We start from the raw sequence: 71,056 nt of genomic DNA, 5'->3' as shown, positions 1-71,056 counted from the left end.
TAACCCGAAACTGTTGATTTAGTCAACCATGAGTCAACAGTTCCCCGCAGAGGGGGATGGCAGGATGGGACAGAGCAGGAAGTGCAATGGTGTTGAACGATTACATGGGGCTTAAGCTTCTGGGGTGGGGGCAAACAGGAAGCGGATGCCCGGGTGATTCAGAGGAAAAAAAGTGAGCGGTGTGTACCAACTGATGTGGCTGTGGACTGCTGTAATTATTATGTTGTTGGTGGGTGTTTGCAAGATTGTGCTGTTGGTGTGCATGAGTGCATGTGTACATGTGCCTTCTCCTTAAAGGAATACAGCACTGAAAATGTGGAGGCTTGAAAAGTGTCTTTGAGAAGTTCATAGCTTGCTCTTTGGCAATGGATGGCAACTGTCATCGTAAGATTTAATCTGAAATTAAACTTAACCAACTCATCTTTTGTCATTCACTCAGTATACGTAGAAAGGTTTGTCAGGCCAGGTGAACTTAATGGTGTATAATGCAGGATTTTCCTAAAAAAAAAAACAAAGCACTCATCCAGAAGTAATCCCTCTCAATCATCACTTCTGACCCACTAGGAGTGTGTACTTATCTGCAGGGACTCTGCCCTCTGCCCGTATTTTCTTAACTTCTCCTGAGGTTGCTGTGCGCAGGACATTCTGGGTTGCAGCCTTTGGGCAGAGGGTGTGTAGCCTCGAGCCAATAAGCGCACAGGTGAGGTCGAGCCTAAAAAGATAGCGATCAGGTACCAGACTGTGCGCAGCATGCATCCAGCAGGAAACTACGAAATGTTGGACACAGTGCTGAAAACTGTTTGTACACAAACAGGAACCAACAATTCCTGGATAGCATATCTTCCAATTGTCTAGTTATCACATTCAGAGCTTATAATCACGAGTTCAAGTCTTGTGACTTGAAATTCAGTTCACTGAATATGAATGCTAGGAGAGCAGCTAACACTCTCGGGGTTAAACAGCATGGGATCAGATCAAACTGCTTTACTGGTGTGCAAATGGCTAAAATGGCTAAAAATCAAGCCTAACTAGCAACATGTCATTTTTTTGTCTGACTATAACAATATTTCTTACAGTACAATCATCTTCCATAGAAACTTCTTAAACTCCTCTTGCAGCCTAACAGTTCTCCGCTGTTGACCGAAATGTTCAGTATGTTCTAAACAAACCTTTGCAGTGACGATTGAGCAGTGTGATGTTTCTCACAAAGCTTTGAACCTATGAAGGGGCGATAGCGTGACATGGAAGCGGTGTGTTTAGCTCTATTGTGGTGAAACTACATGTTGTTTAGGACATACTGGAGATGTGGATGAACGGCAGAGAGGAGCATTGCGAAGAGTTTGAGAGGTTTTAACATGTGCTTTTGCTGTGATTCTTGGTCATTATCGGGATTCAGCTGCCATCCTCAGGAGAAAGCTACAGACTTGTCAGAACCAACTTCGAGCCTACAGGCAGTGACGAATTCAGCATGTTTTTCTGTGGAACAGTCCTTTACGTGTGCACAAAAAGTGATGCAGAGGCACCGCTTCATCCACCTTTCACATGTGCTCTCGCTCCGTCTCCCGGCCTGTTGGTTCCTGTCCTCAGAATGTGGTGTCGAGCAAACCTGCACTCTGACTTTCAGCAGTGTTGATTTCCAACCTGGCTCAGCTCTGCGTCCCCATCAGCAGCTGTCTGTGCAACCGCGTTATTATCTCGATTACACTCCTCCAGCACACTCCTCTGTGCTCCACCTTAATGAGAGGGAGGAGAAGAAGACAGCATCTAATGGCTCTGGCCTGCATCACAGGACACACACTGTACACAGACACACAAACACACACACACATACATATAAATGGTATGCACTTGCATAAACTGGGTTTGCACTGCTGAAAAAAATCTCCAGACACAGATTCAGACGCACAAACGCACTCTCACTCCGGAGCGTTTTTTTGCATGCATTTTGCAATGCATTTGTGCACCACACAGCCCGATGCATGCGGTATCTTCAGCCCTTCACTGTTGGAAAGGCATGAATGGAAACGGCTTGTTGACATACTATTAATGCCAGTTTCTATGTCATTATGTGCAGTCTTTTGAGAGTGCTGTCTTGTTTGCGGTTTACAACCAAATAGCCGGCCTACCCCCACATCTCTGCTTGGTGTTTCAGTTCAACTTGTTCTCAGCACTCATGAATACCAGTGAGGGCTTGTATTTTTAGCTCATGTCTGTGGGATAGTTCAAGCTCAATTCTAAAAAGTCTAACACTGTGTGAGTGTATGTAGTGCATGCAAGGACAGGAGTAGATGTTTTTATAATGGGATGACTGTGAGGCTGGGCATCCTTTGGGGAACTTGTGGATGTGTACCGTGGAGGCTCAGGCTCACAGGGGAAGGGTTTGTGTGGATTTATTTGGCACCTGATTGGCAAGTTGAATCCCAGGAGAGTGACTATGGGCCAGAGGGCTAGACTGGCAGGGTGACTGAGGATAGAAATATTGTCTGTTTTCATGGTGCGGCATGTTAAAAATCTCGCTACCATCATTTTTCCCTCTGTCATAGCTTGCTTCAAGATGAACTGACTGACCCCCTTGCGCACACAGCTACGCAAGAGAAAATCAATGTTTCTCTCTTTCTGCAAGAAGAAAGAATCAGTCATTAGAAGTCTGTTTGTGCCGTTAGCTCTGCATCATCATGAGACCCTCACAGCTAAGACATTTGGCAGGGTGAATTGATGACATGCATACATTACTTTAGTCCGGAGCCTCCAGGAGGGTCATTGCACTTAAACATGTGACTCTTGGATTGTGAAATCAAACAAGTTATTCTTTTTCCAGAAACTGTGAACTGGGAGTTACTGCTCTTCCAATGAGCTCCATAAAATATAAAATCCTTTGACCCTGACCTTAGATAAAGTAAGCTGGTCCCCGCATGAAGGATCTGATGAAAGTACAAGATCTTAGTGAACCAATGTCCACAGGACAGTGTAAGCACTGTGCTTTTGTAGGATTTACTAAAAACACTTTGACATAATTATCAGCTAAAGAAAATAGCGTTACTCATATATATGCCTTCCTATAAATGATTCTCATTCTTGCTGTGGTATACAAACAGAAGAATAGTTTTAAATGAGTGAAAGTAGCCTATAAAATCAATAATAAATCAATATTATGTGCAAAGACCTCATTAGTTGATTAAACATGTAGGGCAGTCCAGTGCAATAAATGATTTTGAAGCATCTGTTTGCTAACATCATCAAATCATTTCCATATCGATGAAGACATGAAGGCTTCTGACCTGCTCTCACTCATTTTCTCTTTTCTTTCTCATACGTGCGTCCAGTCTGTTTATCCACTGTGGACCAAAAACAGCTAAGTACTCAAAACACACAGCAATTGCAGTCTTGTAAGTTGGTCTGAATTGTTCATGTGTAAACCAAATTGGTACCTCTGAAAAGCCCTGCAGCAAACACACTGCAGTTTGGAGCTTCTCCTCGCCAAATGTGCGGCGTTCAACAGCGCCTGGTGCCTGGACTTCAGTGGGGAGAAGAGCACGAAGGCGTGGAGAGAGTGAAGATGCAATGTTTTGTGTAATGCTATATCAAAAACCTACTGGAGGTTCTGATGTTTTCATGTGGGAGAGTTGTGGTCATTCTCACCTCCTGACCTGAGAATCCAGTCAACGCTGTCAACGTATCAATGTTATGCTTAGAAGAAGAAAACGCATGTGCGTCAGGCTGTTGATGAACTCCCTGTGTGATCTGATGCTGCGTGAATTGAATTAATTTAAGATACAAGATGTCGAAGGCCAGCAGAGAAACCTGAGCTCTGCTCCATTTTTCTTTTTTCTGTCTGTTTTTCCTCCTTGGCCAGTTGCTGCACTGATAGATTTGTCATTGTGTTTCTGTTTTTCTTAAGAATCCATCTGTCAAAGTGTTTGGAAAGTGTCTGTTTTGTCATGCTAGAGCTAACAAACAAGCAATGCGGGGCTGGAGGCCAGGTCGAGGGTGGTGGCAGGGTAACGGATCACAGGCTGGGGCCAAAGAAGCAGAATATTCTGAGTGTGGAGGCCAACCAGCGACATTGTCATTTTGACAGTCAACAGCTGCTGTCTCTCTTCCTCTGTATCGCTGTGTCTCAGTCTATCTCCGTGTGTGTGTGTGTGTGTGTGTGTGTGTGTGTGCGTGCAGGAGAGACAAGCAAGCTGGCTCCAGCTTGCTCTGGGACTGATGCCTTTATCAAACCATAATCACTACTCTTGCTGTTTTTAGTGTCAGCCTCAAATCTGATACTGTGTAAGTGTTAGTGGCCGTGGTTGCGCCCCATAATATTCTCTGCTGTTCTGTAAAAACAGCTGTAATCTTCGAAACATGCTGGCTGCAATTTTCCTGCCTTAGCAGCTCAACTTTTTTTCATTTCAGTGACGTCCAGCAGAGCTACTGCAAAGTGTTATGTGTCATATGAAATGTAAAAGTTTTAAGAATACTTCTTAGTGCAAGTATTTTAGACCGTTTCCTCCAGTCACTTTGAAGCCTTTATAGGGAGGATATACGTCAGCCTGGATGACCACATGCACACCACACAACTCTTTCACCTCTTTTTGACGTGATGGTGCATTGTTGTAAAAAGTTTCATGTTCTTGATGGATTTTATTTATGACTTAAAAGCCAGTAGAATTTGAAGAGCTCCAGTGTTTTTGCTCTCCATCTCAAAAATTTAAAGTCGTTTTTCAGTGAACGAGCGTCACCAATCAAGTTTCAGTAATTTTATGAAGGAAGCCATAAACACAGTGTAACATTGTTCATGTTTATTTTGAGGTATATACTTAGCATCTTTTACAGTTGCCTGAAAAAGAAAGCCCATCATTATGCCTGATGTGTAAACAGAAGGGGGTTTTGGTGTTGCTAGGAGCGGTGCTGCTGGAAGAAGTGGCCAGAGGTGGAAATAATTATTCATTATCTTGGAGCGCAGCTGATCATTCTTCTCTCTGCTGGATGTGACTCTCTCTGTGCTCTCGGCTGACTGACAGTGAATTAATCTGACTGGCTGTTAATAAACCTGTTGTTTTGGACCTTATCTTTATAGAGGAATTCACTGCGGGGCTTTACCACTGTATCCCCTAAATCCAGCATTTCAAGGCTGTTGAAGGAAGTTGGCCAGTCACATAGTTTCCATGTAGTACATACTTGCATGCACACAAAGAGCTATTCTTAAGTATGCAAAAGAAGACGGGTTTGTAAAAGAGCTGTTTCATTTGTGGCCTCCTGCACGGTCTTTGTAATGTTGTTCAGATGTGCACAGCTTCAGCAATAGAAACACTGTTTAAGTGATATGTGCCAGTGCTCTGTTGGATCAACATATGCACTTATGTAATGTTTTCATGTCGCATTTATGCTTCACTATATTTAACGAGACTACGCAGGGATTCAGATCGAAAACAGCTCTGCCCTAAAACAATGCAAGGGGCTGTGTTGTGTTGTTGTATACTGCAGAGACCTTGAAATGTGATCCATGACGTCCAGTTTGAGTAACAGATTAATGTGTTTAAAGGCTTATCAGATGCCAAAATGCTGCACAATGGTTTGTAATACTCACATACAGGATTGTGCAACTCGAGAAAGTTATCACAGCAGCAACTATTTTATCTTTTCATCGGTAAACAGTAGAAATAAGGCGTTCTGTTACAAAGTAATCTACCAGGAATGTTTACTGGCATGCATGTATGCACTGTAACAGACCAAAGCAGCACTTTGGCAGATGATGTGGTGTTGTATTGCAGCAAAAGTTAAGCCAGGTTCAACAACTCACCAGGAGGAGCTGAGCGCTGCGTTCAATAAGTCTCCAAACATCCTTTTATTATTTCTTTGTCAAAATACAGTCCTTAATGTTAACAATAAGGTTATTTGGTCATACACCAAATTATTGGACAATTTAAAATTGTAACAAGAGGACAGGATCACCAAAGTTAACAAAGATCATGAATGACTGCATCAGTGTAATCTTCCCAACAGCTGCTGAGACATTTCACTCCACTACTAACCACAAATGCAACCTGCTTGTGGCGCTAGAGGAAAAGTAATCACCAAAGTCAGTGCAGGAGTCATCTTCTGGGGACCATGAATGTCTGTACAAAATGTCACGGCAGTCCAACCAGTAGTTGTCTGGACCAAAGCCCCACAAAACACAGAATCAATATTGCTAACACTAAAGCTAAGCTGCTAGCATTGCAGAAAAAACGTGCACTGGCAGAAAAGGGCCACAAGTAAATAACACTAGAGCATAAGAGCACACGACTGCTGACACACTGTCTCCTATTTTGGAAGGAATTCTCACCATTTTAAATCAATGAAACCTCACTCTTTTTAAAACCACCTAACTTGACACCAGGATCATCATCATGATAAGCTGAGCAGGAGGAATGTGAAAGGTTCACCTAAAGTGCTCAAATCCTCATGACTTTTGGCAACTCCCTGTCATGAACTGAGGTAGGGAGAGCAACAGCGAGCTGCCACAGTGTTGATATGTTTATGTAATCTCACCCCTTAAACTTCTCCTCAAATTCTCCAATTCTTCCATTCCTCCTCCACTCCTTCAACCTCTGTCAACCCCTCTGTGTCGAGGAACAAAGAGTGGGGTGGGGTTGTGAAGTGAACACTAGGGCCTTATCCCAGCCCTTGTGGTGGTCGGATCACTTCCTGCTCCCTGGATGGACCATCTCTGTGAAACCCTGGGCCATTTCCTGTCCCGTACTTCCCGCCTAATACCGAGCAGACCTCTCCCTCAATATCCTTTCTATTAAGCACGGGCGTGCCGGACGTGAGGTATTAAACCCTGTTTCTTGACATGTTTCCAAAAGCTGAGATATTGGATGATATGATATAGTGTGAAACTACTGGTGTTTAATATTTGAAACATTTCAGCAGCAGATAAAGTAAATACATGTTTTCTTCATGTGAAATGATATTTATAGTTATATATTTATAGTTTATAGTTGACCAATAGCAAGTTTTGACAGAACAGGAAGCCAAAGTAGTTTATTAGCTGTGATGCACCATCCACCTTTATTTAACCTCGTCCATGGGATGCTTTAACTGCTCCACAGTAGAACAGTTTGTAGACAGTTATGAGACAGGAGTTCATGGTGCAAATGCATTGCAATGAACTTATTGTGCTGTTGGTAACTGAGCTAATGAACTCAAGCAGTCAGAACAACTGGCACTTTCCCTCATTAACTAGCCCTATGAGTCAACAGTCGCTTAGTATGTACAGTAACAGTATGTGCTTTTATGTCTCTATACATGTGTGATAGTGTGTCTCTATGTGCCCACATATGTGCATGTGATTTATTATTTATGCATGCCGAGGGACTGGAAAATCACAGCAGGAAGGAGATCAGACTTATGATCACAACACAAGCCCCGTGCACAGGAGCTCCCTGCTCTTGGATCCCATCTGTCCCATAAAGAAGCTACTGCTGGCAGATGCCTCTAGTGCACTTTTTTTATGGGGGGGCACCAGGGGCCAAAGACAGAGACATGTGTTTTCATGTGCTGGAAAAGAGGGTGTGGAGTGAACCTGAAGGTAACAACCTAGACCAGAATCATCTGCAGGTTTGCCAAGGACGGTTTAATGAGCAGTTTGTGAATGCCAAAGTGTTTATACCTCGACAAGCTCGATGATAACCTCCATTAAAAAAGACTGACAGAGAAAATGTTTTCCCTCCTCCCCCCTTCACTCATTCTGTCTGCTTTTCCATGTTATTTTTTCATCAGCATTGTCACTTGATGTAAGCTTAGGTTCTTAGCAGCATGTGTTTGCAGTTTGATATCTCAGCATGTTTTTAATTTAAGAAAGAACAATGCTAATTCTTTCAGGGCGCCCTCATAGGATATTAATTTCAGTGTTCAGTGAGTCATCCATGGGTGGTGGGGGGTTTTTTTCTCTGAGGTTGTTCAAGAAAGACAAAACTAATTATTACTCTTCCAGGTCAATTATCAGATTAATGGCTTTCATGAGGAAAAAAACACTGCTTTCTTCTCAGTGGATCGTCTTATGTTCGCATTTTTCTGAGTGTTGACGCAGTCCAAAGTGCAATGTTTCTTCTCTGGATTTTGGTTGCTTTGTGATCTGCCCTTACCATCCAAATCCAGCCTGACATCACAGAGGTTTCCATGCACCATTCATTCGCACAGCCTCCTTACTGTGCAGATCAGCAACAAAGGCTCTGTGTGGCAACCTTTGGAAAATGAGTGGGTGAGGCGACTCTCTCATGGAACACACTGCAAATATTAATCTAGGTTAAAGACGGTAGTTAGCTTTTGTTCCAGCTTGGAGCGTATCGCCTCGCTTCAACCCGCCAGCGAGCTTTTAGAGCGAGTGCTATCTTGTTTGAATCTCCCTACCCCCCTCTGTCTCCACACACACACACACACACACACCTTCACTGCCGTTTCATCCTTTCCCACCTGCAGACAGACCCTTCCCAGCTGTCAGTCACATATCCCTCCCTGCTTCCGCCTCTGCAGCAGATTATCGTGATATACCGTATATTTACCCTGAACAGCGCACTGGCATGCTCAGGTTTGTCTGACATGATCCAGGAAAAGTCTGCCTTGAAAGCCATAGGTGCCCTGTAATTAGACTGCTCTCATTTCTCTTTAAGCCTCATTTTCACCTCCTCTCTCTTGCTTTCTTCTTTCCTTCCTTCCTCTGTCTCTCTGCATATACCCCTAACTTATCCACCCTGCTCAGACCAACCCAGTGCTGGAGTATAAATCAGCCCCAGGGACAGGTGGACATCTGCCAGCCATGAGGAGATCCAGGCAGGAATGTGATCACTGATGCAGCTCAGAGAAACATTTAAATCCTGGCACTAAAGGGACTCAGCCTTTCCCCCAAACTCCTGCTCTAACTCCTACACCTCATCTTTATTGATTGAGTTGACAGTGAGAGACATTGGAGAGGTGCCTTCTGCTTTCCTTTTTGTTGTGTTTGCATCCAGGATTTTTTTTTGATTGAGATAAAGAAAAGCAGAAATTTGAGAAAGAGGCAGTGGAAGGATGTTTGATTTGGAGTGATGAGCCTGGAAGTGAGCCTATCACAGGGTTTTGCAGCCACTCATATGCACCCTGCTCAGGTTAGCGAGCGGGTTAATGAGTGAAATATGCCGGATAAAGACCACAATGTTCTTTCAAGTCCCAGCAGGGTGTAGCACAATAACAGCTCTGCTCTAACGTTGACCCTCTGAAAGAAAATGAACACTTGATTTCAGCTTTTCTTCCCTATTTTCCCATGAAGAGTAGGGGTAACGCTAATGAAAAATGTCACTATGCCCTCCCGAGCGTATGGGTTTAATAAAATTTGGTCAAGACGGAGCTTGGTGGCAACGAGGATTTACAGCTGAGCCCACTGCGATGCTGTACTCCTCTTACAGTTGAGGAAATGTTGGTAGTAAAGCTGCTTCCAAAATTATGACAAGCACGAGTTCAGAGTGTGTGCTGTGAACTGAAATGCATGTGACATATAAAACGGTGTTATTCACCAAATTTGAATCAGTTGTGTTGTCGATCATTGATGCAATCTACCAGATGAGTTTTTTTTCCTGTCGCTCGCAGCTGTTAGCAATTAGTATGTCAACCCCTTCAGTTGACATATTATTGTGATTACATGTTTACCATGTTTTGTGTGAGGCAGCTTTCACCAGAGCCATATAGCCTTTTCATTATAGCTGCGCACTGCAGCTCTGGGAGGAACGTGACTCCGGTAATAAGTTGCAAATGCTTACAACACTTCTGAACCGACATTCAAAATATAAAGTGACATAAAACTTTGGAGATTCTGCGTTGTATTGTAAGCTGAAGACCAGCATTGTGACATTTCGCACTACATTTGCAACGTCTGACATCCTGGAGAAGTTCTTCTGACACTTTCTGTCAGCACATTGTACTTTATACTGCATGAAAACACTTTGAGAGTGGGTGTTGAATATGTACAGTCATGAATAATATCACTAGGAGGATAAACATGTTTCCTTACTTTAAAGGCTTTATCTTTTATCTGCACAAAACAGATGCAGAATTAATGCACTTCTAAATGTATGCATGATAAAATATCCATTTTAAAGGAACAGCTTGACATTTTGTGAAATCAAACTTCAAAACTACTCAAATCCAGCAGAATTTTGAGCTAAAGCCAGCAGCCAGTTAGCCTAGCTTATCCCAAGGACTGTAAACTTTAGCTTCATATTCAGCATACTAATGTGACAATGGTATCAATCTTTTCATCAAACTCTTTGCATGAAAACAGATAAGATTGACAAAGCAGCTTGTGAGAGCACACACAGCTACGCACCAGCTCTGCACAGTACTGTGTTCTTTGTTGTTGCTGTGTTCCTGTCACATTGGACCATGCATGGAAAAACTTGAGCTAATTTGCCTGGAGTTTCTTTCTGCTTGTTTCCTTAACAACAGAGGGCAAGCCTCCACCCCCCCCCCACCACCACCAGCACCACATCACACCCCACCACACACACACACACACACACACACACACACACACACACACAACCGCTGGTTTCCTCCCTCCCCTCTTCCCCGAGCTTGCCCTTTTTAGGCTGTTCCTCTTTTTTTCCATCTGAAAAGGGGGATAGTATGACAGCTTTTCCTGCTTCTTGTGGATTGGAGCCGGGAGAGAGAAAACTCTGTTACTCACTTCGCCTCCAACTTTGAGAGGAAGTTACCACCTCTTCCCCAGACTCTGTGCACACACGCTCAGGCAGACACACACACTCTTCAGGACTTGACCACAGCAGCAACAGGGAGTCAACTGAAACAGGCAGGACTGCTTGTAATGCTGTGCTTTGTTTTGTTTTCTTAATTTGGAGGGAAAGAAGGCTGCAGTTTGCCTGAAGCTTTCTGTGTGGACTGAGGCATCTTTCTTGTCATCACAGACTGGTGAGTTTGACAGTTTATTTCAGTGTATGTAGAGTCCCATAGGACTCCCACCTAACCTCCTCCTCTGTCACTGAACTTTTACAGTGGATGAACTAGTTGAGTGTCTACAGTTGTAATCCTCTGCATCTCTCTGCAAATGTAAGTTTGGCAGGCTTGTTTAGAGGTGAGTGTGTTTGGGAAGACTTCCATGTGCTATAAAGTTTGAAATCTGCTTTCCATCACAGCAGCTCCAGTAAGTTTTTACTTCACAAGAAATACGAGTTGTTTTTGTGATTGTTTGCATTTTGATAATCTGGGTTAAAAAGGACAGGGAAGTGAATGAGTTGCACCCTGATAAAGCCATTTTACACATGATGTTGACTGTTTTTCGCACTAATATCCATGTCTTATTACAGTATAGTACTATGTGTGTGTCATTATCAGTCCTGGACGAAGCTAAATATCCACATCCATCCTCGTACTGTCATGTTTTCAGCATGTATTCAATGAACCGCTGCCAAAGAGGAGCTGATGCAGCACTTTGAGTTGAGACAGCACAGGAGTGACCGGGTATGGCTTTCCTGTGCAGCTGTACATTATTGGCCAACCTTGCAATGATTAATTAGTTGCCACCTTGCTGCAATCAAAGCAAATATCCTGTCACTTTTTATGCTTTTTGTGAGTCCAGAAAGAGCAGATGTCACATAATCAGAGACAACTGAGGTGAGAGATCTCAAAAATGTGGCATGAAAAGTCTGCAAATGGTGCATATGGCTCTGTTTCTTTTTCAGCTGTTCCTTTTTTTTCACAATGGCTGATAGAAACATTCATGCAGAACAGCAGTCAACCATATGCTTCAGCTCCCAAAGCTCTCTCACGCCACTGGACGTGTGGTCAGCACCTCTTATCAGGGAGAAAGGAGGCGATGGGTGGAGGCTGGACTGGGCTGGGCTGCTCTCAGTGGTCTCCTTTAATTTACACTATCTGAGTGGGCTGGCAGCACTTTAGCTGTGCCTCCTCCAGTCAATCAGATAACCTTCCACAGGATACGTGTGAACGCTTTGTTAGGTAACCCCTTCAAGGCTGGCTGGGAACAGTTGACTTCTGTATGACCTCTCCAAGCTAATCATGCCAGGAGACTTTCCTTTTCCCAAAACCCCACTAACTCACTTATCAGTCGGCCTGTCTTATCTGTCCTGAGGATGGTTGTTAACTTACTCTATTTACCCAGAGGTCAGAGGTCAGACTCTGATTTGAACTGCTTGTCTAAACTCCCAGGGTACCAATCCATTTGTAGGGTAGATACAGAAGGTTTCACCCTGCACACAGCGGAGATAAGTCAAGAGAAAGCAGCCCCACTTAAACAGCTTTACACTGTAGCAAGAAATAAACACAGCCCCTTGCGATAAAGGGGGTGAAGTGTGCTATTCATGATTGTTCTTAATGTTCTTCACAATGATGATAAACAAGAAATACCTCCTTAAAGCCAGAAACCAGAGCATGTGATGATGCCACATTGCAGAAAGCCTGGAGCTACCCAACAGACAATGAATTTGGCTGATTTAGCAAGCGTACAAATGACTTTTATTCTATAGCAGTGTTGTCTGTTAATAAACAATAAATGTATTCTTAATTACAAAATAGTCCCAGCAGATGTTCTCTCAGTCATGTGCATAGAGCAGCTCCTTTAATGCTCTGTTTCTCATTTAATGTATGGCTTGGGGAGAGCACCATTATATTAAAAAATTCATTATGTTGGCCCGTTGCAGGCCACAGTAACAACAACAAGTGCAAGTTGCAAGTTCAGCGATTTTGCTCTTAATGTATATACATACAGTTTAACATGTCTCTCATGTCCCAGTTTTAATTGGAAAATTCTGCATCGACAGTTCACTGTTTGCTGGTGATGCAGCTCTGCTGTCATGTTTATTCCCTTTTCCCAAACTTTTTCAAGGCTAGCTAAACATACACAAACATAAGTGCAGTGTGTTAGATATGGCCAGACTTTTAACCTAAAACATTCAAAAAATTACCAAATATTATCCACAGAAATCAAAGAAGTATCATCTCTGATGCTATGTCAAAGACGTCTCTGTATTTTGTTGCCAAGATATCTGATATAGTTAGCATGCTAACCAGCTAGCCTGAGCCTGTCCTCGCTCGCAATTCCACATTGTACCTCAAGAGGCAGTAGTCCAATCGTATAGCTCAGGCCAGTAGCCAGTTTGCTACATTTCACAAGCTTTCTGAGCTTTTTTGTCTAATAAATAAACTAATTAAACTCTCAAAATGTTAAGAAAGGAAAAATTCTAACACCTATTTTCCTTATCAAAAAGAAAAATACAACCATACACTTTCTGAATTCAAGTTTCTGGTTTATTGAACAAAGACGAGCTTAATTTCCACGGAAACAAACTAGAACTCACCAAAACCATCTTGTTTGTCTTTCCACTGTCCCAACAACAACCAGCTCTGGTTTGGTGCAACTGAACTGAAAATCCCCTCTGCTGATGACCTACCTCTCGCTCCTCTCCTGCTTTATGCCTCTCCTGTCCTGGCCTGCCGTATCTTTGTCGTCCCTGTAGTCAGAGACCTGATCGGAGCCGCTTAAAATCACCTGTATTCCCTCTGTTCAGTCCCGGGAGGCTGCTAGGTCTCCGTCACCTGTGGTGTAAACAGCAGCAATCCCCTTGTACCTTGAGCTCCTGGTCTGGGCAGACTCAGTCTAAGTGAGCTAACAAGCTAGTAGCTACACCAACGAGTATAATGAGCAGCAGTTAGTGGTTACTCTGGTGATATGCCGCCCCCTATTTGTTTGGATTGACCTTTACACATCGTACCTTTAAAGCCGAACCCAACCATGAACAAAGCTGTTGCCCACAAGTGACTCACTTACACACCCCAGCAATCTGTGCCGTGGAAGAAAGTAATAGTTCAGCTTTTACCTCAATCACATTGTTACCTAAACATACAGTGTTATGGTCATCAGATGGGAGAGTTTATAGATAATTAAAGGATCACTAAGTGCACTTTAACAGTGATGACTTGGTCTTGTTCAGAAACTCATTGTTCAGATGTGAAAGCTGACATTATGAGTAGATCTGCATGAAGATAACTCTAATCTCCTTGAGTAAGAGGCTATTTTGGAGTTAGAGAGAAAATTGTGTTTGCTGAATGACGTGTCTCAGAAACTGTGTTTAGCAAAGCTCCCGTCAACCACTGATGTCTCACAGGGCTGAGAGCTTATTGCTTTCTCGTAGGAGCTTCACTGGTCAAGACACTCCCCAGTTCAGGCTCAGGCAGATGTTTGACACGCAGGTTTGCCTAGGCTTACACTCGTCTCTCAGATACAAACACGCACAAAGGTAGGGGGCACACAGAAACCTACAAAAGCACTTGAACATGCACAGAAGTGGTGGCCTTTTATTTGGTTTAAACTGTGTGTGAATATTTGGTCAAACAGGATGCAGCAGAGCAGAACCCCATGTTTTTGGTATGTTTGTTGTTTAAGACAACATTAGTAGAAGAGAGATGAGCCAAGATTAGTTAGTCACAGTCTGGATGCAGCATTGAATAGACAATCAGAAAAAAAAACTTTATGGAAGATCAGAACCAATGACAAAACAGCACAGAGATGTTTTTTCTGGACTGTACTTTGTTTTGGAACAAAACCTATTCAATCCTCCAATGCCACAATCCAACATCCCTACATGTTGTTTAATTTCTTCACCATAAAAACCAATTGACAAAGTATTTATTTTACCTCTTCATCATCTCCTTGTGTGATAAAGAACTTTTCTGTAGACATTTATCTTGGATCTGCTCTAAGGGTTGTATTTACTCACCTCCATAGTAAAAATATCTTGCAACTTTAATTCGAGGGGCACCATGAGAGATGAGAATAGCGCTGATGTTTTTGTGTTTATTGCTCATTCCTAATAGAGCTCATTAAAAGTTATGTAGGCTTCTCAAACACCTTTTAAATATCTGAAAACAGGCACCAGCCTTCACTTTTACTATCCAAACTCAGTTCCTGTCACAACAACATTTCTGAGCCTCCTAAATCTCACGGAGCCTCACCATGTTCCCAAGCACTATAGAGTAAATGCTACAGACCCAATCATATAAAGGGCAAACACGTGTTTTGTGTCACAGAGTAATCCGCCGGGTCCATGTAATTGATACAGTATGTGGTGTTGGCGTGCTGCTGGATGGTGGCCCAGATCGATGAAAAGGGTGAGATCATGACTCTATTTTTGGAGCTCTGAGTTGAGGTTGATCTAAAGCTCGCTGCGCTTTTCGAGAATCGTGGAGGAATTTTCATGTGAATCCGTTTCAACATACAGGAACATACACAAACAACCAGACACTGTCAACATGCAGACACGTACTGTACACACACACAAATGAACTCTGTCAGCAAACACACACACACACACACACACACACACACACACACACACACACACACACACACACACAGCTGTGGTTCCAGTTTGGCTTCCTACTGCCATGAGCGTTGCTTGATTTGCTTGATTGGTACCTCGATAACGTCAGGATGAAGATGGTACATTGGATATATCCTCTTGATTTACATAATAAAGCACTCTGACTTAACCTCACATCAGAACACATCTGGCTGCGATTAACCACTTGCCCTAACCCCCAGCTCAGTCCCATATCTCCATTACCCTCCCATTGCCTACCATAGTCCACAAAATGTGCTCTTCACAGGACAAGCAGTGCACTGTGGTTCACTTTTCATGACACCAGGATACACAGGGATTCATTGGGCCAAGGGTTGCAGTTGCTCCAGCCAAGCTGGCGTCATGTTGGCACACTGAGTCATGTTGAATTTGCAGCCCTACCCTTTTTGAAAAGTGGAGTGTCTTAAGTCAAATAACTAGCCAACAGGGCCTGACTGGTTTGATTCTGCATCTCCTCCTGGAAAGGTTTTGTCCTTGAAAGAAAAGCTGTTGTTCATTGAGTGCACGTCAAATAAAGCACATGCCCAAAGCCAAATAAAGTACATCAAAACATAAAAAAAACAAAGCCTTCTTTTAGTTCTATCAAACACTGAACTGTATTCAAGAAGTTTGGATGAGATTGAATCATCTAATGGAACAAAAATGTTTCAATGCTGCACAAATAACACAGGTTTAGATCTTAATTTATTTCCAGTCAAGACCCGCTGAAGAGGAAACTCAATTAAAGTTGGACAAGTTCTAACTTTGCATCCACTGGAGCTGTTTCTGTCTGCAGTTCGTAGCACGTTGAAGTTCAGATCAGGGCCAAATATGATTCGATAGACAGGTGGGGTTTTTCAATTTAGTGTCATAATCTCCTAAAATAAAGGCCAATATATGCTGTCTCTGCAGTGCTTTTTTGCAATCTGAAAATGCTGAAAAGCTGCTTTCAGGTGTTGACAAAACAAGCAGTTGATGAACCAGTCTTAACTCAAAGACCTCTCGCTTGCTTTTCTAGGCTTGTCTTCATCAACATAAGACCCAGAGTTCCATGACAAGTGAGCAAACTCCATCTGCTGATGAAGACAGTGTGATATGGTCGAGAGCTCCGGAGCAAACAAGTCAGTGGACCTTGTTTACGACTTCTGTTTCAAAGGCCAATAATGAACTGTCCTTTACATCTTCTGGCATTTGAGCAGATGTAACTGACATGCAGCTGAAACTGACATCAAGATCTGGAGAATGTTTGGCAGAAATATTTGTATTATGCATGTACTAGGTCAGGTAGAAAGAAGCAAGAGGGAGTGGAGAGGGAAAGGGAGATGACACAAAGCTCTCGGGCCAGAATCAAACCAGGGCCTCACGGTTATATGGTATGAGTCTTAACAACAAAGCCCAACCAAACAAATATTACAGTGGTGCAGCCGGTACTCCTGACTCACCAGGCAAAGTGCTGCCTGTGTTTTAATTTGAAGTGCAATATTTATTTTCTGTGGCCCGTTAAACTCCCCAAGTACTCTACAATCTCCATCTAGCTTGTAGATGCCTTGTAGATGAGTACACTCAGTGTAGTCACTCCAACTTGGCTCTTTTCGCTTGGTATCCAAGGAGCCATCAGACTTTGTTCTGGCCTTTTCTTTCAAAAACCCATATGTGGTTGTTTCCAAATGTTTTCGTAAATCATATTGTCAGTGACGCACTGTATCTCACTGATCCAGCGCATAAACAGAGTAAAACCAACTATATAAGTATTTGCAAATACTCTGTGACCCAGGTCTGTTTGAGGTCAACTTCACCTGGTGCTCCATGATGGCAACCATATGCCTGTCTTGTTTCCAAATGCAACAGTTTTCCTCTCAGTCAGATACTCTGGCAGGCCTTGACAAGGGGGAAGCAGCACTAACAATTCGCACAGCTTGAAACCCAAGATCTTCATGTCAAGAGGAACTGGGAAGAAATGCACCCTCACTTTCTCCAGAAATGTCCTTTGCAACCTTGGTGGAAGTGAAGGAAGCTCGCTGCGGCTTCCACAAGAAATTGCCTTCACCCTGTGGACCTTCCTGAGTGCTTTCACAGATCCTGTGAACAAAGATGTTGGTTTGGACAATGTTTCTGTTTACTGCGTGGAAAGTGATCGCCTGCACCTCTGCTGTTCTGGGGGGAGCTTGAAGTTCCATTATGTTTTAGTACTTGGAGTCAGTTTTCTGGCTTGACTACAGGTGTGTGATGAATGGCTTGTAGAGACATCCAGCAGTCACTTTTGTGATACAGTTTCAGATTCTTCGGCAGTTTGAAGGTTGATGTTAACCTTTCATCAGCTACTGAAAGAATTTTTTCATGTGTGAGAGAAGAAGTGAGCCAAGACCGAGCTTTGATTCAGTGTATTTATTTAAGGGGAACACGCATGAGTTTCAGAATGTGCTCCGCAAGCTGAAAATAGTGAATAAATTACCCAGATTGGTTTGTTTGATGCCGTGCATCATTAAGACCAGACTGTTTTTTCAGTAGCAGCCACAGAATCAAAGCAGGAACTTTTTAATGAACTTAATCAAGGGGGAAAAAAATACTATGTAAGATGCTATAAATTCTAATGGCAGCTTCTGTGATCTCCCTCACCAGAGAGCGCCTGTGTGTGGACTCAAGATTAAAAACAATGAAATGTGATTAAATTCAAATCTGGCCATTTTTAGCCTGTGAAGCTTTGTCCCAGGCGAACCGCAGAAAGACCGTCCGATGTGCCAGGAATTGTTGCGGCTGCACAGAAATTCGAGGTATTAAAAATATTTCTCTCCCTCCGCGGTTTGGCGTGTGTCATTACAATGAGTAAATAACACCGACTCGGTCCCTTGTGTAATCTGACCTTTTCATCTTCTCTGTATAAATCAAATGTGTCTTGACTCCCTGCATAAATTCCATTGAAGGCTTTTGACTTTGACATGATTTCTTCATTGTGGAAGGGGAGTATTGTGGCTGGATGGATTATGAAACAAGTATTACTGGTTAAGCATCGAGGGAAAAGTGTTTCTTATTCTGTGACAAACTTTTACTCTGGAGGTCCGTCCCTGTTGGGAGGCAGCCGATAAATCACCCACTTGACATCTGTGTAAAGGAGACAGCTCCGTCATTCTGTCTTAACATACTTATCTTAGACAATGATGATGGTGCTGAAAGAAAGCTTTGGCATGGATGCTGTCCCTGCGGAAAGGGACAAACCTTGTGGGAAGGAAAGGCCATTGTGGTTATCTCCAAGTGGATGACAACAAAAATATCACACTACATGATAGTTGGGAGTTTTTCTTCCCCTCAGCTCTTCCATCCAAACCAAAGCAAACAATACTCGGTCAGAAATAGTGTTTGACCTCACCTCAGGCCACAACGCCATACTTTGTTTATGCTGGCTTCAGTCTGAGCACAATTTCTGCTGTGACCTTACATAAATAACTCGCTGATGGACAGATTGTGGGAAGAATTAGCTGAGCTAGTTGCGACGTTTATCGTTTGTTACTGGGATTATATTTTGTTTTGATTTAATATGAGATAAAGACATGTAGACACACATTTCCTGCACAGCTAAAGCCATGTCAGGATGGGTTAAGTGATTATTTAATAGTCAGGAGCGTGCAAAGGACTCAGGAAGGGGATGCCTGAGCGTTTGACCTCAGGATATGAGGCCAGGAAAGAGCGAACCATAAGCTAGCAGGGGCAAAAAATAGGACTAAACACTGACGTCACAGGAGCTCAGACATGGAACAAAGACACTTGCTGGCACAGGTTTGGCAGATCATTGGAACATTACATTTTAATTGTCACATCCTTGGTTTTATGCAATCGACTCGAGATATATGACTATTACTTCTAACTAAATGATGGAAGGCGGCGGAAAGTTTGTATTAAAAGCAAGAAAGTGAAATTATTTTTCACGAACTTGCATTTTTGAAGTTTGCCACATTATAACACCATATGGGGTCTTGATTCTTGAGATATTCTCACTTCTATGGCAGAACAGTTGGTGCAGATGCTCCCACCAGTCAGCAGAGTGTGAGAAGTGCAAAGCTTTATTTGTTTGATTTTTGCGTACCTGCATAACGATCATTAGGAGTTGTAATTGTTATTTTGAGCTGAGCTGACGTGGTTATTGTCAATATTTGATCACGTCAGGAGCCATAATTCAAGGACTGTTGTTTTCATTCATAATATTTACCAGGCAGTTTATAATGCAACCGGAGTTTGAGTAAAACATGATGGGACACAATGATACATCAAATCCTGAATGCATGACTCCTTTGTGATGATTAAGGTCTGATTCTGAAGGCTGTAGGGCAGGACAACATCTGCAATCGAAAAGCGAATTGGGTCACTTGGAGAAAATGTCTGAAAGCTGAGTCATGGGCTGGTACATCGCATTGGAGGAGAAGGTCTGTTAATAATTTCCTTCATGAGGTAAAACAAAAACACAACAAAACAACAGGGCAGGATAATTAGTGTTTAGATGGGCTTTAAACAGGTTGTTATTAACCACCAGCAACAGTTGTCTGAGTCCGGATGAAGCTCAGGTTTGCTGCATTCCAGTGTGAGAAGAGGCCGGTTACTCTACTGTAGGTGTCCAATCATTAACTTTGACCTTGGCTTGAAGAACTGCTGCAGTCATTCGAGCCGTTCACTTTATTACCCTTGAGACAAAAACAAAATATCTCATTGAAAGCCCGTGTTCTTCAGCGCTGCGTGGATAATGATGAATAGATTCCATTAGCACCGAGGGATTAGGCTCAGCGGGAGGGAGGAGATGAACTTGTTCATAATTGAAAAGAAAGGAAGGAAGCTCGACAGGAAGACAGCGCGTAGGTCCATCCCCACGGTGGGCTGCAGAAACAAAAGGCCCATCGTCTCGCTCCCGTGCGGACCGAGGGGGTGGCCTGGAAAGCATGTTGCCATAGTGACCGCTCTGTCACTTAGCCCCCGAGCGCTGTCTCAGTCAGGCGCTCTGTAGTGTACATAGGATCTGCCAAGAGTCAGCAAGATCAAAATCTGCCCTGGAAAGCACAGAGGCCCGGCTAAACCAACTGCAGCTGGCAGAGGAGCTTTTTCCGAAACAGGGCTGCAAGTTTAAAAACTTCACAGCGCAGCATTTTTCACAAGCCTCAGTCCCCCCACCTGGCATGTAAATCACTAACCCCCTGCAAGCTACAGGGCTTTTACTGAGTAAAGGAAAGTGATCCTGGAGCTCTTGTTGTTGGATTTTAGAAAGATTGTCATGGTCTGAGTTGCTAGGGACTTTGCTGTAGCTGGAAAACTTCAGATTCTGTTACTATGTTTTAATCTTTTCTTCTACTTATTCTTCCACTTATAATTTGCACATATTTTGGACACATCAAACATCTTAAAAGCCCTATTTGGATTAGTATCAGGTGCAGAATTTGTCTGTGATCTTAATCCCATACAAGTCTGCCATGTCTGTAATTTGTAAAGTCAGATCTCCACTGCAAATTACCTACTATATTTCACCAAACACAGACATAATGTAGTGATATTAGTCACGTGCAAATCATCATGTCTGTGAAATACAGACTCTGCCTATGCCATGTGAATGGGCCACAGAAAACACAGAAATGAGGGGTAATTTCTCAATCACATGAGGCCCCTTTTCAAAAGCCTTGTGCGAAAACGCCTTAAGCCATCTTTGTGATGATATGAGCTGTCAAATTCTGTGGAGCGCTACAGACTGTAACAAATCATAGCCCTGTACAGCCAATGAACACTGATTCAAGGCATTTTCCCCTTTTACAAAAGCCCGCATAGGGTTTCTATGTGTACAGTATGTCTATATTTGCCCCTTTACAACATTTAGCTTTTGAGAGGACCCATTGCACTGTTCAGTCTGTATTCCACTTGAGGCTGATGGTATTGAAGTGCTAGAGTTCCTGCCTCCACAGACATTGGACCAATACAAATACATTAAAGACATCGTCAGTCAGAACCAACAGGACAAGAGGATAAAACATTCTTCTTTTTGATAGTACAGTTTTTAATAAGTGTATACAGTTACTTAGCAAAAATGAATTTTTATTTCTGTCATTTTGCTTTTTCATACTGCAACATACAGCCTGGACAGACCTGTGTTTTCACAGTCTGTGTGCATCTTATACCAAGTGAGCACTAGACAGTACAGCTGAAACCACTGAAAACTGAAAAGCCTGCCTCTAGTCTCTGGCTGGATCCTGCAATAGGACTGCCGTTGTTTGCATTGCAGACGCCTCAGTGAGTTTGGATCTGATGTAGCCTGACGTCTGTATGTGTGTGTGTGTTTGCTCTTGTCTGTTTAGCCTGAGGACCAAAGATCACAGGCCCTGATCCAACAGCACAGGAGAGAAAGAGAGGGCAGCGTGATCATTTTGCATCCATTCTCCAAAATCTCTTTTCACTATGAGCTGGGACTGAAGACGTGCTGTAAAGTTTCTTTTTTGGTAAGTTTTCTGCTTTATCTGAACTCCTCTTCTCTGTTTACTTCTGCTTTTACAGGAGAACGTTTGCTGTGTTTGAAAGTTTATTAGCGGGCCACATTACATATGGTTTACACATGTGTGGTTTTATGCTTGAATTTTATTGAAAACAAATAAGCTCAAACACTGCGTAAATCAGCAAGGTATTCACATCATGATAGAAATCAGGCTCTGAGGTTATCGGCAGCTAAAATTTAGAAGTAAATGCAAACACAAACATGTGGGTTGTGCAATTTGAGGACATCCATATGAACCATGTGTAGGCAGAGTGGCATGTGGTTCGACTTAGAGCAGTGCACACAGGTCAGAGTGGGGCGGCTTCGGAGTTCGTCATCATTTCACATGTTTGTTTTCCACCGCCAGCCACAACACAAAGCACATGTTACAGTGGAACGGTGCTAACATTAGTTTGATGGATTAAAGGCTCCTCCTTTTATTTTGAACTGCTCTCTCTGTTGCCATCAACACTTTAATGTGTCTCATGGTGCAACACCATGATGTCATCAAGCCAGGGAGGTGGAAATTGTTCACAAAGTGGAGGAGAAAAGCCAGAGTCAGCAGGAAAGAGCAGCAGGGTGGAGGTAGAAGAGGGGAGCTGGGGAAGGTCGAAGGAGGAAATGCAGAAAAGACACGACCCCGCATGGAACGATTTTTTTCAGATGAGCAACAGGCTTGTTTCTCCTGAAGATAAAAGCTACTGAGTGAGGAGGTAGCATATGGGTAACACAGAGGACTGGATATAGATAATTGCTGAAAACAAAAAACAGACTGCGAAGGAGAATGAACTTGAACTGTTCTTGCATCTCATCTGGTGCACAGCTCCACTGGTTTCACTTAAAGAAAGACTTCCTTGGGAGGGTTCGGAGTCGTGACTGTTGCATTGATGGTTAAAAACACAATAGAGCTCCTCAGATCAACAGGAAACAGGGAGGAAAGACAGTTTTAATGTCAGGGACACAACATCCAAACAATACAAGTAGGTCAACAACACACTGGCCTTTCAGTCTGAGCTTCACAAATTGATCTGGGATTCCCATCAGGCAGGAAGGAGTTCTTGGTGGCTAGTTGGAAAATTGACACTTGACCCCTTTAATAGAGGGCTGTCATGGTTCAGAGAGAGCGGCAGAGGCAGCGTGCCATGTGCCAAATGCGTTATGATGATCCCAGTTGAAGCCAGCACTTAGGAGGACACAGAGGAGCTTTTGTTTGACACTTGGAGGCCTCATCCCACCCACCCGAAGGCAAATGAAAAAGTACCGTGGTCAGTGGGTTTAACATCCAGGCGCCACACAGGACTTGACACTGGAAGAAGTGCGCTTGGGAAACTAACTATCAGCATCTAAAAGAGTGTTAACATGGTGTCTAGTTGTAGTGTACACCAAAAACAGATTTAATATGTTTGTTGTTTTTCAGGTGTGAGTAAAGCAAAGTCAAAATCACCATGGATGTGAAGAAAAAAGAAATGGATCTCCTGAGCAACAGCATAGCTGCATATGCACACATCAAAGGTAAGACACACCGCAGCCCAACACAATACCTACATCTACTTCTATCCAAAAAGATCAAGTAACAACATCTTCTGATCATCTTTGTTCTCTCCTCAGCAAACCCAGAGAGCTTCGGCCTGTACTTTGTGCTCGGGGTGTGTTTCGGCCTGGTGCTGACGCTCTGCCTCCTCGTCATCCGCATCTCCTGCAAGCCGCGGACCAACATCGCCCCGTCCACGCCTGAGAAAAAACACTTAAAGGACATCAGCGAGGACGACGAGGAGAGTGAGGATGATGAAGACGAAGACGGGGAGGATGTAGAGGCACCTGTCCCTTTGCCCAGCACAGAAATCCCTGTCGGCAATCATATCAGCCCATCAGATGGGACACTGAGCGTGAACGTATTTACTTCTGCTGAGGAGCTGGAGCGGGCACAGCGACTGGAGGAGAGGGAACGTATCATACGTGAGATCTGGAGGAACGGCCAGCCTGATATCCTGGGGACGGGAACAGGGACTATTGGAAGAGTGCATTACTACTAAGAGACTTCAAGGGAAACACCGTTAGCTCTGACAGAGACCTTTGGCTGGGCCCGATGTCCCGGAAGCCTGTGAGACTTGAGAGTGTTAGACACAATGCAACATCATGGCAACAGGACAACAGTGATGTGACACATTGATATGTCAATACTTGGCTCTCACAGAGCTGAACTATGGGATATTGCACTTCCTATGTAGCAATGTTATGAATCTAAACGCAAAGGTGTCTTAAAGACTGATGAAACCATGTGGAAAAGATGCAGTATGAATGTGGGAGCTGATGGACACTTGAAGTAATCAGTCTATTAAAATGTTTGGCGCTTAATGACAAAAATGCACACAAACACTAGGCTAATGTATGTAATAAGTGAAAGATGAAAGCACGTGTAAGGACAATGTATGTACTGTATGTTGCAATGAAGAGTATCTGTTTGCAGCACAGACAAAAACTGGTGAGTCTATGTGGAAAACCCAACAGCTCTTGAGAAGACACTCTCATGAGTACTGTTAATGGAAATTATATGGTTTAAACAAGCACATATCAATCAATTTGAGGGGGTGGGGGTGGGGACTGGGGGGGTCAGATTACACTTCCAGTATAATGTAAAGACAATTAAAATTGGTGTCTTTAATTTATGAGTGTCAAAGAAAATGAAAGAATTAAAGTATTAAACTGAAATAATTTACTATTGTTTTTCTTCACAATGCTAAGATGCCAGACAAACATACAACAGAGCTCATTGTCTGTGTACCTGTGGGCTATGGATTTATAATCAAGATAAAGAGCGAGGGCCTCAACTTGCTAATAACACTCTGGAAAGGTCATTCTTTTGTCATTTCGTATTTCTGCACAATGTCTCCTGTTACAGTTTCCTTACAAAAATGTCTGGCAAAACAAAAGGCTCTGGTGGAGCCAGACATTAGCGTTGTAAAAAGATGTTCTGATAAGAGTGTAAGGACTTGGAAAGAAATTAATTTCCTGTCTTCTTGAAAAGGGGAAAAACCCTCAGTTCAGGCAGACGACTCGGGATACGCTGTAACTTATATCAAACGCACCCTTCATGGGAAGGCGGTCCATTTAAACTCCACACCTGTTCAGTCGTTAGCTGCGTCCACCGCTCTAGTATATCCTTAAAAAGGTTGCGGCTTTGTCCAACATTATTTAATGACGGTTTGACGGAATAATAATGCGCATTTTCGTGCCGCCATTCGGTTGGATCTATCATCTCTCCACATACACCACTTCAGCCCGGAAGCCTGAGTTTCCCTGACAACCAGAACGCTTCTTCTCGTCCAAGCTAAGTGCTAGCTGCTAATTGTTGTCAAAAATGTGTTTGCTCTGTTAAGTCGCTACTTTATGTGCTAAATGTTTGTAGCCATGCTAATAGCAGCGCTTCTCTAGTTCCCCTCACCAAGCTAAGTGCTAGCTGCTAATTGTTGTGAAGGATGTTTTAGCTGTGTTAACTTGCTTTTTATGTGCTTGTAAATGTTTTTAGCCATGCTAGCAGTAAGCGCTACTCACGGATGGTCGTTTGGTCAATCCACCCAAAATGAAACATTTCAGCTATTAGAGAGATTGGCATAAACTGGCATCGCCTGCACCACCATCAGGTTGACATTTTTGGTTCTGAGTGAAGTATTAAAGATATTTTTTTAAAAAATGGGTAAAATCCAACCAGGTAAAAATAATGCACCTTAAATAATTCAGAACCATAAGGATGATTGCAAGAGATCATCTCTTTATTTTACACACAACTCATCCATTAATCATGTTAAATGCAGTCAAGTTACCAAATGGAGGCCTTAGTATGTAACTTGTATTGCTGACAATAGTGCAATATTGGCTATAATCCCAAATGTGTCATACCTGATTATGCTGTAAACTTCAAGTATGACCAGTATTGGGATTATTCGACCACATTCAAGTTTCACAAAGTCATACCACAGACATAAATTTATGTATATTTGCACATCAGGACTGGTTGTTCCACATGAAAGCAGCTGTAGACGTCTGAACTGGGCAATAGAATCAGCTTTTGGCAGACAATCGCTTTTTGGCACGTCGTCGGCTCTTTTGGGCTCCCAAACAGCTCTTAATTTAGTGCCACTTATGGCTTTTATAATTCATCCAAATTTAGCTTTGTTTTGATGTGTGATTGGTTGTGTGCACATATATCACTAAAATTGTTAATTGTAATTATGCTAAACCTTATCATTTCCAGGGCAAGTCTGCATTGGTTTGGGTTTGGTATGAAAACTTAATCTTAAATAGCCTGATACAAAAAAAACACTGTTATACACTCGTATTGAATGATTTACCTCCTAAACTAATGCTATTCCCATCAGCCATAGCTGTACTTTGAGTGTATCGATTAATATCGGAGCTGCAGTGCTTCATTGATTAGTTGTCAACTATTAAATTAATCAGCAACTATTTTGGTAATAGATAATCGGTTTGAGTAATTCTCTGATCCCAGCCTCTTAAATGTGAAGAATTTCCTTTTTTTCACTCATCTATGACAATAAACTGAATATGTTTGGACTGTGGACATAACAACATTTGGGGGCGTGCTGCTAGCATGGCTCTAAACTTCAGGCCGTGTTAAATTGTCCGTCTTTTGGCCCTGCTCTCTCTTTGGCATGTCTTCGAGTCTGCTCGCTGCTTATTTCTGCTCTAATGCTGTTGATATTTGCTGCTGGCTGAATTTGCTCTTATGCTGTTAATGCTGTGTATGCTGGCTGCTAATTTCTTTGCTTACGCTACTGAATTCTGTTGTTTGTCATTTTCTGCTCTCATGCTTTTCATATACGCTGACTGCCAATTGTTGCTCTGATGCTGTTGATAATTACAGTGTGTGCAGTATTTGCATTGGATTGCATTCATTTTCCCTCTCGGTTGTTTGATGTGCTTTATATTGCTTTGATGCTTTTGATAGGGGCTTTATTGGTTTTGTGGCATGTTTCCTTCTGTGTTGTTGACATTGCTTTGAGGGGGCTTTCTAGCTTGTTCACTGGTTTCTGGCATGTAAAAATGAGTGTTGTCCCTCACACAGCCTATTTGCATTATTGTTTCTCTGTAATACTGGCTTCAAACACAGCACGGCTTTTGTCATGTTATGTCATTTTCACATTTTCTTCTGACACTTCATATTTGTCTTAGTTAGAGAAGTGTTTCATCAGAGTGGTTGTAATCTGCTGTCATCACCGCTACATATCATTTCATATGGAGAGCCATCTCAGTTTGCTAAATTGTTGTCAGATATTCCCAGATCGGAGGTGCTTTGCTTAAGAACGGCTAGACAGTATTCTTTTATTGTCTGTGGTGATCTGCAAGGGAATGAATAGCCCACATATAGTAGATTCCACATAATAGCTGGTGTCAGGCTCTGTAATGTGGTTTTTGGGGGGAGTGTATTGATGTCACTCCCAAAAATCTGCTGTTATGGCTTGGGTGCATGCTCGCAGGGAGTGACGAGCTGAGATGGTCAATATCGACTCTGTATTCACTTCATAAATCTGTTCCACATGACTGAAATATTGCTTGGCTGCCAATGAACACTTGCAGAACATTGATGAACTGCCCACACTGGACGAATCTTTGTAGTGGACATTAGCACAAGCCAATCTTTAGTGGTTTGGTGATTTACAAGTTATGTATCATGTATGAGTTCTTGGCACGTCACTAAAGCCATACAAAAGGGAAAATATACGAAATAATCATTTGTGTATGGCATGTGTCCACATTCTTTATGTTGGAGCAAGAAACTTTAGTCTTACTTCCATGCTGTGAAGCTGGTGTAGCATTGCTTGGGGGATGGTCTTGGTTGGACATGGAGGAAGGCCAAGGACTTCCGTTGGAGTACAAACTGTGCTGGACGAGCAGACAGGCTCCAGGTTTGCCTTGGGCCCTGCTCTGTTTTTAGATGGAGCCCACACTGAAGTCTTCTCTGTTGAGGTCTTGGAAAAGCCTCTCATGTGGTTGCAGGCTTTCAGAAATCAGTGGCGTTGATGGTGTAGACTCTTTGAAGCAGCTGTGTAATTATATTTGAATAAACCTCTTGTGAATGGCGTCTACCTCAAAATCATAAGACCCCAAATATGTTCTACTAGACCCACAATTCAGTATTTTGAATAGCTTCGTTTTCGTTTTATACGATGTAATCACATGTAATTAGAAGCAACATATTTTAGCTTCATGGTAATTATGCAGCTATGAAACAATACGTCAGTAAAATTAACATGAGGGAAATCCAGTTCGGCAAAGCCACGAATCTGGACCACAACATGGCGTGGGAAAGATCTGTACAAAGACAAACATAGTGCAGACTGTCTTTTGTGGTCCTACTCGAAACCAGCCTTTACAGATAATGACATCTATAGCTACACTCACGATGCTAAGTTCAATTAATCACATTTTACTGTAATGGCCAAATTAGAAACATTTTTGCATCTAAAACTGCACAAACAATATAAATCTAAGGGTATAAGCAGTGCTTTGGGACTGGCTTTTGATTCTTCCCAGTAAAAGGCTCCATATTAAAACAGCATTTTTAATCTGCGGCGCATTAATTGCCACTTTGCATACGATTTGTTTCTGTTCCTTTCTTTGACAGAGGGGAGCTGTTCTTTGCCAGTTCAGCCCCTCTTTCTCTATTTCTAATTTTAACTCAGAGGGTTTTTTTTCTCTCTCTCAGTATTTGACCTCTGAGCTCCAAACTGCTTCAGTTTTCAACACTCAGTTTTCAGTAGTCCCCACAGTTCCATGTTACTTGTCTTAAATCGCTCCTCTGTGTTGCTGCACTGCACTGTGCTGTTGTTGTCGGAGACCTATGGTACTATATTTCATCCAAGTGACTCAAATATTCATACAAGCTGTGCATTACCATTCACAGGAGTGTCTGTAGAGTAAGCAGCACCTGTCATCACTGACATTATTGAATATTTTAGAGTTCCCACAGTGAAAAAAGTCAAATCTTGACATGGCATTTATTTTCTTATCTTTCAAAAATTCAGAAAAGTCTCAATATCAGCTGATCCTGTGTTTGTTTAGTTTCATTTATTTCACCCTTGTCCATCAGGGAATGTGCCCTTAATGACCATTATTCAGTTTTTAAAAATAGTATGTTCCCATGGCAGTTTCAGAAGCGCCCGCTCCCTGATGAGCTCCAGATGTTGTCCAGATGTGCTCTAAAGTGGGCAACCCTAGTAGGCTTAGACAGAAGCACACCACCACTGCCACCTCTGCCGCCGCTGCCACCATTCGGAGCCAAAACCAAATCTATACGCTTTACTCTGCCGATGGCGTGGTCCAAATATGGTCAAGTGTAAAAGCTCTCCCTATGGTGGGTGCAAGAATTTCTCACTGATTCTGCCCCCGCTCTCTACATCCATCGCGATGAGTCACTGTGTGCAGAGTTTTCAGAGTGAGTCAGTTTTTCTCTGAGTGACACAGGATGACTTTTTCCTCTTAACTGCAAAAATGCAGTTGACCACAAACTCTGTGTGACTCCTAAAGCATTACAAAAGCATTTCTTCAGAGATTTTCTTTCATAAAATCACTATTCGTTAACATTTACTCTTCTGAATAAACTGTTTTGCATTTTCTAACATGCGGTCACTGGCGCTGGGTCACTTCCACCACTCCTGCATTCACTGAAAAGTTGAGCGCCTCTCTTTATGTGGAATTGTCATACAGCACCCCCCAGTGGATTGATGCAGCATTACACTCTGGTGGAAAAAAAAACACCTGCATGACAGCCCATGTTTTTGACAGCATTATTTCTTGTATTAACATTCAGGTAACAACGCCCCTTTGGATGACTTAAAATGATATTTTATGTCTTTGCAAAAGACATCACAGTATTTCCTCCTATGTACAGCTGCATATATTACATGTCCTGCTCAGGCATCGGTTGTAAATGTTAAAAGTACAGTAAATCCTATGATAAACACAATATAAGGTGACAGTTGAACCAGAACAGTGTAAAACATTAATTTGCAACAAAGCATAACCCACTTAGGACCACTATTTATGATTTCCAGCATTCAAATATGTAAATATTTTAACAGTACTTCATTAAAAAGTCTTTTGAAGCATCAAATTTTTCCAGTCCAGTGCAGGATTGGCTTGATCCTATGTCCAACTATGCTCTCTGCTTTAGCCCTCGCTTGTGTGTCCGCAGTGGGAGAGCTCTCTTGTCTTCTCCATCCCCGCTCCATGTCAGACAATTGTTCATCCTGTTAAAATTTGCAGATCGAGAGCCTGCCTGGTACAGCGTCAGGCAGGGAGTCCAGTCACAGTCTGTGTTGGGATTAATGCTTCATCTTCAAACTGTGCACTTCCTCCTGGATGGGAAAGACAATTTTTAAGCAATCAATTATGCCAAAGTCATGATCTTTGGAACCACAACTTCTGTATTCTCTCTTGTGACAGTATGCAGCAGACTCAAAGTACGAATGAATGCAAAACTCAAAGCATGCATCACTGACCTGCAGTGCCATTCGTTTGTTTCTCTCCTCCCTCAGTTCTTCTTTCACTTCCTGCATGTCGCGCCTGATCAAAAGAGACGGAAACAAAAAGAGAAGTTTGCAGATGTCTAAATAGGTCAAGATGTACGCTACCAGCCAAAGTCAAATTTAATTAAGCTTTAAAGTAATTAAGCACCAGTAGTGGAAAAATACATTGTGAAATTGCCCTGTTAGGATTCAAGGTTTGCAGTTAACATGTCTTCAAAATGGCTATAGTTGATAATTTTATAATAACGATATATCAAATGATGTAACATCTGAAAGGGGTCGCTCGTAGTGATGAACCTAAAGGGAATTATCACCTGAATCTGCAGCTCCACTCTGCTTTATGAAGCTGTGAGTTTCAGCTCATTGTTTTGATGTGAGGCTGCAACTCAACTCTTTTGTTAAACGCTCACCACTGTCATAGTGTAGCTTTTCCCCGCAAGAGACAGCTGTTTTCAGTGAAAACGCTCAAAAAAAAAATCTCTGTACACTACCTGCTAAGCACAACACTGTCACCTTCTAAACATATTGGAACATGTAGCAGCTGAAAAGCCAGATTTTTCCCTTGAGATTTGGTGGAGACCAAAAATTGAGTTAAATAAGTCTTAAAATTGGACTGGTGGCTCCAAATGAACAACAATGTTGTCCCATAACTGCTGGATGTGTTGTGTTTTCAACTTGTCTCCACTGCCCCCAAGTGGCCAAACAAGTCAGTTAATGCAGGTTTAAATTCAAAACTGTAAATCTGGCATAGTACACTTCATGGTCATCTTGGGTGTCACATCACAGCTATTAAAATGCATGCTGGTATTATTGTGAAGAATGAGAGATTATCTTAGAGGTAAGACAGGAAGAGGAGGCTAAGAACACCATTTTTTTTTCCATCAAAATAAAATTACAATTTATGTCCAGAATGGAAAACTGTGGCACACCTACAACATCACAAATAACTTTGTTCACATGTCAAGGCCTTTACAGCCTGCTGTGGGTGCCCAAGGTGTGATCATACTAACTGATTGAACCTCTTGCCAGGTTATCAGGGTGCAGCTGTACTGGGAATTACATGATGTCACAAAACTCTATGGACCAATAAGAATGATTACAGGGTAAATTGCAACACATTATCAGGTGCAACGAATCTAAGGAGAGGGCTGTGATGTCAGGACAAGAAGGCTTAAGAAGTTCAGTGGCCAGGAAATCATGTGTTAACTGATGTTTCATCATTTCAAGCAAATCAAAAGGATGAGATGCAAAAGATCTCACATGTTCATTTTTTTTTCTCTGGATGGAGTGCTTATGTTTAGTACACAGTGGGTATTGCTCTCTGAGGTTTTGATTAGTCACTTCCTGTGTGTGTTAGTGTTCACAAACAACACCAGAAATCTGGGAAATTTGGGATAAGAGGGTTCGTCTACGCCCTCTCCGTTAGGGAATTTGAGTGAAGTCCCTCTTTAAACAATACAGTAGCTTTACTTGTCTTTTAAACGCCTCTCAGGTTTTAAACATTACAAAAGTACGGTACTCACTCGTGTCGTGTCTGTAGCAGCTCCAGAGCCATCCTCAGTTCTTTGATGTCAGCCTGCAGGCTTTCCACAGTTGGTTCTTCTTTGTGGGTCACAGTTTTGCCGTCCACGACCACTTTGGGTGGTGGTGGTCGGAACGGAGGTGGCGTCTTGGGTCGATGATCAGGCACAGCAGGTGATGGCAGGAGGTTCTCTGTACTCTGCAATGAATTAGGTGGCTTTGCATGACCTTGTACAAACTGCACCGGCCTCATGCTAAAATACTGATTCACGCAATTGAAATGTTAAACTATCTTATAGATTGGTTCTTTACTGAAGCAGTATCACAAACCTTTTGCAAGCCAGGTATTTTTTCTGTCTGGAACTTTTTCGGAGATTGTTCTGGTTCTGTCTCGTCAGAGGAACTATGGGTCTGCAAAGGAGCAGAAGCATAAGCCGTGCGTTAATGCCAAACATTGCTAATAATCATCCCTCACAACCTGCCGTAACAACTTTCATTCCTTAATTATTCCAATTTTCCACCTGGATCTGTCTTTTGTGCAGCATGTAGAAACCATAGAAGGTTACTTTGAAGAATGAATCCATTCATTTCCTTTCCCTTTGATAATCCCTGGAGATCAGGCCAGAACTTGTCAGTGTAAAGTGGGCATGTGAGAGGCTCATATATCATTCAGGCCTTTCTCTTGCTCCAACACATCTTGTGGCTTCATTGCATTCTGATCTATTGAGAGTGCAGAAACTCTTATCTCTTCCTCTCTGATGATGATGATGATGATGATTTCTCTTGTGTAACTGCCGATCCTTTGTAGTTGGAGAGCCTAGAAAAGCCTTCTCTCTAATATTTATCACTTGTAGCATAGAAAACATTTGTGTTACTGAATTGCAAGTTGTGCTGAAGATAACCTTGATGTGGAAATATGTCACTGACTGCAGAAAGCATACCTCCAAAGACGAAAATGGGCTTGAAATGCAAGGCACCACTAAATGTGTTCAGGTCCATTTTCTCTCTTCACTGTATGAGAAAAATGTAAGTACTTTTCCCTGCCAAGTATGCACAACATAAAGCAGGGAGTTGCCTCATTGTTGCCGTGATAATCACAAGTAGTAAAGGTCATCTGCGGAATGGTGGTTAGTATTACCCATGTGGTTTGACAGGGTGTTAGCGGTTACTGCCACAGTTGCTTTGCATTCATTGTGTTACACCTCACTTCGTACTTCGAGCAGAGCAAAAGTTGTGATAAAAACATTATAAAACAATATGAGTGCGTCACTAACGTGGACTGCTGCAGCCAGGCCTGATGGCGGTCTCCTCTGTGGGGGTTTGGCTCTGTTTGCTGTAGGATGACTCAGCTTTTCAGTGTGAATGTCCACTCCATCAAAATGATTGGCCTCTCTCTCCTCCGGTTGTTTTGGTGAAACATGAGCCACATCTCCATTGGTTCTACTGAAAATAAGAGTAGGATTTTATTAGATTTCAATTTATGTCACGATTGATTGAAATAACTGGAAAGTGGGGAATGTAAGAGGGGAAATGAATCAGAATCTCTCAAAAATTTCCTCATAACATCTTTGGAGGAAGAAAAATCTGGTGCACGAGCTGTAGTTCACATTCTCAAACGGAAAAAAACACAGAATGTGGTTTGCAGTTTCTTTGGTAAGTGCAGGTGCAGAGCATGGCAGCTGCAGTCATGAAGTCTCTGTGTATGTCTTATTTTGTCCTGGCATATGTTTCACTTTCACAGCTCATATACAGCGATGCACATCTTCAGTGTCACAACTCAACTTCAGTCACCTTTTATCTATTGTTACATCTGATATGAGGTCTAGAAATTATCAGCCTTGAAGTAAAGGCCTCCAAGATTGAGCCTTTTAAAAATTCAGAGGGATTCTTAAGGAAGCTGGAACGATATCCCTTCCCAAAAGCATTTGCTTGGAAATAATTTCCAGAAAAGGCTTGTTCTCCATTGGCAGCCCCCTCTTGACAGGGCCCTTTTTGTTTTCTCAGTTGTGTGTGTGCCTGCTTGTGTGTGTGTGTGTGTGTTTTGCTCAGGAAACAGGAAATGGGCTGCTCTCGTCTGTTTAGGCCCTATCTGACTCATCCCAGAGTTTCCACTGAGCTGCTAAAGGTCGGCATCCTGGCATTCTTCTTTAAGGACACCATGGCAACCGGTGGCAGCTACCAAAACCTTTAACATCTAAAAGCGCTGCTCCCAGTGCCAGACCAAGGAGGAGAAAGTGTTCCTGACATTTCCTAAAGGCCTTTTGCCTTGGAAAGGTTGCAAATGAAGCACTATTCATGCCCCTCAGCTCCAAGACATATTCTCCAGTAAGGCTTTAGTGGTTTTGCTTAAGATCAGTTGTGGGACGAAATATCGGAGACGCTTTGGCATCACTCACTTGGGTAAAATCTTGCTGGGTTTGTCTTTGACAGGAGGCGGGCTAGGCTTGATGCATGGCAGCTTGACTTTGGTTGGAGGATTGCTTCTTAGGTCCTTAACCTCTGTTTTTTCATCTGTGAAGCAAATTCATCACATTACTTGTCATCATTATTGATCTTTGAAATGACGCTGTCACAATAATGTTTTGATAAAAGCCACTGCCATTTATACCTTTTGTCTTTGCTGGACCACCTTTCTCCATCGCTGAGGCCTCTGTTGTCACTGAAAAAGTTGCAATGGAAGAACCATTACCACAAAGTTGCATTTGATATGGAAGTAAAACGGCTGTATTTTAGATGGTAAAATTATAGTAATTGTAAAATTGCTAAATTACAGCACACAATGGAGCAGTGACATGCTGCTTTGGGATGCCAAATATTGTCACTTTGGGTCCATTGACCATCGTAAAAAAGTTTCCCTAAGCAGCTACTTTGAAAGTGCTCTCAAACTGCAGGGCATTTCCCAGGTGTTGTTGTATTTAACAGTATGAATGTAGAGCACGCTGTCGCTAAATGGAGAGTGCATGCTCAGCAGACCTGCCTTTGATAAATAAAAGTTAGCATTCATACTTCATGCAGGTGTGGCCTCTCCTGTAGTAAATGTACTGATACACTCTATCCGCTCTGTGTTAATTATTGTTTTCATTGGGAGCGCTTAGAACTATAACACTGCCTGTGAAAAGCTGTGGGTTTAAAGCATTATGGCTAAATATGGTGCAGAAGAAATTCTACTGGTCTTTTAATTAAACTGTAATCAAGTTTATGAGCAGTTGCATGGGAAGAAAAGGTTGTGCACATCGCTGGAGCAGACCAGGTCACAGCTGTATCCAATAGCACTCCAGTAACAGTTCCCAAGGGTCTCAACAAGTTCCTCAGGGATAGTCACTCTGGCTCAGCTCATAGAAAAAATACAGCCCCTTAGAGGACTTTGCTTTGGAGACTGATGAGAGACTGGATGCTTGAATTAGGGAGCCTCAGTGAACTGAAGGTAATTTGAGAGAGGCTCCTATTTGCCATGCAAGTCAAGTGCTCATTTCAAACAGAAGAGGTTGAAGAACCTGGTTACAGCCCAGCTACACAACAAATAAGCACAAATGTAAGAAGTAAAACTGCCCTAATGCATAGCCCTTAAAAACAAGCATAGTACTTTGCATAATGCTGAATACTCAGAGATGCATAACGGACCGAATGAGAACACAGGAAGCCTACCTTGAGTGTTCAAAGCATTGTGCAACATTCCCTGTCAAGCAAACCATCCACACAGCAGTAGTAGCTCAAGTGCTGCTTCTTGTGCTGGTTGTGAAAATCTCTGTGACAGAGCTCTTCTCTGTCCCCCCACCCCCTTGTTTCCTCCAAGACTCCTGAACTGTGTCACATGACCAATCTAACCATCCCCCATCTGAGTGTGAGACTTCCTGTGAAATTCTTGTGAGTGATACCGTGTGGAAAAAAGCGCTGTAATGACTGTAATGAGGTACAAATACAAATTATGTGGCCGTGCTGATATCCAGTTAGTTCAGGTGACATATTTGAGTAGCTGAGCACTTTGTATGGAACTGTGCCATGTGCATGTGTAATCATATATGTTTTGATGAGAATTCATTTTGGATTTCCAACCAGGAGTTTGAGGTCTGAAGTTGACATTTTTGTTGTTTTGTTGGTTAAAAAAAAAAAAAAAAAAAAAAAATGCTAAATTTGCACCTTGCAGCAGAGACAGCACTCCTCCGCTGAGACGAGACAACAAACCACATCCTGCTCAGTGTGCCTCGCAGATTTTCTACAACTTCTTGTTTCAAAGTTAAAGTTTGCTCGTTCTCTTTTAATTACCACACTAAAAAAGTAAAATTTGGGCTGCAATGACCGTGAGAATACATTAACAATGACAGCAACACTTTAGAAAATTTAATGTGATCTAAGTCATTTAAACTTTTTACAAGGAAAACCTGCAAGTCAGAAATATCATTCACTTGATTCAAAGTTGGTTACAAACCTAAAAATATATAGCAGCACATGCAAATGAGCCAAAAGTTCAACTTGACGAGGTGTCACACAGTATGACAAGATTTGTTTGTTTTTGTGGTTCATTTCCCTGTTAAGGAAATACAACAAGGATTTACAAGAAGTTGTCAAACTTGTTTAAACAATGCCTGTCGAACCTTCATGGCATGGTGACATGATGAACACTTGTAGTCATAACTGAGTCAGGAGCGTGATGGCATAACTCTTGCCTCTGGGTTATCTGCACATTGAGTGAAAATAATCTTTGCACTGGTAAACTGTTGTGACATTACATTAGATTCCTCATTAGTGACAGCAGTACCCCAGTTTAGAGATACTCAATTACAAATAATACTCCATTAAAACTTTTACTTAAGTAAAAGTACACAAGTATTCGCATTAGAATATGCCCAAAGTACCAAGAGAGAAAGCACTTATTATGCAGATTGGCCCATTTCAGAATCCTTATATTGTTTGATTACAACTATGGATGGATTGATGTGCAGAGGTGGGGCTAACTGTAACTACATTATGTACTGATGGGTAGATTAATCTATAAGTTTACATAATAAGTTATTACTTGATCATGTTTTGTGTTGACAATTTGAACCTGTTAAGTAACTAAAGCTGTCAGATAAATACAGTAAAAAAAATACTTGGTTGCAAATTGCAGTGGATTTGAAGCATAAAGTAGCATAACATGGAATTATTATCAAAATTGTACTTAATGTACAGCATTTGAGTAAATGTACTCCACCTTTTAGTAGATGTACGTAGATAGAAATGGAAGAAACAGAAGTATGATTAACTAATGCAGTGAATTAATATGGAGAACCACACTGAAAGGGCTTCAAGCTGCTTCAGCCGCACATTGAAATAATGACATTGATCAGTGGACCATTTTGGCTGCCTTTATACCAAACACTGAACCCAACCACGTTTTCTGCCAATTTCTCCATCTGCTAAAAGAGAAGTCTGTTACAGTCCAGACTATAAGCACCGCGCCAGGCTAAACACCACTGCAGCCAGAAGTCATGAGTCACCAGAGGACCTCTACAGCATGGTAGATCCCCACTCTGTCAAACAGTGTCTGTTCTTCAGCTGCTGTGTTTGATCAATGCAACATACACTCTGCTGTCTTACCTGAGGGCGTCGTGTCGACGTTGCGTGCAGGCGGTTTGCTTGTAGTCCCAGACTAGAGGAGGAGAAACAGAAAACTCAAACAGGTTGGCAAGTATGTCCCCTTGTGAATTAAAGGCATCTCTATTTTACACACTCTTTCCACTAAGGGAATTTTCAGTGAGTAACTCTAAAACAGAGGATGTTAAAGACAACCCTGACTCACTGTACACAGGCTGCTAAAGTAAGACAAATGGCAGCCAGCCATTCTGAACCATTTCAAAACAATAAAACAAGTATGGCAGAAATGAATTACTCTGAAGCACGTCCATAACTTCATGGCAGCACAATGAACAAGAATATCCCTGGTATTGTATTTTAGTCCACTCACTTGCAGACTGTCCATTGGTGGTATCAGCATGACAAAGTTATCAGGAAAGAAGCCACGACGTCCGTTTATCTCTCCCTCCCACCAGCCTTCATCTTCTGTTTCCTTCACATGGAGATTAAAGAGTCACATCAGAAGCTCAAATGTGGCGATGTCCTTTGGGACGTGAAATTGCTGCACAGAAGTCACCAAACGGTCAAGCAAGACATGGTTATTTGTCATCAATTTATCATATGAGGTCTCTCAGATCTTTTCTATGCTTCCACATGATTTCATTCATTAAAACAAATGTGTGTCATCTTGTGCACTGTGTCACATGATCTCCTTGAGAGCGACACAACTGGTTTGGCCGGATGAACGATGTGATCCACCTGCAGTTGCCTTGTAAGAAACTAAATTGAACCCGCAGGGTGAGTCTTCTGAGTCTGTTTTTAAAAGCGTGACATCATGGGAAGACGGGTTCGAAGCAATGTCTGAAAATAACAACACAGTGGGCTCAAACCTTTCTCAGTATCACAACAGTGTCTCCTTTTTTCAGATCCAGCTCATCCTCCGCTTTGGCCTTGTAGTCAAACATGACTTGGCAACACTCGGCCACTGAGGAGACGTAGCATAAGATAGAACATAGAAACTGAGCTTTATAGTACACGTGTGACAGGAATAAGAGGTTTCAGCAGTGATGACTACTCTTATCATTCTTGTGTACAATCTTCATGTAACCAGGAAGAGCTTGTGAGAAACTGATAAATAGAGATAAATGTTGTAAAACTTGATCCCTGAGGGATCTTCCACTGACGTAACTTTGTGTGCAAAGATTAATCCAGCCTTAGTATTTGCTTTTAACCCCTCCTGTAAACCAGCCAGGTAAAAGTACAGGAATTACCACTTGTTACGTGTTGTGTCTGGATATAAATAGACCTGTCTAATTGCTTATGAGTGCTGTTCACAAATGGACACAGTGTCTAAAGTCAGGGTATCATCTTAGTGTTCAATCCATGATTGTGCAAACAGTTTAAGAACGAGCAAATGTTTTCTAGCAGCTTAGGACTTTAAAAAACATGTCAGCTTACCATTTCTCGTTTTGTTCCTCACACTTGCCCGTTGAGTCTTTACGAAGACAAGAGCAAAGTACATTAGTCAAAGGTAAGAAATCCATGCATTTCAGAAAGGTTTTTTTCTGCGTTAAATACCTCCTGATTGAAGACCGCCTCAGTGAGCTTCGGCCTCGTCTTCCCCTCGTGCTCTGTAAAAAGAGTGTCACCAGTAATAAGTTTTTTATGTTATGTTTAAACGTTCAGATTACATGTACAGGAAAGGGAACAAAAAGTACCCAGAAGTTTTGGCTTTACCAACCTTTAGGTGAAACAAAAATTTCTTGGACAAAATTGGATGGAAATGCTCCCACTCTGTTATTTTTCACCCCCATCCACCATCCATCTTCAATCTGTTGTGTAGATCGTATCAAGGAGAGACAGAATACAGCAAGAAAACATGTAAAGGAGCATTTTAAAGACAACACTTTGCTAAAACACACCTCATCATCCAGTATATGTTCTAGAGATTACAATCAGTCTGTCAAAGCTCTGATTTGATCTGTGATGACTTGATGGGATGAACTCTGAGAATAAGTCATATTAGTTCACATGTATTTCTGTAAAGCTGCAACCACGAAACAAGCAGCCAAAGAAGAGAGTATAATACCCAATACCCTTATATAGAATGCTCTTTATTTATGCTGGTTCGGCTGAGCAAACATTTTGCCAACGCCCTGATTGACATATAATAGTAAGGTTTGGATTACTGAGCAGCTGAAGCAAGCAGGAAATAAATGCTTTGCTTCCAGGCAGCTCAACAGTAGGCTAGCACAGCTTGTTTGCTGAGCATCACTGTTCAGTTATTTGAGTTCAAATGTGAGCGACAGGGCTGTACCTCTCTGATGATCTCTACTGTGTCCCCGACATCCAGCTGCAGCTCATCCACATTCATGGGGCTGTAGGCAAACACCACCTCGCATATCCGCGTCTGTTTCATCCTCTTGACTGGAACGACAAAGAATCAGCAGACAGATGTAAAGTTTCAAATCTACTGGTAATGCTGATGGAGAAACTAGAGCTCAGTCATGATGAAAGCGGTAAGACTGCAAAGCACTTGGCACTCATTCATCTTTCTGACATGTCTGATCCCTCAAAGGTGCACTTTGTTTCTATCTGCTCCTCTTTCATACATGATAATCAGGATTTGTGTGGCAAGGATGTGGTAAACATATATATACAGTCAGCGTGCTTGCTGCACTGTCTCGCTCCGTGCATGCACCACGCCAACCACAATTTTAAACCCTTGTGTTTTTTGAAAATGAAAGTTACAACAGAAATACCAGCCTGTTTTCAAAAGCATGGTCAAATATATTCAACTTTTATATGAGCTAAGTGCAGTATTGTAATGTGTGCAGATTGTTCACATTAAATTTAATGTATCTTGTATCTTGTACACATACAAGTTTACAACAGATTGGATTATTTGCAGATGGAGGGTTTCATTCCAAGTGGACATATGGACCATTTTATGTAACGTATACCATTTCCCAGCAAAATGTTATTTAAATTGACTCCATTGTGGGTATACGTCAAATTTTGGAGCAAAAAAGTTTTTTTTTTTTTTTTTAAGATAAAATTGTTTTATTTTGAAGTATTACCTCTTTCTGTTTTGTGAATAAAATATTTGCCTGATAAAAGACTTTTTGGCAGCGTATTGGATCCCACATTGGATTTGCAGGAGTCTGAACACATTGAGTACTGCTTGGCAAGCAAAATAGTCTCTAATTGAAACCCTCCATGTGCTTTTGAACAAAGAGTGAATAGCTCCTTTCTACTTTCCAAGCTGATAACCATCAAGAAAATGAAGTGCTGAGACTTTAGACTTAGCATTGTACTTTTTCTAAGGCTTCGTGGTTCCCTCTTGCTGTCACCTATCAAATAGACTGGCACCTCCTGTAATGACAAACCAAAACGGGACATATTTTAACACATGCAGGATAAACATGGACACACATAAACACAGCGCAGTGACGGTGCAATACTGTGGGCTGTGCTGCGTTAACAGACCTTGACAAAGTTGGCAGGGAAGATGCCTCTCTTTCCTCTCAGCTCACCCTCCAGCCATCCCTCCTCGCTGGCCTTGGTGACGTCTTTGACCACATCCCCCATCTTCACTGTGAGCTCGTCCCCCATGGTGCCCTCGAAGTCTAGCAGCACCAGCACCTCTACAGTACCACAGCAAATGGGGCAGAAAATTAGATTCTTTGCACAAAAGCCGCCGCACTCGGCTCACAAGTAATGTGTCCTGACATTTCAAAACCAAGACAAGCAGTGGAGGATAACCAGGGATATGGGCGTTGAGCAAACATTGATTATTACAGATAAACTGTACAGTTTTCTCCTGTCCTTTAAAGCAGAAAGCATATTTTCCAAATGAGTAGTTTCCTGGAGGATTAAGAGAATTTAACAGACATGAAAAATCAACAAATTACTGAAAAGTCAAGCAGCATCGGTTTTTCCAGCACACACTGACAAAAACATCAGTGGGTACATACAAAAATAATATTACCCTAATTTTCCAGAAGACACAAACACATGTATTCAGTCTATGCAAAGTTATGCAGTCCTGTCCACACACCGCTGCTTTGGCTTTATTTGCACGCCAGATTAGAATACTTTTTATGCATTTGTGCTGACACAAACGATTCAGTTTCTTCATCACTTTGCACTCACTCTGTGTTTTACCATCAGATTTCCAGAATCCAAGCACGCAGGCAACTAAGAGGATTAAACATCGCAAAATTCCACCAGTACATAAGAAATAGCCATAACGCTGACTCACCCATGGTGTCTTTCTCTATTTGAATATGTAATTCCTTCACAAAGCAGCAGACAAAGCTCTTAAGGAGAAGGAGAACTGAAAGAGTGCGGATGTGTTGTCTAAGACTAAGAGATATGGCAGCTAAGGCCCTTCTTCCTACTTGTCAAACATTAACATTGAGCAACTTTTACTGAGGCTAGTCAAGGCAAGTCAACAGCAAGGAGTAGGACGGGTCATGCGGTGTGGAGAGAGAGCGAGAGTGCAAGAGAGAGAGAAGGAGGAGAGAGGGAGGAAATGGAGATGAACAGGTAAGACAGGTTTTTAGTGAAGGAACAAAGCTCACAATAAGTGAGGGTTAAACTGGAGCCTGACAACATTGTTCCTCTGCAGCAATGAGAACATTTGGAGACAAAGTCAGGATTCACAAGAAGCGCAATTAAACTTTAATTCAGGCCTGTTGTGCTCATCCATATGTCTCCACAGCGTACGGGAACAAAAAACTACACATCTGAAACTCAATACCTTATTTATGCCTCTTGCCAGGAGTCTGCCTGAGTGTATGTCTGTAATAATGTTGTTTTTGAGGCTGCCATTTATAGAAAGCAGAACCAGGCTACGCAAGACTGAATTTCACACACCGAAATAACAAAAAGAAAAGTAACTAAATACATGTCATATGAAGACAAAACTGTACTTTGTTCCGTATCAGCTGCAGTAAATCGTGCTCCCTCGCTGTCAAGTTGATATGTTAGGTCATGAGGTTAAGTCATGAAATATGGAGACCCGGTCCACTCACTCCACGTCCTCAGCCTCCCTGTTGAATGTTGGTAAATGAGTCATCTCAGTTAAGTCTTTTGTCCTGTAAAACTTTGCTTGATTGTTTCATCAAGGACTACCCGGTGACTCCAATGACTTTCACGGCAAGAGGTCATGGTGAGTGGTCCTGCAGGGTTGAGGAAATACTGATGAGGCCCAACAAAATTGTGGATTTCACAGTTGCCTTTGCTAATTTCTGAGTTGTTGTCATGAAACATAAGATCACAGTGTCATCGGAAGACACCACGCAGTTGTTTGTTGTGCCGCTGATGCATTTATTTATGTACAAAGTGAAACAATCATTGAGCTGCCAAAGGAGGGTCTCAGTGTTGGTTGATCAATGATTATGGTTACATGCACAACTGCATGTAAATGGGAATATTAGTGGAATATTCATTTTCATTGGCCATGTGAACATCCTTTTTGGAATAATGCCAAATACTGGAATATTTTGGGCATTTAAACATAGTCATGGTGACATGACAGATATGAACTGTACCTCTTATTGATGAATGGGTGTACATTAATTGCTGCAGTGTTTCTGGGAGAAAACAAGGCCGCATGTTCAGTGTCCCTCTGGTGTCACTGCAAACTGGCAGACACACATCACAACAAAAGATGCATCGAGGCAAAATTTAAAGTAATCAGTGTCTCTTTAATTTACAGTCTCTAAGAAAAAAAAACAGTAACAACACCTATTTAAAAAATGCAGTAATCCCCAAGCAGGTGACCATTAAACAATTACATGTGAATCTCAATCTCAGTATTGTACAAGTAAGACCAGCGCACCCACAGCAAGGCACAAAAATTGTGTAATTCAGTTGTATGGACAGTTTGCCAAAAAGACACGAGCCTAATCCTCGGCTTAAAGAACAAAATCACTGGAGATATGCACTGAAAAAACCTTCTTATTCTATGATTAAACATACTGTAATCCTTGTCCCACAAACTACCCTGTATTTCTGTTTCTTACAAACTAAAGATCACACTCATTTTGAAGCTCTCTTACCACAATGTTGACACAGTTTCACACAAAATACATAACCAGTTAAATCATCGTTGGCTGGAGAAAAGTTTGAAAAAGAAAAACACATCACAATCTATGACAGTAAGAACATGTTCTCCTTTACAGACAATGTCAAAATCGTGCCAAGCCAGGTACAAAAACTACAATGAGTGTCTTTGGAGGAAAACGTATAATCACTTCAATATTACACATTGGTGAGTGGTGTCCAAGATCAATCAGAGAGCTACTGCAAAGTATAGAAATCTTTGACAGCAAAACGTTTAAAGAAAAACATTAAATGTACAACTGTCCTCGTAATAGTCTTCTATGCTGCCAGCTAGTACTGCAGATCTGTTGAATGTAGCATAAAGAACTACCTTTGACCCCATACAGTTTGGTCCCATTGTCAGATCAGGGTCATCTGTAGAGTACCGAAGTGGTTAAACAGTGATGTTTGCAACGTCAACATGAACTACAGTGTGCTTACTGGTGTCATTTTCATCCACAGCTCAAAACAACAAGCCTGCTTTTTTAAAAACTCTGCTGATTTGAGACAATTTTAATGCATTTATCAGTACAACTATTTATCGTGAAGCCCACTCACAAAACATTTCGAGTATAAGGCACAAGCTGATTTAATCTAAGGTGTGATTTTCTCTCGCAACTTGAAAATATGTGTCATTAAGGAGTCTTTTTTTAATCATTCTCACAAGAAAAGTGTAAAACCTACCAAAATGTTGCACTGAAAATTTCACTTTACCATATAAAGCAGAAGAATAAAGTAACACAAAACCAAATTCTTTTGAGAAACAGCAGTTCACCCTGAAACAGTGCTTCTACTAGTTATGAGTTGTGTCCTCATGTGGGAAATGGTCACGTCAAGTCAGAGTGAGTATCCTGCGCTGATATTAAAGCATAAAGGTTTTCCTAGTGATAGCTGAGTCTTAAACATTTTAATCTGCATTTTTGAATCCACAGTGGTGGATAAAATCGCTGAGTCAGATCCCATCATAACACAGAGGAACATTTAAGATTTTCAGCACATTGCTTCACTGCTCAAGTATGCTCTCCATCAGTTTCTCCTTCTTCGTGGTCCTGTTCTGTCTCCTCTTCCTGTTTGCCACCTTGCTCCCCGTTGACATGGAACTTGTCATGGGCCCATTTGGGGCTGCTGGTGTTGGGGCCCCCAGTGGCTTTGCGGATGATGAATCGTGCCCTTCCACGCGAGAAGCTTCCTCGTCCACGCCCTCGGTTGTCCACCCACTTGAATTCTGTCTCCCCGTCCCTGTCATCGTGCTGACGGGGAAAAGGGTGCAGGTGTGTCAAGGCAGGTTTGAGTTAACGACGGCATGCGGTTAATTAAAACAGAGATTGGAGGCATGAATGGGAAGGAGATCAACCCTACCAAGTAGTATTTTCTGCTCTTGGGAGTGTACTCTGGGTCCCAGTCTTCATTTTTGGGATGCGCTGCCATGTTTGGCATGTTGTTACTATGCGAGTAGTTTCCCCGATAATTGCCTCTGTTCCAGCCCCTTCCACGAATCCGGACTTGCTGTAATCAGAGAGAAAAAGACAAAGAATTGAAAAGCAGCAAAATCATTGACACACGTCACACTGTGAAAAGAGAATATACAGTTTATCTTAACACAGCCATTTTCCTCCATCAACCCAACATCCTTCGTCAAACTTACAAAACCTCCACGTGGCCTTCCTCGTTCAGCTGATCCTGGTGACTCCCTTTGACCCAGCTGGGCCCTGTTAAAGCCTTTATCTTTGGGATCAGACTTGTCATGGGGCACATCCTCTTTTTGGGACTTGGAGGACGAGGAGGATGAGGATGAACTTGAGCGAGAGCGCTTCTTCTTACTTTTCCTAAAGGAAGAAATGGCACATGCAAAATCGTTCACGCCGAACTGTTTACTAACAGGGTAGAAGAACGACAGCATTCAGTGTATTTGTAGATGATTTTAAACAGTACAGGGCAGCACAGGGCAGTTGCACATACTTTGATCTCTCGTGGCATTTGGAGTACTTTTCCACAGATCTCTCTCTACTAGAATCTGGGGAATCTGCCGTATCTCTCCCCCGATCCTGATTATAATCTCTTTCATGGGTGGAATATTTTTTACGGCGCTCAATATCCAAACGAAGGTCCATTGGATCACCCTTCATTTTTTCCCCGCCATCCTGAGCAAATCAAAACAGAAAACAACGTCGTGGACAGACTTTGGATTAGCATGTAGGTCCTACCAGTCTGCTCTCAGCGAAGCTGGTTTGTAATCTAAATAGTGAGGTCCATGAGTAAAGGGGGAAGGTCCTGGGTAAAAGCCAGCTGGCTTGAATAAAACCAAGTGAATTTTCGGGTGCATTTAAAGTGCCAAACCAGTAGTTTTGCATGTTTTTAGGATTACCTAAAAATCTGAACCATTCTCCAAAGCATATGTTTTTAGATTTTTCTGCCTCCAAGGTAGCTTTTTAAATATAGGAAGAAAATCAACTTGAAAAAAAAAACTTTGTTTCAGATAGGCAATCCATCACGTCAACATGTAGGCAGCTTTATTTCGTGTCAAACTACTGCAAGGTCAACCATCAGAAGAGTGTGTTTTGAAAACCTCCTCGCTGGTGCCTTCAAATGCTTGTGGGAAAGTCCACAATCCAGGGCTGCTGCAAGCACTGCTGCAACAACCAGCACCAGCATATTTCACATCATCCTTGCTTGTTTGTCTTCCATGTGCAACGTGACATCCAGCAGCTGATTCCCACACTTTGAACATCAGAGCCAACATGGTGCTTTCAGGTGTCGGCAACCAGGTGTTTTCAGAACCATCCCTGAAAGTGCTCAGTGATGTATTTCCTATTTCAAACAAGTTTCAAGTCACTAACAGTTGATATCATACTGTAACTGTGAACTGATAGCAATAGCTGCCTGGAAGGTGGGAAGCCAATCTAAAAACATTGAGGTATGCTTTGGGAAACAGTAGCTGGTAGCCACTGTAAAGTACATGTACTGAGTAGTTGTTAAGGTACTGTATGACTGGCAAAACCACTAGTATGGTTCTTTAACAATGGAAGAAGATAGGGCTGCTCATGCTGACTTAAGTTTACTCAGTTTAATGTATTTAGTAGTATATGTGCTTCGTGTTTACAAAGGCTTGAAAGTATGTTTCCATGCGCATGAATAAAGAAAAATTATAAGGGTTTACTCAGAAAGCATGTAAATATAAGCACAGGTGCATAAAGTGCTTGCTGTTGGTTATTTCCGTTCCTTATTTTTGAAAGAATACTTACGAAGACAATTGCTTAGAGTCCTTTGGCACAGTGGCTTCCATTTCTGAACTTATATGATTCATTAGCCTTGGTCAGGCTTGTGCCCACAGTCTAATCATGTGTGAAGGCGATATATAACAAACAACAAAGTCAAAGTGCCTTATTTTGCATTTCTTAGACTTTGTGCATCTCCATTCAAGGAAAGCCACAGGCTTTAAGAGTGCAGTCTAAAGGCATCTGGCTTGCTCACTCGTTTGCTGTTGTTTGTTTTCCAACATACTTCATACTGCAAAATGTTCAGTCACCTTGTAAGTGCCATCCTCTGAGCTTTTCATCGCCTCAAAAAGTTGAGAGTGTTTCTTAAAAGCTCTGGGTGAAACATCAATTCTCCTGTGAGACAGAGACACATTTAAGACATGATAATTAAATACACATCGCACAGGAAGCACAGTACAAGTGCCAAAACATCCAACCGTGAGCTACGCTGAACCGCAAAGACAACATAAAACAGAAAAAAGAAAAGAAAAATTGGTGGGAAAATAAAACTGACCTCCACCGAGCATGAGAACAAACAAGCCAAGATAGTCTGTGGATTTTCAGGTAGGAAAGGTGAGAAAAATACCTGAAATCTGTTAAAAGAGGAGGTGAAGCCACAGCACACTGAAGGTGAGAGGGTCACTCAATAGGCGACTCTACCTGTGTATCTCTGGGCTTTTTCTTGGCTTCATCATTTCCTTCTCTGCGGCTCGTCTTTGGTACAAGGTGAATCGTTCGTTTAGAGTCATTCCAGAAGACGGAAAGTGCTGAGCTGTACAGGGAGACAGTAAAAATCGCTGTTAAAGTTGTTTGTAGTTCTAGAGTCTTTTATCCAACTGCCATGCTGAATTGAACATCCCCATGTGCCATAGTATTTTATATGGGAGGTGAAACACCAGGAAGGCTTTGTTTTACAGAGAAAGCAAGTTGTTTTTCACTAATTTGAAAGGTTAAAAGTTCATTTCTTGAGTAACTTTTACGGCCAAAGCTTATTAAACATGTAGTGTGATGTCAACAAATGAGAAAAGTATATAGTATATTCGAGGACAACAAGGGAGCACTCACCTTTAATGTGGTGAACAATGGTGACAATGTGTTGAGCAAACAGCTCAGAGGGACTCCTCTGTAACTGAGCATTTTGAACATGTTGAAAGATGGAGCGAAACTCCTGACCCTTTTTTGAGGACTGCACAAGATCCTGAGACAACTGTCGCTCCTCAGCTAAAATTTCAGAAGAGCTGAAAGTGACAAAATGAACATTGTCATCGTCTGTATGCTCTTCTGCATCCAAAATCGGCCAAAAACAGATGTCTCTGCTCTACAATCAGATAAAACAACATTCAAACAACAAAACCATTACAGAAGAGGCATTTTTTCTAGAGAAGAAGTCATCAGTTTACAGCAAAAGTGATGCTACTGTTGCAAAGTCTACCGCTGGATGTACTGACATGACTTCTGGCTCACTGAGGAAAGATCTGGTGATGATGATGACGCTCACCTTATCAGGTTATCTCCTAGGAAGTCCATTCTGACATTTAGTTTGGCTTCCTGTTTTCTCGAGGACATGAAAGGTGAGTCCTCACTCCTGATCGTAAACATCTCTCTGTCAGAGTTCCTTCTCGGTGGTGGTGTAGGAGATGAGATGGAGGGAGATTTTACCATTTTCCTGGCTTTGCCACCCATATCCGGGGACAGTTCCTCAAATTTCCCTGCTAACTCCCTCTTGGCGAGGGCAGCAGCAATGGCCGCCGCTTTATCCTGCTTTCTGCAAAGATATATGTCCTCTACCATAGCGTCAAGGTCACTGTTGGCCACCTGTGAATAGGCCATGTTCTGCCATTTGCCAAAGCATTCTTCAAACATTTCTGGGGCTGAGTGAATGACCTTGCTCTTTGGCTTAGAGGACTCATCCCCATTGTGCCGGTCGTTGTGAAGTGGCTTTGAGTGAGGCTTGACTATCATCTCCTCCTCTTCCTCAGCAGACAGAAAAGGAGAAGCTTTCAAAAAGCTGTTCAGAGACACTTCACCATCAATGGCCTCTTTGTACTTTCTTGGCACTGAGTCAGAGATATTTGTGGATGCTTTGCCATTTAATTTTCCTTCTTCCATATCCACATCATCGGCTTCTGTGGTCTTGCCATTTTCCCAAGATTTAGCTTTTTTATTTTGCTCCTCCAAAAACCTAAACAATGACAAAGAGATAAAGAGCTGCATCTAACTGGACATGCAACGGCAATAATTAAACTCACAGAAAACCTACTGATTTTCTAATAAGATGCCACATTAGAGCCTCAACATCTAAAAAAACAGAGCATTTTGTGTCTGGTAAGCAGTTTATCAATGACAATAAGGACATAAAAACATGAGGAATTTCAATGAAACACAAGGAAAATAATGTGAATCTCCCCAAATACCTCGCTTAAGCTTAAGCTTGCAAAGTCAAGCAAATCCCAACATAAACTGACTGTTTGGTCTAAAAAAGACATGAGAAAACCTTTGCATAGTTTATTAAAATAATGTCAGAATTAATTTGAGAGAGAAAGAATAAAATCAGTCTTACTTTCCAAAAGCGATGGAGATTGCTGTTTTATCTCCATTCAGGTATTCCTCGTTGGAGAAGAAGTCAAAGCTGGAAAGCATTGGATTTAGACCTTCATGTGGGAGTTTTTTTGTTGAGGGTGAACTACACACTGTCTGCCGGGAGAGGGTGCCATTGCTGATGTCATTGGTGATTTTAGGGGAGGAACTAGACTGGTTTCCAGTCTGGCTGTTCTGACCAACAATAACAGCAGAGCTTGCCAGAGGACTTGCTCTCTCTGGACTGCTGCTGCAGGCTGTCAGGCTCTGCCAGCTCCCCTCAGTTTTCCCACTGCCTGTGCCTTCTTTGGTATCTCTTGCCAACACCTCGACAGCCTCCACTGGCTCCCCACCTCCCCCTCCTCCCTTTTGGACCTCCTTGGAGGCTGAAAGCTCCTCTTTCACATCTTTGGAGTTTTGGTTAGTCGGCAGCAAGGCCTGCCTGCTTTTGGGAGAGGCGGAGTGTGAGGAAGAGGAAGAATGCTGTGAGTGTCTGGATAATGGCGAGGATGATCGGTCAGAGTGGTGAGAGTGACCACGAGGGGGGCTTCCTGAGCGTTTCTGGAGGTTGTGAAATCGTCCTCGTGAATAGTTTTGATGCTGCTGCTGCTGCTGCTGCTGCTGCTGTTGTTGCTGTTTTTGAGGGTTGTAGTTCTGCTTATAGTTCTTCCATTTGGGGCGGCAGTTGTTATTGTTATAGCCACCACCCCCACCACCACGCTGGTAGCGTCCACGTGGGAAGAAGCCCCGCCCTCGGCCCCTGAAGTTGTATGGCCTCCGGAAGCCGCGGTGGTAGCCCCGGAACTCACGACTGTTCTGGTATCCCCTCTGATATTTCTTCTCCCGGTTGTGAGATGGAGAATGAGATCTTGACCGTGACCGAGACCTAGAGCTGTGGGGAGAAAAGCACATAATTAATACTTAAGGCTAATGGACACTTAACACAAATGTAGTTTTAAGGGTTCCTACCAAAAAAAAAAAGTAATGCAATCCAATACAAGACTACCTGAAGCTCTAAATCACAGCCTCTAAACTTAACATAGAGATAACATCTCTCTGATCCAGTCTCAACAAAATGCAGCACTTGCTGAACAGACACAGATGCATACATAGATACACAACCACTGCATGTGTTCTCATAACATAACAAATATCATTTCAGTCTGGTCAGTATTTAAAAGCTTTGGTGCTGACTGAATAGACAATGATAACACCAGTGTTACAGGAATACAAACTGTTTCACTGATAAATCTTTGGGGAGTAAAACCACAGGGATAACCTCATAAAACCAAAATTCAGCAAGATGACAAACAAAAAAAAATGCAATTTAGCAGATTGTCACTTAAACCAGTTTGTTCAATTTTCTTTCAAAGACTCCCAAGTGTAACAAGCAAATCAGTCTAACATATGGAAAAGACATACAGTACCACAGAACACATGATACACAGATATGCAGTTGCATCCATAATCCATAATCCATGTCATTTGGAGTTGGTAAAACACATGTCGGTCTGTAGGAGGCCACAAAGGAGCACTGCATGGGGAGACTCAGAGATTTCACAGTGTGGTGCTGAGCCAGGCTGCAGGATCAGACTCGTCCACACGGTGGCTCTGCTGCACTGCTGATAAAAAGCCTCGCGTCGTTCTCTAGCCTGAACCTTAAACACCATGGTACAGTATATTCTCTTTGTCAAATCAAAGATTTAATAAGCCTGACATGCTCTTTTAAAGCAAGACCGCATGTCAACAGGACATCCAAACTCTCCACTGACCTCTTTGACATTATGAATGCAGCAAATCTGGTGTAGACATCAAACTAGTTCTGTATTGTTCTGTGAAGTAGTTTCTCTGCAACTACATCTTCAGCAACTTTTCACCAACTGTCAATAAATACAAAGCCAGTTTCCCTCTAAGATTCTTTAATATAATACAGAGACCCGCAGAAATGCCCAGGTATATTCAGACATTTCCAAGCACATGCAAAGTCAAGCGTATATTGCAAAAATACTCTAAACTGACAGAGCAAAGCAGAATCAAGCCCCATGCAAACACATTTGAAAGCCATCTCAAAAAGCTAAAGCAGCAAAGGACTCACCTATTGTGTTTTTTCATTGGAATTCAGCGTGATTAAAGAAGGCAGCGCACTGAGCAGCACTGCACACTCACAGCGCGAGCTACAGATACTACATCTCCTCTGGCTAGCTCTGGTGGAGCACAGAGTCACATGGACTATATGAGGAGGGAAAAAAATCTGCTGGAATCCTTCGACTCAGCTACATGGACTGTTCAGCCAGTTTGCTGAGGCTTTATAAAAGCATCATTTAGACACTATTTCCTGTTCTGACTGCAAAATACTACAGATATCAACAATTTAGTGTGGTCAGACAGATATACTCTTACTTATTAGACACATGCACTGAGGTGGTAGTGTTAAAAGCAAAAGATGGTGAATGTGAGAGGGGAATTCAAGAAAAGCTCCACACTGAAGCTGTTTCTGTTTGAAGTGATCAGACCTTTCTTCATGTTGGGGATGTTTTGGCCCAAATATGTAGGGAAATGGATTATTTCTGTGTGTGCATTGCTTTTTTGTGGTATTCACAGTGTGTTTAAATACAACTTATGCAAATGTGTGCATTCAGGCTTGTACAGTTCCGGTGTGACCACAAACCCATTTGCACATGTGATAGGTGGGCTCAGGCAGACCAAACCATTAGATTCCTTCCATGTCTCTTCTTTATGCTAACTTTAATATGTGCTGCGACACTGCCAGGAAACGAGCCGCCCTGCCATTTTATTGCCGTGCCACAGTCATTCTGCCAGAAACAGAACAGGCAGCATAGTGAAGCCTGACTTTTTCTGCCAAATGCACACCATAGTCGACAGATAACCCAACAACCAGGGCATTTTTAGTTACGCAAAGGGGCCAACAACAAATGCTGCCCTTGATGAAATATTTTCATATGCCACTGAGGTCGTCTACTATGTAAATGTTTTCCCATGCAATGCAAACTGCAATAATATTCACTCTAACTTGAGTAAGTTCACTAACTGGCAGCTAAACTCTTTCTCAAACATCAATTTCCTCTGGATACAGAAGCTGACTCCAAGTTTGAGTTAGACCCAAATCCATTAAAATGCCACACTAGCTCTGTCAATCCACATGAGAGCCTGTCCAGGATCAAGACAAGGTCTCACAGATGGAAATCAACAGATATGAAGCTAACAGGAAATGCTGACTGTAACAGAAGGCAGAACAGCTTGTTGACATTTCCACTGTCACAAACTACCAGTATATTTTTTTTTCCCCATGTCAGATCTTACCAGCACATTGCACGGGCAGTCCTGCAAGACAAGTTCAGATTTAATAGGCAGGGTTTGAGTGGAAAAGGAGCTGAGCAGGAAGCAGGATGATCAGCACTGATGTCTGCGCAACCAGGCATCACTCTGCACCTGCTGCTAGTTTCTCTTTTCGGCATGATAACTGACTTCGTTGGTCACAGTCATTCATACTTTGAGCATTAGGTGAGTCAAGGCAGTCTTCATTCATACGTACTGTATAATACCTTTCACTTAGTAAAGAATCAGTAATTAGACTTGTGTTTAATAGTCTGGTCTGGCAACACAGGACTTCTTCAACAATCAAATAAAATGCATTTGACCTCTGTAATGGATCATTCAATAGATCATTCAGAAAGGAGAATTATTCATAAAACGGACTCTACCTATAGCGGCGCTTCCTGGACCTGGATCTGGAGCGACTGCTGGAGCGAGAGGTGGAGCGGGATCTTGACCGGGACCTGGAGCGGCTCCGAGACCTCGAGGCGGATTTTGTGGATCTGGACATCGCTGCAGCCAGCCCGCCTCAAACTGTCACACAGAAGGGTTGTACGACCGAGTTAGGACTTTGAGGAAATGTAAGATAGCATACAATACACGTGTAAAAAGACATTCGGTTCTTTAATCACCTGCTCAAGGCATCGGCTGCATAGAGTGGATATTAATCAATGACTCAAGTAACAATTATCATGCTCGAAAAATAAATTCAAAGAGAGCGAAGAGGAAAATCCATGAAATATAATATCCAGCAGAGATGAGCCATCCGAGATGTGCCTTAAAAGCCACCGTAACGCAAAAGCTGAGTGAAGACACACAACAGCTGTGAAAAAGGAAGGCAATCTGTTGAAGTGTACGGCATCCGAACACATCCAGTTTTATTTAGTCACTGATCATTTGCATAGAGGGCAGTCTTAGGTCAGTCATCTGACTGCTTAAATGTTGAACCCACAATAAAATACTAACACATAAATAACAGTTATCAGTAAGATAGAGCATACATTCTGAATTTCCTCCCCTGTAGAAGGTGGCAAATCAGCTGCAGTGATGATTCAGCTCTCTGGTCACCGTCTTCACACAACAACGCAGAACAACAACGCAGTTTTCAAATGAGTTGAAAGAAAGAAAGCCAGCATGGTCAGTGCTCTCTTTCTTCAAAGTCAGTCTCAGACTATCTTTGCTGGTCAGTGAACGACACCATTTGTTTCTGTTTAGTGAAAACTTACACCTACGCCCGCTGAGAACACAACAAGAGAAAGTTAAAGGTACGAACAGATGTGGCTAAAAATGTCACAGGAATGATCATTTAGAGGAAGTAATAAAAGGCCATAAGATACTAAACGCTCGCTGAACACAACAGGCCTCAGCTTGATGAATGCAAAGCTGCTAAATGCATTTTTACACCACAATAAACAAAAACTTGTTTATCTTGATATGCCTTGTCATTCATGATTAAAAGCCCTGGTTACTGTTTAACTCACATTGGTCTAGTCCAGGGTTAAATACTTAAAGTCGCAGTCAACCCGTTAGATTAATGAGAGAATGGTTTACTCTCTCCAGCGACTTCACCACTTCACATGTGCTCATGGTTAATGATGGTTAATGATCTGCTATCAGTCTGCTACCAGAGAGATGCTCGGCATGCTCAGTGCACTCAGGCTTCAGTATACTTTTAACTTCAAAGGATGTTTTTTTTTTTTTTCCCAACTCCTCTAATGCTTCACTTGTATACTCCCCAGATTATGAATACATATCTATAGCAGGAGCATCTAGTTCCCTCCAAGGTCCACAGCGCTTTATCTGTGACATATGATCCTCGGAGTCCGATAAATGCCAGGGATCAAATAACTGATCTTTCATTATGAGAGTCATCTTCAGGGACTTTGGAAGGAGGAAATTGCAGACTACACATGACAGGGATTTCAAAAGCAGTGCACGCTATCACATGGTGGTCCCAGTGTGTATCCTTTCTACTATTTAGGAGGGTATTGAAATGGATCCGTCTTCCCCCGCCTCCTCCTCGTGCTCTATGAACTTCCCACTCTCCTCATTCCTGGCAGCGTGTTGTTTTTGGCTTTTGGAGAATAATTTCCTGACGGTCCAGCCTCAACAGAGCGTCAATTTAGCTTACTGTGCACATTTCAAGAATGGCATTCAGATGTGCCCCCTTCCTGCATGTGGTAGCTAAACAGAAACATAAATAAATTGGAACAACCTCCTTAATTTTGCTTTATGCAGCAAATAAGTAACCCCTTTGGGAACATGTTGAGGGGAGGTTTCATTCTCATAGATTATTTTCAGTTTGTTAAAATAGATGTAATAAAATGTTTCAAACCGGCACATCTGTGTTTCAGACATTTTCATATGGCTGAAAATAGTTTCCATGAAACCTTTAAATAGGTGTCAGCAGAAACCGTACACAAAACAGCTATACAGACTTAAGCTTCCCCAGCAGAGCAAACTGTTACGCTATGACTTCTTCATTAACACACTCAAACACTGTCCAGGCCTCCTGTATAGAATTCGGTAGGATTGAACGGTGGGATCTGTTTCGATTGCCTCTCTCTGAACACTCGATTGATAACCAGCTGCAGCTGTCCCCGCTCCGCACTGTGTGGTCGGCAGCCTAATCACTGCGATTTCAGCCCCTCAAAAAGGCTGCGGTAAGCCTGCTCTTTAATCACTCACTACTAGATTTGCACACACAAATGCCGTTAGTGACATACATGCACACCAATGCACGCACATGCCTTACTAAACTTTTGAGGACTTGAAGTTGATCACATTTTGTCCCTAATGTATTCTTTCTCACCTTTTCCACATCTCAGCATTGACCTAACCACTTCACCAACTGACCAACCTCATTCATGTGCTTATCAGCCCCTGAAATGACGTTACTATTAATGCCATTACCCTTATCAACTGTGAACCAAATCCTACAACCGTGATTTCAAAAAGGGACTCTGCGTGAAACATAAATAAAAGCAGAAAGCAATCATTTGCAAAGGAACTGTTTACTGGCAACAGTTTCACAAAGTGTTCCTGAGCCTTTGTACTATTATCCTCATGTGTTCACAAAGTGGTGAACCTGGCTCCATCCTCACTTGTGAACGACTGAGCCTTTCAGGATGCCCCTTTCATACCCAATCATGATGCTGTCACCTGTGACCAGTGACCCTGATTACCTGTGGAATGATCCAAACAGGTGTTTTTGGAACATTCCACTACTTTCCCAGACTTCAGTTGCTCCTGTCCCAACTTGTTTGAAACATATCGCTGCATCAAGTTATTAATAAGCATATAGTCACAAAAATCAATTACGTTAATGAGGTCAGACATTAAATTTATTGTATTTGTGCTGTTTTCAATTGACTATGTCAGAAAAGATTAGCAAATTATCACATTCTGTTCTATTTAGGTTTTACACAGCGTCACTACGTTTTTGGAATCAGGGTTGTACATGATGCCGTCACAAATGACAGCACAGTGCTTCAAAAACACCTTTCATGGTTTGAAGTCTAACTTTGGTCTTCCTGGTTTCAGTATTAGAATTGTATTGCTGAGTCTCTTTGCTATTGATGATCTGATGCTTACAATATCAGGTATGTGATTTGGGGATGAAAAGAGTTGTCATAAAATTGAGAATATTGGCGATTATAATGTTAATTAACTGAAGATCACAAAAAACATTATGAGTTCTTGAACTGGTATCCTAATGGACATCATTAGTCACCTTATTTAAAAAGACAACAGGAACAACACAGTAACAGGAACCACATGCAAAACTGGACAAGCAGGTCTTCAACATTGTAGGATTGAAAACAATCGCAGGGAAGAACCGGAACACACTGAACCAGAGAGAATACGGTGAACAAATATGGTTTGAATAGTAAGATCAAATTTAACTGATAATGGTACTCATATGGGTAGAAGTTTGAGACCATGCACACGCAAACATGATTAAGATTCCCTGTGGAGTAGAGAGCAACAGCTGTGTAATCCTCATCACCTGTTTACTTTGTGTAACAGCAAAAGTAGCTCTGATCAACAATGGTCCGGCAACTTGATACAAAGCTCAAAGCGTACGGGAAGAAACACTCCACTCAATCAACTGTCCTATCATTAAGACTGGGATGCCACAGTGGCAGCTGGAATCACATTTGCTATCTATATGTGCCCCAGAGACACCCCACTCGCTATTTCAGAAAAGCCACAGCAACTGTCACTGGCACAATCTTTGCTTGTTGAAATGTGGCTGTCCCCCTTCGGATCCCCTCAAGACACTTCACATGCTGACGCGGTTAATGGATAGCGAAGCCGCTGGCAGCGCTGTTTGAGGCGAGATAAACCTTCCAGCTTCCTTGGTTCTTAAAGGAAGAAAAAACAAACTTCTGAATAGCTCCATTCAATCGGTTATGTCTGAATGAGTATTAGCTGACTTTTCTTTGTCTTCAGGGAGCTACTCCAACTGCTGGAAAGACAAACAGACGGCATCCCGCAGAGATTTCCTGCAACACTATCCTCTGCTAATCATGTGCAATGACAGATGAGAACATTCAGATTGCCATTGAACTTGTTTAATGATACCATGATCCCAGTTGCAGCTAAGTAAGGCATCCAATCTCTGCAGGTTTTCTGCTGGTTTTTATCCCTCCGTTCTGTTTAAAGAGGTTTTTACAACAACAATCAACAGTTTGTTAAAGTAGCATCTGGCACTGTACGGTTTCACAATGCATAATGAGGCTACTTTGCCCTGGAAAATGGCACACACGAGTGCCACCGAGGCATCATCACGCCGACATGCTTCTCAGCTGTCTGTCATCACCACGTCAGAGGAACTCGGCTGCATAAGAGAGGGAACTCATCAGCTGAAGGTCCTCTCTATTTTGGTCCGCTGGGAACAGCCTGGGTATGGGTTTGAGTTATAGTTCTGTTTGCAAAATGCATTCAGTTGTTCGTGTTTTCCTGCGCCTTAAAGTCTGCATAAAGCCAGAGACACGGTTGGTGTTTATGTTTTTAATTATGGTTGGCATGTTGTATAACCAGAATAGTTTCCTTTCTGCTGAAACACTGGTTGATTCCATGCACTGAGTTACTTGCAGAAATGGCACAAATGTGTTCATCATCTACTATATCTCAATGTCAGCAACAGTTTCAAGCCACATGCGAGTAGTAGGTTGATTAAATGATCTGTATATCCTCACAAAGACAGCACAGAAGAGTGAAAACAAACATAAATGTGTCAGTGCTCCTTCAGGATGTCAGCATACTTAAACACGGGCACACCTTTTCATTGGGTGTGAACTTTTGAGTAGCCGGTATTTGTTAAAGAGGATCAACCTCAACCAGGATCCTGTCGCTCAACAGGAAATTGCATGACAGTGTTTTCAAACTTTTTTTCCCATATCACTGGACCCCAGAAATAAATGAGCGTTAGACCACAAAACCAATTTAGATAAGCATTTACAGGAAGCTCCTGTCTAGGAGATGATTCTTGTTGCTATATATGACTTCTTTAGGCTTGGTTCAAGATTGTGGCTGTTTACACGAGGTGGAGGGACAGCTTGGTGAAACCTGCAATCACAACAGTCATTCTGTCATTGGGCTAACCACTAAAAACAGCAGTCCTAGAACTGGTGAAATTAAACATCTCGTTGTACTGAGGTGCCCCTTCAGTCCTCCGGTGGTCCGAGGATGCCCTTTGGAAATCACTGAACAATGAAGCAGTGTTCAACACACAGGTGTTGACTGACAGCCAGCTCATCAAGGCTGCGGCTGCTGGATTCAAAGCGTACTTCACAGATATGTTCTCTACGCTCAGTGAGAGGCACTTTACTCCAAATGGCAGCATATCAGAGGAACGGGGTTACGTCCTGGATGGGAAGGACCGAGCATCCTCCTGGAGTGTCCTCGTGTGCGTAATGACGCATCAATCAATACGGGAAATTAACAAATCTATCAGGAAGACGCACTAATCACATCAGGAGAGCTTTCAGAGCCCCTTCTGAAGATTAAATCGCTCTGTGTGGTCAAGCAGTTCACTGACCAAACCTTGACCAGAATGTTATTTCAGAGTTTGGCGGCAAATAATATTTCATATCCTTGCACTGCGCAGCTTTCCTTTAAACGACTGGAAGCCTCATTTTCCACGGTGCTGCTGCTGAAAACACTTAATTTTCTATACATTTATTTCCACTGTCGATCAAATTATAGGCCCCAAAAATGGAAAGAAAAAGAAAAAAAAAACTACTTACTGTTGTCGTTCAGCGTCGGCGCGTCACATCCAGGCTGCACGGTGTGATACTGCAGAAACGAGCTGAAGACAGTTTCTTCTCGGTCTCCCGTGTGTATGTGCTGCTGTGGCCAGCTTATGTCAAGTGTGTGTGTGAGTGTGTTTGTGCGCGTGTGTGTGTGTGTGTGCTGGAGTCTGCGGTGTTCAGAGGAAGGGGGTGTGACTGCTCCGTGCGGCTCAGAGGTTCATATTTCCTTCCGCCTTCACCGCCGTCTGTCAAAACGCCTCCGCTGCGTCGCGGTGAGCGCGAGCGGAGACCAGCGCGTTGGAAGGAGAAGAAGCCTATAATGAAATCATTCAGTCATGGTAGCCTAATAATCCCTGACGAAAAGACACTGCAGCGACCGTAGTCCCAGAGGGAGCTGCTAACTGGGGATAGCTACTGTGTCTGATCCACAGTGCCATTCACTCTGGTGCTATGGTGAGATTACTGGACAGGATGTTCCCTGTCACCACGCTGAAGTCCAGTTTTATTTATACTGTTTGTATCAGTGGTTTATTACTTTATTATTAATTCAACACAAGGACCCTGCTATGACATCTGTTTTTACTCCCAATGCTCGGCTTTTGGTGACATTGTCAGTGCAAATTCAGTAATATATTAAAGCGGGTTGTTGTGGTGGACTGCATCATTGTACTGAGAGGTGTTTCTGCTGTTTCTTGCAGTCCAGTGCTGCACCATCACTGACTATGACCTCAGTGCTAACACACACAGTTTCATTAACGCCTCTTTGGGAGTGTCAACCAAAATGATCGGCATCAATAAGTAGGCTTTTTGTGGCAGATCAGGTGTACCTAATAAAGTGGCCACTGAGTGCATATTTCAGCAGGGAATTTACTTCATGTCTGTCCACTGCTGTCTGATCATCATGGCTTCTAGATGCATGCAGATAAATTGGACATAAGTAAGTTAACTCAGTAACACTTACTTGCTATTTCTGGATCTTTCACCTGCGTCTCACGGTGAGCACAAGGGATTTTTATGCAAAAGATGAAGTCCCCCCCCCCCCCCCCCCGTCCTTATTGTTCTTGTGCTCTATATGGTCATTCCTGCAAATGCATTTTATAGTTACACTGGAGGACCAACTGAGGCCAAAAAACTTGAACTCTCCACCCATTGACACCTGTTTTAAGGGGCAAATGTGTACGTGAAATAATGCTTGCAGTGGGCTTAGCTAATATAGTATTACCCAATATTGGCGTGTGATTGTTTGTGATTAAATCAACTGAGCTGTGGATAATCCTGTTTTGAATATGCCTACCGCAGTTTCATCAAAACAGATAAAAGTGCGTCTGACTGGCAATGAAAGGAAAACTTTTAATAGATTGCAGTTGTATTTATGACTAAGTCAGCTGAAACGCTAGATCCATTCAAGTCTCTGAATGCTTGCGAGTTACAGATCATCTGTGCCATATTTAAAAGGAGTGTTTTATAATTCACTGTGTTATTTTATTCCTCTACTTGGACATGAAAACCATGGCTGGTTTATTTCTTTGTCAAATCTTCAGGCTAATGTTAACCTACGACTGACTTCACCAACATTACGTTATCTTAACAGCTCACTAAACGACCATTTCAAGTCAAATTGCTTTGAACTGTGTTTTATTCCAGCCGTGAGTCAAGCTCTAACAAACTATCTTTGGTATCATTCTTTGGCATGAATTTTCAAATTTTGATGATTTCACTTCCCCAAAAAGTGCTTGATTCTGGGAAAGTGTATGAACAGTTTCCGATTGTCTGTGGGTTGATGCAATAAATATCAGATATAGCATCAACTGTCATCTGCTGCTGTTTGACCTCATGTGAGTAAAAGCAGTAATCTTTAAAACATGCAGTGTAACTCCATTAAGTTTGCATGTTCTCCTGCAGCCTGGGGCGTGACGGCAGGTCAGTACCACTTCCTCTCGTGTGAAATGAGCTGAAATGACGTAAGCTGCAGCTAAACCACAGAACAACCAGACAACAAGAAATGTAAATGTTATTGAGTATGAATTCGTACCCTAACAGTGTTACAGAGTACTTGTATATGCGACCTTGAAGTTGTTTGCATGATGAGCCATATAAAATTACATAAATTTATAGTCCCTGCTGCTCTCCCACCAAAATATGAAGGAGCTCCACTCCCCTGAAAGAGACATGAGCTCCTCAGAAAACCTCAGTTTTTGGTGCCGTTGGGTCTAATTTATATTTCCTATATATTTAGGCTCCTGAAATACATGATAGCCTCACAGTAAAGCATTGGTCAGTGTGTGTGTTTATTCGCATGTAATAATTTCCACATAGTTTGTGATGCGTTGTGGTGATGTAACATATTTTAACGCACTGTACGTCTCTGTGGAGAGTGATTTTTTTTTTTTTTTTTTTTAAATTTGCTCCAGTGAATAATTTTTCTTCTTCTTTGTTGCTGGCTAAATGCTCACTGTATGAATCGAAATGTTTGGATAGTATATTTTTGCACGTTCATTTACGAGTCTGCATGCAGCGCCCTCCCACCCCCCGCCTCTGAAAAATGCGGCTCTCCCGAAAACCACGGCGTAATTCAAACACTGTGTACCACTTGCGTAGTTTCACTGGTTGGGTTTCAGCGGAGGATTTTAGTGGCTCATGATCTGCATCAGAGGCCTTTCCGTCCTGCCAAGAATAGATTTCTGGGAAAAATGCTAAATCTTTGAAAGTTTGACATGAAAGTGTTCAGATTTCCAGATGCGAATCATTGGTATAGATTGAGGCATTGTTGTTTCATCGAAGCCTGCATATAGAGCAAGGAACAGTAGATGAGGACAAATTCAAAAATAAGTCAAATTGTTAAATCGAATTATATGTTATTCTATGAAGCCTCTCCTTAATAGTATTTATCTCATTTCACTGACATGTTACCATTGTTTTAATGAGAAGCTTAATGACACTTTTCTTGTGAAAGTCAGGAAGTGTGTCTTTCAGTTGGGAGTCCACCAAGGCATGATTTTAGGATCTCTTCTGTTTTCCCTGGCTTGTTTTCAACATAAATGTGTCTACATTCATAAAAGTCCAGAGTCCTTGTAGCTGCTGTTTGCACTTTATTTTCCTTCCCCTGGAATGTGCTGCGTAAAAGGACTCTTCTTGTTATTATGTCTGCAGTACACAGTAGCCAACAAGAGAGTCTACCCGCAGACACTTGTATTTCACAGTGCTACCAGGGACAAAATCGTTTTTAATCATCCTGATAATGCAAATAAAAGATCCTGACATGTTTATATGCAAAGATCAAATCTGACATGTATAATATCATTCAAAAATATGGCTGCCATATATCATTTCTACCTAGACATAGCCACCACACTGTCTACAAAAACAACATACTTTGGGATTTCTGGACTTAAAGTGAAGACATCCTCTTGGCTTTTGGCCTTTGATCTCTTCATGATCGCCATAAATCTTGATTTAGACCAGACAACATTTACAGGGTGATAATATTCTTAAAAGCTGCCATAAGAAAGATTTCTGTTCTGGCTTTACAGAAGCTTAATTTGAGACTCATGTGGCATTACAATCATCTGTACAATTGCTGGTCTGCATGAGGGTGGGAGCGTCTTTTCAAATAAGAGAGAAAGTCTTTTTCCCCACACTGCCTCTTTCTTATGGCTGCTAAATGACGTGAAGATACAGTGCATGATATACACTATTAATGCTTTTCGAGCTCTATGAAGCTTCGCCCAGTGATGTAATGTTTACTGTCATTTTTATACTTTTTATATTGTTTTTTTTATAGACTCATGGAATGGAGTAGTTGCTGCAAATTGATCCAGTAGCACGAACCATCTATTTGAATACTGCACTATGACTTTTTATCTGCATGTAGACATCAAGGAAGCTTATCTCTTCATGTCTGTCCAGGTATAATGTGCCATAGCAAACACAGCAGTGTATATTTGCATTGGAAATACATTCACCCATAAATGGCCACAATGTGTTGTGCACATGCCACTGGATCATCCTGGAAGTGCCTCTGCAGTGCTTATTTAATTAATTCAAAATGTGTCGACCAGGAAATTGACGCAGTAGAATAAACAACAAGTCAACTGATGTCGGCAAAGATGATATCCGAGTGGTTAGAAGATGTAAGGCAGCTTAGGCAGGAAGTGGTGTGTTTGTGTTTGACTTTATAATGTCAGAGTTAAGACTCTCACACAGAACTTTACATGCCAGCAAAGGACTGTGCCAAAGCCCATAACCAAGCAATACGCTACAGGAAATGAGACAAAGCAGCTTCTATTTGTCTGAGGTTATTTATTCCAAATGATGCAACACAACATAACAAAAAGTACATAACATACACAACAACATGACAAAAAGTACATGTTGTTCCGGCAGTCATTTTGGAATCATATCAATAAAGAGACTGACATAAACTGTGTGATGTCGACCTACATCTGTGAGTTCAGGCACACTTTCACATACACCCCGTCGGAGTGCTTTATTAGCATTATCTATTATCAATCAGTCAGTCTATCAGTTGTTGTTTCACATGATGTTTTTAGATCAGGAATTAAGCAAAATCCTTAATCAGCTCATTGCACATTAATTGGTTTTACATGGAAATAATAATAATAGCTAATTAAGATAACAACAATAACAATCTGAAGTATACAGTGTGAAAACAATGACAAAGCTGTCTTCTGCCTGTATCAGGGCACTGCATGCTTTGCCCCCTTTGCCCCCTTTGCCCCTCTGGCTCTGGTGACCTCACAGAGCACACAGGCTGTAAACAGCAATTTACAAACGAGTTAACTATCTGACATCACTTGATTGGCTGAGGACCTTCAGTTGTGTGGCTACACTTTTCTAAGCATCTGGAACACAGTATGTTAGGATACACATGTACTTCTTATATCTTGTTTCATTGGCAGCATACTACATGTATTTGTAATCTGGTAACATGAGCATCCACAAGCATTATATCCAGATATATTTCTCTTTTTGTGGAAGTGATAATCATGTGGAAATAAACAAAAGTAAACAGCACAGCGGAATGATTTGTGTATGAACTTAAGTTTTATTGTTTATTATTCTGAACTTTGCCAATACCACAGCCAGTAGTCAACAAAATACCATAGTCACTACCAAATTAGAAACGTCAGTATCAAAGTATAAGGCATTTTTGATCACTTCAATTATCATTACGGGAAGAAACCAGGCTGCAAGGATGCCTGACAGGAATGCACAGGCTGCTATATAAGATATACTGCAAGATACACGTTCACTAAACGAAGATTATGAATCTATATCTCATATATCTCGCTAGAAATGTTTTCAAAACACACTTTCAGTCCAAAAGCTGTCTTAAAATATTGCATTTTCCACTGAGAATAAAAGTAACGTCCACTTTTGTTTTGTTTCACAGAAAGAAACTTGATAGTCACGTGACTGGACGCAGGCCAATAGAAAAGAATAGGGCAAAAAAAACTGACGCATCTCACAGTTTTAGTGCATTTTGGGCTGTGGACCAACATATTTAGATGTGAGAATAGTATTGCCTGGCAGTCAGTGTGTTGGTCAGTCCTCGCTTAGAGCTCAATAACTATTCAGTTGAGTGCCATAAAGTTTCTCTAATGGCGTCCACAGGATGTACTCTAATGACTCTGGTGGTCTCCTGACTGTTTCTCAAGCCATTTTTCATGAGGTTGACATCAGTGGTTTTGAGTGAAATGTTTTGACTGCTGTTGGAAGGGTTTCCATGACATTTGGAAACTTCCAACAAGGATGAATTGTAACAACTTTGGTGATCTCCATCTAGCGCCATCATCTGGTCAAAATTCATCACAACTTAGGACATATCCATCATCCTCAGATGTGGCACATGTTAGCGTGCTAACACACTAAACTAAGTTGGCAAACATTGGAAACATTATACGTGTGAAACATCAGCATCTGAGCATTGCCAGTGTTAACATGTTAGCATTTAGCTCAACCCCTCAGTGCAGCCTCACAGAGCCACTGGTAGACTTCTGTTTGCTTTTAATAATGTAATGCACTCAAATTATTCTTTTTTGTCAATTTCCTTGTGAGTAATACTCCTTTGTCTTTCGCTAACTCGTGCCTGCCTGTTTATAACCTTGACACGGTCTTTGCTGAAAGCCAGTCCTCTGATAGCCCCGCTTTAGCACCTACAGTTTTTCCTGTGGCCCCTTCTCATCCATCTCTCTCGCCTGTTAGCTCTGCATCATATCGCCACTGTCCAGACACCAGGAGGTTATTTTGGGCAATCCCTCTGACACCGCTTTCTCCCTCTGTGCTGGGATAAAAGAGTTCATACTCCCCCTGCTTCATATCCCTCCCACCTGTTGGAGCTGTCCATCTCCTTGCTGACATGCCTGAACTCACAGAGCGTCAACGTTACTTCTAATTACTGCACCTAAAATCCCCCACGGGTGGAGGAGTGATGTTGCTGCTGCCTTTATAGAGACCGCACATAAATTTTTATAGAAGACAATTATTCTGCATATGAATCAACTTGATTCCACAGGATCTTTTGCTTTATAGGAGTTTTTTAAAAGATCAAATCAAAGTAGCTCTTCAAATATTCATATTTTATTATACAGAGATGTATTTTTGAAAATCTTTTAAATCCCACGAGGAGTTTTAGGTAAACAAAGATGTATTGCCAGAAACAAACAACTCGTTGTTAGGCCATCCCTTGCCAGTCTTTTGCATAACATTACTTTGATATAGCCCATCTGGTTGTGGTTAGCTCTTGTAAAGAGCCAAAGTCTTTGTAATAATGCTGTTGCTGGCTGAATCATTGTATACTTCATCTGTAGTGGCACTGTGGTAGCAATTTCAGGAATTAATTATCTCAAAATAAAGCTTTGATTGTTCTGAAGACAAAAACTTCTTGTCTTTCACAATAGCCATATTCAAATAACCGAATCCTTTCCACTCCATGCTGATAAAGCGTGCTGCTTGTGAAAGCACATGGCCACGTTCAGTATGAGTCAACAGAATGAGTCTGTGTGAAACCCCTCACTCGTTCCAAGTTCACTGTCAACTCACTCTGTGCGATCTACAACCCTGGCACATCCTCCATCTTCCCCTCTCTACAAAGCACTGATATTTAATCACTGCAGGATTTTTACAGCTTTTCCGCAGTCCACTGAGATCCAAAGGTCAACTTGAAAAGAAAAGGAGAAATTCTTGCTTTGAATTTGATGATTTCAGGAAATAATACTTAACAGTGTGTCTGGCAATCGAACGACAGTTGCATAAGTTGGGTTTTTGTTCAGATTTTAGAAAATGGTGGAAGAGATTTTCTGATCCTTTGCTCAAATAAAAAAACTAATGTGGTAATATAACAAGTAAAAGCATTCAAAATCCTACTTAAGTAAAAGTAGAGAAGTATTATCAATGAAATGCACTTAAAGTAGCAAAAGTAGAAATACAGATTTTTCAGATAAATGTCCTCCGTGACTGAGTTATTTATTACATCATTATATTGTTACTACTGATTAATCAATGCATATGACCCAATTCAAGGTTAGAGCGGGTCAAAGTAGGGCTTATGAGAGCTACTTTATATACTGTTACTGTTATGTAGTTTGATCTGTATCAATCATTGTACATATAAACTCAATGTATGTTCCTTAATTTAAAGTCTTAATCTGAAATAGAAACTATGGTGGACTCTGTGGAAGAGGCCCAGCACTCTGTAGATCTAAAGAGCTCATTCTAAGGTAATGGAAACACAATGAATCTTATGTTCACGTGATTATATCCTAATGAAATTAGCTGTTATTATTCCACATTCATGAAAACATACTCATGAATACTATATTCCATTTCTGCCAAACAGATCCAACTAAATCAGAGAGACTGAACCTTTAAGAAATGGCTTTATAACCACACTGTACTTCATCCCGTTTTATTATTCTGACATTATTCTGACATCTGTCATGTGAGGACGTGGTAAGCAGCCCTGCCACCCAAATCACATTCATCTCATCACGTGAGAAGTCAGGCCTGGTTTGTTACATAGCCTGCGCCAAATAAAGAGTGGAGACATTCGGGGATAGCTCCTGTGGTGGAAATGGTATTGCAAAATCTCTGTTGCATTTACCATCACACAGCACAACCCTATGTCACGTTAATGTAGTGGAGTAAAAAGTACAATATTTTCCTCTGAAATCTAGCAAAGTACCTCAAATTTTTTACTTAATTGCAGCACTTAAGTAAATGCACTCATACAACAGTTGCATGCCGCTGTTTTTAGGCAAAGCAGATCTTCCATTGGCAACCTGCTGAGCATAATAATGTGATACACAGGAAAATCAGTTCATGGAACATAAGGTTGCTTTTCAACACAACAGCTGTAAATCCTTCAGCACTTGTATCACTGTCAAATACAGCTAGTGTTTACGAGCATTATATTTTGGGGTTTAATGTCCAGTTCATTTCAGTTCATCCATTCAGATCCAGCTTTCCCACCCTATAAATGATCGTATTTGGCCAGAAAGTGAAAAGACACTCGCTATGCCACCGCCGTCTGCACTGTCCTTTACCGTCACTGTTCACGTCAGGTTATCTGTCGCCTGTCCAACACAAGATGGATCTCTCTCTTGTCCTCTTTGTTGTCAGCACAGCCGGCCTGATTGAGTTTGACAAGATGGACGCTTAAGCAAGACAGCTGCCGTGCCTCCAGAGGGTTCCATGACCCCTGTCCAGAGCCTATTATCACCTTCTTGATGTTTCTGTGGGGCTCGAACCCCACCCTTGCCCATCAGACGCTGTGTCAGTGATAGGAGAGAAAGGTGGGAACCCAAGCTGGAGCTGCTTGCTCAGGAGGTTTAATGGAAGCTCTGAGTATGAGCCTGATGTGATTAGTCAACAAGTAAAGGGAACAGAAAAAGAGTCATAAAAATGCTGCACAGCTTTACAAGAATGCAGTTGTTTGTAACCAAATAGCAAGAACAGTCTGTCCCTGTGTTCCAAACACGTCTCGTGCCCACTCCACACGTGCATGGGTATTTTTTTTTTGAAGCGCAGCTTTTTCTGTGACTTTTGTTCTCTCATCCACACACAAGCTGCATTTTTTTGGTCACTGAGTTTTGGAAAACTCCCTCCAGGGTGAAGATGTTCAGACACTTCTTTTTCAGTCTTGACGTGTTAACACGGAAAAAACAGTTGTTGGTTTGTGACATTATTTTCTTCGTTTATATGAGGTGAAATTTCAGGCAGTGTCAGACTTTTTGCATGTTTACACATACATTTACAGTTATTTTCCACTGTTTTGAGGAACAGAGGTGTGAGAATGTGCTGCATAATCCAACACTCCCACAACACAGAACCCGTCGCCAGCATCGGCAGTTTTGGACGAGACCTGGTCAGACCTCTAGTTACAGGTATCCCAAAACTAATAGCTTTTTCCAGGCTTCCAATTGGCCAACATGGCTTGAGAGTTCAGGTTATATCGTCACCTGTTGGTGCTGCATGCTCTCGGCAGCGCTTCATTTATGTTTTTGCACTTTCATTTGGAGAAAGATTTTCTTTTTTTAACAGTGCTTATGTGGACGACCTCATTTTCAACCATACCTGTGTACATGTGGACTTGGCATAAGATAACACAATGAGTTAGTTTTCCCTTGGATGTATTATTATATTGTGCACATGCTGTTTTTATTGTATCTGCTCCATTTAAATGTTGTGTGATCTAGCCACAGAACGATGTTGACTGTGAACGTAATGGCTGATTATTTCTCTTTAGAACTTTTAGAACGTCCCTCCTGTTTTAATGTACTGTAATTTAAAAGCCAGAAGGGCGATGAGCCTAATTAAAAGTTTCTTTCTGTTTCTTACATTGTTTATCGTAGAGTTTTACTGGACCCTCTATGGAGGCCAGTCATTGAAAACATATTTGGGATGTGAAGCATGGCCCTTGTGCTGTAAGTCCACTGGATGGTACTTACAAAAAAAAAAGCAATTATCTTTCTATCGTACAGTGTAAAATATCGAGTGGGAATAAAACATCCTGTGGGCTTAGATCCTGCTGAAATACAGCGACATTGAATCTTATTAACCTAGATGGGAAATGTCAAGCTGACAATTAGGCTTCTGTTTTGTATTACGAGATCGAGATCAAGCTACTAGATTTGAAATAAACACGAGGGCATGAAAAAAAATGTTTTGGAACAAAGAGGCCAGTGTGTTTCAGAGATACCATTTGCATTGAAAGCACATGTCGGGCACAGAATCCAGAGAGAAAAAATGACTTTTTCGAACTGGATTTAGTTTGCACATTTCTTTTTTCCTCCAGACTAAAGTGCACACTGTATGTAACTTAAGCATCACGACTGGCATTGTTACAAATTATTAGATGTATGCAATTACCAAATCAACCAGAGATGAGCTGACAAAAGTTGGGGTTTGTTCAACTTTCCTTTTCTGAGTCACTCAGTTTTTTCCCAGCTACCCATCATAGAATATTGAAAACCACATTGTAATACAACTTCTGAACATGCTGTGCATGTCCAAATTTCAGTTCCAGAAACTTAAAATACAGCACAGAGCTCAGCAACTTCTCTTTGTTTCAAGAGATAGTTGCTGTGGTTTGTGGAACTGAACCCCTCCTGCCCTTGGATCAGATCCCAGCAGAACATTCTCTCCTGTGTCTTCGCCGTCTCCTCCCGAGATTCCCACTGTCTGAGTGTAGAATTTAGGAAAAAAAAAAAAAAACACCAAAGGGCGAAAGGACTTCCCACACACACTTCTCTAGTGACCACTTTCCTCATCAGGCCTTCTTCTTTCAACTAAGTTTGGTTCTTAAGCCCCTACTTAGAGTCCATGCCAGCAGCCTGGACTTAAATAGACTACCCATATGATGCAGCACAGCAGTCTCATAAAAGAGGAACTCTCCATGCGCATGTTGCTCACACACGTAGCGCAGCAGCTGGGTCAGTTGGAGTTACAGCTAAGAGCCGGTTGCGTCAACTGGGGGATTGTTGCTGGGGGGCTCATGGTTTCCATGTATGAGGTTTTGATGAATCAGTACCTGGGGGACGTGGAAAATGTTGTGCTTAAAATGTAAGCCAAATACATGACCGGTGAACTGCCAAATGGAGAGACAGTGGAGGCACAGTTTTTCTATCTACAACTAATGCGATTCGATTTATGGAGGCTTCATTTGTAATTCAACTCAGCGGGAAGGGACAGCAGGTGGTGTGTAAGGCCGCACAAGCAGCTAATGATGGCTAATAAATGACCAGAAAGTGAACTATGTCGAGGTCCAAGGCCACACGACACCTCTTGTGGCATCTCCCCAAATACTTTGCAAACTCAGGAACTGGATCCTGTTTGTCGATTGCCCTCTGCTGCTTTACAGCTTCTCAGGTTTGATATTCTATAAGCTCGCTGAGGGATAGCACAGTGAGCCTGGCTGTCTGGGACCGAGGTGCTTATTATGCTCTAGGTGTAGGTGACTATGGCAACACGTTGGCAAGTCTGAGAACATTTCACCGCAGAGATACTATAAAGCAAATGTTGTGGTGTGATTCAGCCCTTGTAGCAGCTGACACATGAAATTTCCACCAAGGCTATGCTGAGAGAAGATATTCAGCATTTTACTTTGCACACTGTCTGTATGTTATTAATTAACCAGCTCAGGAAATAACCTCTAATAAGTGCTGAACTGTCTCTGAATGAGCCTTATCTTTCTGTTACTTATTTGCCTCTGGAAAGGCACAAGACAAATATCTGTGAGCTATAACTGCAGAGTTCTTCAGCTGCAGAGCTTCAGTTCATATTTCAGTGTATATGTGCATGCAACCCTCTGCAACACATGTTTGTTTGTGTATGTGAAATGCACATGGGAGTCCATGGTGCGTAAGAAAAAAACACTTTAGGTTCCATCACAGCTGCAGTTTCTCAGACCGAAAGGAGGTGTCCCGAAGGGCAGCTAGATGCCCAGAGGATGGTCTTTATGATGGAGAGCAGCTGAGGCTGCCACTCTCCGGCGAGCCATCCGGGGCTT

General features: G+C 42.0%; 3 protein-coding genes across 7 annotated transcripts; 1 reads left to right on the top strand and 2 right to left on the bottom strand.

Annotated features, from left to right (window-relative positions):
* Positions 1 to 10,644: 10,644 nt before the first annotated feature.
* On the top strand, positions 10,645 to 24,576 carry eva1ba (eva-1 homolog Ba (C. elegans)). Of its 2 annotated transcripts, XM_076737410.1 has the most exons (5): positions 10,645 to 10,932; positions 16,396 to 16,498; positions 21,698 to 21,838; positions 23,288 to 23,382; positions 23,479 to 24,576. In XM_076737410.1, the coding sequence occupies exons 4-5, from the start codon at positions 23,316 to 23,318 to the stop codon at positions 23,901 to 23,903; spliced, it is 492 nt and encodes a 163-aa protein (XP_076593525.1). In that variant the 5' UTR covers positions 10,645 to 10,932; positions 16,396 to 16,498; positions 21,698 to 21,838; positions 23,288 to 23,315; the 3' UTR covers positions 23,904 to 24,576. The 2 variants fall into 2 exon arrangements, with proteins under 2 accessions (XP_076593525.1, XP_076593526.1); XM_076737411.1 differs by lacking the exons at positions 10,645 to 10,932; positions 16,396 to 16,498 and adding an exon at positions 19,755 to 19,792 and having other exon boundaries at positions 23,479 to 24,556.
* Positions 24,577 to 29,668: 5,092 nt separating this feature from the next.
* sh3d21 (SH3 domain containing 21) lies at positions 29,669 to 41,908 on the bottom strand. Of its 2 annotated transcripts, none has more exons than XM_076736148.1 (17): positions 41,755 to 41,908; positions 40,980 to 41,137; positions 40,808 to 40,865; positions 39,808 to 39,917; positions 39,232 to 39,322; positions 39,069 to 39,121; positions 38,949 to 38,985; positions 38,381 to 38,475; positions 37,882 to 37,983; positions 37,515 to 37,566; positions 34,546 to 34,596; positions 34,334 to 34,448; positions 33,212 to 33,380; positions 32,268 to 32,348; positions 31,940 to 32,136; positions 30,390 to 30,453; positions 29,669 to 30,245 (listed from the first exon to the last, which is right to left on the bottom strand). In XM_076736148.1, the coding sequence occupies exons 1-17, from the start codon at positions 41,756 to 41,758 to the stop codon at positions 30,213 to 30,215; spliced, it is 1,470 nt and encodes a 489-aa protein (XP_076592263.1). In that variant the 5' UTR covers positions 41,759 to 41,908; the 3' UTR covers positions 29,669 to 30,212. The 2 variants fall into 2 exon arrangements, with proteins under 2 accessions (XP_076592263.1, XP_076592264.1); XM_076736149.1 differs by having other exon boundaries at positions 33,212 to 33,377; positions 41,755 to 41,875.
* A 1,277-nt stretch (positions 41,909 to 43,185) lies between these two features.
* Positions 43,186 to 59,160, bottom strand: thrap3a (thyroid hormone receptor associated protein 3a). Of its 3 annotated transcripts, none has more exons than XM_076738020.1 (11): positions 59,023 to 59,160; positions 53,158 to 53,302; positions 49,419 to 50,327; positions 48,357 to 49,040; positions 47,924 to 48,096; positions 47,519 to 47,630; positions 47,128 to 47,212; positions 45,561 to 45,742; positions 45,247 to 45,427; positions 44,961 to 45,107; positions 43,186 to 44,851 (listed from the first exon to the last, which is right to left on the bottom strand). In XM_076738020.1, the coding sequence occupies exons 2-11, from the start codon at positions 53,277 to 53,279 to the stop codon at positions 44,612 to 44,614; spliced, it is 2,835 nt and encodes a 944-aa protein (XP_076594135.1). In that variant the 5' UTR covers positions 53,280 to 53,302; positions 59,023 to 59,160; the 3' UTR covers positions 43,186 to 44,611. The 3 variants fall into 3 exon arrangements, with proteins under 3 accessions (XP_076594135.1, XP_076594137.1, XP_076594138.1); XM_076738022.1 differs by lacking the exon at positions 59,023 to 59,160 and adding an exon at positions 53,401 to 53,561; XM_076738023.1 differs by lacking the exons at positions 53,158 to 53,302; positions 59,023 to 59,160 and adding an exon at positions 51,531 to 51,641.
* Positions 59,161 to 71,056: the final 11,896 nt, after the last annotated feature.

This window comes from Chaetodon auriga, chromosome 8 (assembly GCF_051107435.1).
Source record: "Chaetodon auriga isolate fChaAug3 chromosome 8, fChaAug3.hap1, whole genome shotgun sequence".
NCBI classification, from domain to species: Eukaryota; Metazoa; Chordata; class Actinopteri; order Chaetodontiformes; family Chaetodontidae; genus Chaetodon; species Chaetodon auriga.
Note: the sequence above shows the minus strand (reverse complement) of the source record. Positions and strands in the feature narration are given on the sequence as shown.

What these genes read in the sequence shown, in the direction of transcription:
- eva1ba (XM_076737410.1), top strand. Translation starts at nt 23,316, where the DNA reads ATGGATGTGAAGAAAAAAGAAATGGATCTCCTGAGCAACAGCATAGCT. An exon ending in TGCATATGCACACATCAAAG is followed by an intron (nt 23,383 to 23,478) that starts GTAAGACACACC and finishes TTCTCTCCTCAG; the next exon opens with CAAACCCAGAGAGCTTCGGC.
- sh3d21 (XM_076736148.1), bottom strand. An exon ending in TCCCTGCCAACTTTGTCAAG is followed by an intron (nt 40,866 to 40,979) that starts GTCTGTTAACGC and finishes TTGTCATTACAG; the next exon opens with GAGGTGCCAGTCTATTTGAT. An exon ending in GCCTGGCTGCAGCAGTCCAC is followed by an intron (nt 32,349 to 33,211) that starts GTTAGTGACGCA and finishes GCTCCTTTGCAG; the next exon opens with ACCCATAGTTCCTCTGACGA.
- thrap3a (XM_076738020.1), bottom strand. Translation starts at nt 53,279, where the DNA reads ATGTCCAGATCCACAAAATCCGCCTCGAGGTCTCGGAGCCGCTCCAGG. An exon ending in TCCAGGAAGCGCCGCTATAG is followed by an intron (nt 50,328 to 53,157) that starts GTAGAGTCCGTT and finishes TTCTCCCCACAG; the next exon opens with CTCTAGGTCTCGGTCACGGT. An exon ending in ATCTCCATCGCTTTTGGAAA is followed by an intron (nt 49,041 to 49,418) that starts GTAAGACTGATT and finishes GTCATTGTTTAG; the next exon opens with GTTTTTGGAGGAGCAAAATA.